General features: G+C 38.3%; 3 protein-coding genes, 1 long non-coding RNA gene and 3 pseudogenes across 6 annotated transcripts in view; 1 reads left to right on the top strand and 6 right to left on the bottom strand.

Moving 5' to 3' along the window:
* LOC148937301 (uncharacterized) overlaps positions 1-17466 on the bottom strand; it is a 181268-nt gene extending 163802 nt beyond the window's left edge. Inside the window, exon 1 of one of the 3 annotated variants that reach the window (XR_016138494.1) lies at positions 17259-17466. This is a non-coding gene — a long non-coding RNA (uncharacterized LOC148937301). The remainder of the gene's footprint in view (positions 1-17258) is intronic. The other 2 variants (XR_016138495.1, XR_016138497.1) reach the window with 2 other exon arrangements.
* LOC148937303 (uncharacterized) lies at positions 5394-6715 on the bottom strand. Its single transcript, XM_089073696.1, has 2 exons — positions 6622-6715; positions 5394-5884 (listed from the first exon to the last, which is right to left on the bottom strand). The coding sequence occupies exons 1-2, from the start codon at positions 6713-6715 to the stop codon at positions 5394-5396; spliced, it is 585 nt and encodes a 194-aa protein (XP_088929822.1).
* Positions 13926-15017, top strand: LOC148937302 (uncharacterized). Its single transcript, XM_089073695.1, has 2 exons — positions 13926-14054; positions 14538-15017. The coding sequence occupies exons 1-2, from the start codon at positions 13926-13928 to the stop codon at positions 15015-15017; spliced, it is 609 nt and encodes a 202-aa protein (XP_088929821.1).
* Positions 17467-40737: 23271 nt separating the features above from the next.
* Positions 40738-43596, bottom strand: LOC148937300 (uncharacterized). Its single transcript, XM_089073441.1, has one exon. The coding sequence runs from the start codon at positions 43459-43461 to the stop codon at positions 40867-40869; it is 2595 nt and encodes an 864-aa protein (XP_088929567.1). The 5' UTR covers positions 43462-43596; the 3' UTR covers positions 40738-40866.
* On the bottom strand, positions 43580-44731 carry LOC148937299 (uncharacterized; annotated as a pseudogene).
* A 6658-nt stretch (positions 44732-51389) lies between these two features.
* LOC148937298 (uncharacterized) lies at positions 51390-52152 on the bottom strand (annotated as a pseudogene).
* LOC148937297 (uncharacterized) lies at positions 51922-53950 on the bottom strand (annotated as a pseudogene).
* Positions 53951-72089: the final 18139 nt, after the last annotated feature.

The raw sequence follows: 72089 nt of genomic DNA, 5'->3' as shown, positions 1-72089 counted from the left end.
ACGATACTTAGACTTATAACGTGATCACGAAGGATCCTACGACTATTACTGACAAGTTGCGAAATATTTTCAAAATCTGGAAGAACTCTAACTACATATCTGACACTCTGTACAAGCACCTCTACTGTACCGGGATTCTCTCCAGGACTTACGGGCTCCTCAACACAAACATGGATACCCCATGTCATGGATTCGAATAATTGTCTCGTGATTGATAGTTCATTTTACAATCTGGCATCCTTTTTGAACAAACTCCTCAAGAAGTATCTCAAAGCCTTCAACTTATATAGAAAATAGTTTTAAACTCGTTAACAAGTTATCTAATATACAATTGACTGATAATCACATACTTGTTTCTTTCGATGTGGTCTCTTTGTTCATCAATGTTCCTATCAATCTGTCAATTGAGTATTGCTAGGCGCTGGGGAGACATCTCAAAGAACCGCGACATCCCTAAAGATGAATTTTTAGGTGCGGTCTCGTTTGTCCTAAATTCTACCTTCTTTACGTTTGACAATGTAATTTATGAGCAAACCTTTGGAACACCGATGGGTTCCCTATTGTCTCCGATCGTAGCTGATTTAGTATTAAGAGATTTGGAGGATGTAGCGATATTAAAAGTAATAAATAGAATAAGTTCAGGTGTAGGATATTAAGTACATTTATATGTGACGACAACTGACGAGATGGAGAGAGAGAGAATTGGATGAAGAGGAGGAAAATAATGAAAGAGGAAGAGATTTCGGCGAACGGAGAGGAGATTTCTGAGTTAGAGAGCAGACGAGTCCGAACCCTGAGATTTAGTGGCGAGAGCTAGAGACCAGGCGAGTCCAAACCCTGAGATTTGGAGAGGACCAAAGAAGCGAAGCGTTACATGAGGAGAGACGAGAGGCCGGTTCTGGCATAATATCGGAGGCTTCTGCGGACACTGAGGGGAGGAGATCAGCGCTGGGAGGTGACCTGGCTGGTGACGACCGGAGGCTTAACCGGACGCCGCATCTCCCGTTTTGCCGGTGTACGAGATAAGGAGTTGGCTCTGGATCGGACGACGGAAGGTCGGATTCGTTGCTGCTCTCTCTGGCTTTCTCTCTATCGGCGAAGATCGGAATCAATCGCTTATTTATATATATATATATATATATTTCTGTAAATTGACTCGACATTATAGTGTGAAGTCCACTATTATAGTCGTCACATTCTATATGCATCTCCGCTGCCTGATATCAAAATAAAAACCGTTGTCCTAGTCGCGATCGCTCATGTACGGATAGTAATAATGTCTGTGTATTAAACTTTGTTAATAATCACTGACGCATATTTCTCAATAGCATCCACGCACCTTCATTGTCAAATCTTATCCGATCCTCAGAACTGACCGACACAAGGAGAGCATATTCGAGGGTGTTAAGGGGATCCTAAAGCGAAGGACGAATTCCGACGGCCTTCCGCTAATGCTATCTAAACGGAATTAAAGAAATGTCGGTGACAATGACAATTTAAAAAGTCGATATTATCAACAATTTAAAAAGTCTATATTATCGACATGACTAATTCCGTTTGCTGTCATATTAATTTTTATCATTTTACTAAATAAATGAAAACACATGTATATATTGTATACATGTATTGTCAATGCAGTAATCGTTCTTCACAACGTTCGCTATGTCCAATATCCTTATAAGTCAGAATACGAAGGATACACTACATATATTTTTCTCAAAGAAAACATGTATATTCGCACATACATAATGAAGCGACTTTTTGCTATGTCTATAGAAAGACATGGAACTATGTACTGTTACGTCACGAGATGGCATAGAATGGTTGATGAGTTTGAGAAAAGAAACTCTGGCGAATTCTACTTTTGGTGGATACTAAATATGGTTATATTTGAATTAGAGTTCGCGAAATTATAATTTAAGATTTTTGGTTCGCAATAAAGATAATTTCTTAAATCAATGCAAACGTAAACAGAAATATCAATAAAGAGTTATGTAAAAACAATTAACAAAGTGGGAGTAATAATAATAATAATAATAATAATAATAATAATAATAATAATAGAATAACAACAACAACAACAATAATAATAATAATAATAATAATAACAATAATAATAATAATGTCAATGGAAAATATATTATGAATCATAATGATGAATAAAACAACATTGTAATATAGGCTTAATTATATGCGGAGTAGAAAAACAAATCAGACAATATCAAATAAGAATGGGGATGATGGCTAAAAAAACATAGAGCTTCAAAGGTATACGACAAAAATTATTATTATTATATAAGTGGATAAAAGTATTAGCATTGTATATAATTTGGCGTAGGTTTAATACTAATAATATATTAATCAATCAATATAAAAAAGGAGATATCAAATAGTAATAATAATAATAATAATAATAATAATAATAATAATAATATAATGTAAATTAAAAATATAGTATAGTATTTAAGTATTACTATAAAGAGTTACACGAAAAGGTGATATAAATTTAATGTAATGTAAATTTAATTTAGAGAAACCAACCGATCAAATAATAGTAATAATAGTAATAATAATAGTAATAATAATAATCTAAATAATAATAATAATAGATGTTTACTTTAAATGGTTCAAAATAAATGATTAAACCGTGGTAAGGCAAAGGGGCAAACAAAGCATTCCTCGACTGAGCATTTTATTTTGTGCTACGATTATTTACGCGAAAATAGGAAAAGATAAAAGGAAAAGAAAGAAAGAAAAATAAAGCCAAGCTAAAAATAAACCTAATTTTTTCGGAGATATTTAATTAATACTTAATAATAAATCTTATTATTGCAAAACGAGAAGTCATTTAATTCGTTTTCATCAGTTAAATTTTCGTTGCGCAACGAAAGACTCTCCGAGTTAGACCTTCGTTGGAAAGTTTATATTAGGAATATTTGAGTGCGATAAACCTCCCCTTTAGTATAAACTAAGATCGTCGAACACTCCTTTGTCTCTTCTACAGTTACAGCATCGAGAATCGAAGAAGAGATGATTCGAGAAAAAGAAAATTATGTTATAAAATTATATTTCCAAATTATATATCTAAATATATATCCAAAAGAAAACAATAATAATAGTAATAAAATAAATTATATCTTATTGCAAGATGAAAGAAAATGAGTTCTCACTTTATTATTAATTATTTTAATAATAAAAGTTATATAAAAAAAATATATATAAAATATATATATAAAATGATAGAACTGTAAAATGATAAAAGCTATATCTCTTAATATTTAAAATTGCGCATGCATTAACCTAAGGTACTGCACCTATGTCATTTCGGATGAACGTGCGCAAGTTTTCATTTTCTGCGGACGTTACAGTATTATTGCTATTGACTAGTTATCTATGATATCTAGTACAAATATATATATAATTTTAGTAGATTTTGCGATAACATTGCACATTCTTCCAATATACATATATATATGAGTGAGTGAGTGAGTGAGTGAGTGAGTGAGTGAGTGAGTGAGTGGGTGAGTGGGTGAGTAGGTGGGTGGGTGGGTGAGTGGGTGAGTGGGTAAGTGGATGAGTGGGTGAGTGAGTGGGTGAGTGAGTGAGTGAGTGTGTGTGTGTGTGTGTGTGTGTGTGTGTGTGTGTGTGTGTGTGTGTGTGTGTGTGTGTATCCAATTGTTTACAAATAATGCATTTGTGATAATCGTCCGAATAGACGTTTCTGGCATACATTTTTGCCAGTAACATCAAACAAACACTTCTAATTATAACTTTTATCAGTACCATCCAAATAGACGCTTCTGATTTTTATTATTGGAAACATATTGTAATATGAAATATAGAATAAACTTCTTTATTCTCAGAGAACGTCATGTTACGTCGTGTCGACTACATGATTTTTCTCTTTCGAGAATCGAGAATTATTAAAATTTAATTAAATATATAGTTACCAAATCTTTATTCCGTTGAGGAAAAGAGATGCAGGAAGTAGGAAATGATAAGCACATGCGCGGTGAATCACGCGGATAACCTTTTATAATTTCGGGAAACGCGCGGGCTGCCGGTCGCGCGGTTGGAATTAATAGAATAATTTATTACTTTGTTTTTCTGGAAAACATGTGCAGTTGGTCATGTAGGCATCAACAACATAAAGAATTTACAATCATACACATCAATCATACACATATAGCGCCCCTAAAGGCACGCGGGGAGCACTACTTCATTTCATTCAATTCAGTTCAGGCCAGTCCAGATTCTTTAATAAGACAGTCGGTCTCTCCGTCACTTTGCCAGTGCGCGATTTTTCGTGTGTGAAATTGCAAGCTGGGACCTGCCTGATTGCCATCCCAATATTCTCGATTCTCAAACTCGATCTTCATCCTTAAACGAGAATTCCTACCGCCTGCTACAAGAGTAAGTCGAAATCTTTTTATTTATTAACTATTTTTTCTCTCTTCCTCAAATGGTTACGACGCGGTACGGGTTCATTTCGAGATCGCAAAACTCCGGAAACTTCACATCCAGACAGCACACAAGTTTAAAAGACGTCTAAAAGACGTCTTATAAGAAACAAGGTGACAAGGTAACGTCTTATAAGACAGCGGTGACAAGGTAACGTCGGAGACATTCGACGACCGCACGGTGCATGGAGCGTGAAAGATTACGATATTTCTATTTCCTTCTCATACGCGTCGAGAACGCGAGAGAGTACAACAATATTCTTATTCTTTACTCACAGCGTATCGATGCGAGAGAATAGGATTGTCGCGCCCAACATTCGATGTAGGCACGCTTGTAGACGGGAGGTTGCCCCAAATACTATTTCTTAATATACTGTCACACGGGACTGATCGAGGACTCGGCCTCGATATTACGGAAATGGTTGAGGACTCGGCCTCGTGTAGTACGGAAATGTTTGAGGACTCGGCCTCGTATATTATCGTACAGATCCGTGTACGCTCGTCGAGTTCGATCTTATCTGTATTCAAATGCGACCTCATATATATAGGAAAATCGGGAGTAATTCAGCCAATCACAATCCGATCCTGTGGCGGCGTTCTGTCCCTGTTGCGAGGTTCTTCGAGCCGTGAAACGCAGGCTCGACGATGTAAACAAGGGCAAGGACATAAAGAAAGCCGCGTCATGTGCATTTTCGAGACTCCGTGCGGCGGCGTCTTGTGATATAATTCTAGCCGCTATTCCATCGCAACATACTTCCCCCGTTGAGAGGGTACCGATTAAATACATCCAATCGTGAAACGTTCGTGATTCGCGACAGTCATGATCTTATGGTTCGATAGGAAGTGGACACAGACACTTCACGGTTCTCTTCATTGTTCCATTGTCGTTTTCACAGTAACGGCTCGCGTTACTCCGTCTTCGCCGGGGTGGACTTATATGACTCGTCCCAGCGCCCACTGCGTGCACGGGAGGCCCTTGTCTTTGATGAGTACAATCGCTCCGACGTCGATTTTGTTGCCGTCCTTAGTCCATTTGTGACGGATCTGGAGTTCGTTGAGATATTCTAAACTCCAACGTGCCCAGAAGTCCTGACGAACCTTGGTGATGTGTTGCCAGGTAGACAAATGATTGGCTGGGACATCAATTAGATCAAGCTCGGGCATACTGACCAACGGTCCACCGATCAAGCAATGAGCGGATGTCAGGACAAGGAGGTCATTTGGGTCTGAGGATAGAGCGGAAATAGGTCTCGAATTCAATATTCCTTCTACTTCGATAGCGAATGTGTTCAGTTCCTTAAACGTAAATAGAAGCTCACCAACAACGCGATTAAAGTGATGCTTAAACGATTTTACAGTGGCTTCCCATAATCCGCCGAAATGTGGGGCCATAGGAGAAATAAAGTGCCACGTGATGCGATGGTCTGTCGAAAATCGATTTATCATATTTTTGTATTCGTCCGAATTAAGAAGCATGTATAGTTTTCGGAATTGGTTATTGGCATTTTTGAAATTGGTTCCGTTGTCGGAGTAAATACGCGACGGAATACCCCGTCTAGCGATAAACGTGAATGATCGAGGACTCGGCCTCGATAGGAAATGGTTGAGGACTCGGCCTCATGTAGTGCGGAAATGTTTGAGGACTTGGCCTCGTGTACTCGTTTTATTATCGCACGGAATCGGAAGCAGCGGACACACGAACGCACGACTTTGCGAACCTGATTGCGACCGTCAAGTGGCCAGAATTTCTGTCTAATTGTATATAAAGTCATTTGACTACCGGCGTGGTAGTATCTTTCATGCGTTTCTCTGATGATAAGATCTGTCAAGAAATGTCGACTCGGCGATAAAATGGGATGTTTTTGTGAAAATTTTAATTCTGACATTTTGAATCGCTCTCCCACACGGATTAATCCTGCTTCGTCGATAAAAGGATTCAGAGTTGCTATATTATCTCCCTTTACCGATTGCCTCCTTGTGAGCCTTACTAGCTCGTCTGAGAAACAATCCGCTTGTATGATAGTTATTATTTTTGTTTCCGCTTCGTCTATTTCCTTAATATCCAGAGGCCCGCGATATGCATTTTTCGGTCTCATTCGTAAGCAAAATGCTATTACTCGTAATAGTTTAGAATATGATGAATATTTTTTAAAGATACTACAATCACGATTCGCCCTTATTAAGCAAACGCCCTTTTTTACCCCCGGTATCTCATCCAAGATCATAACTCTGTTGGGCCACTTGTCCTCGGACATTGCCAACCATAAAGAACCACGATTGGTTTTTCAAGATGCGTTGGGTAGCTGACTCCTTGATAGCGCGTCGGCCGGATTGTCTTCGGAATTAACGTGTCGCCAAACCTTTGGATTAGTGATCTCTTGAATCTGGGCTATGCGATTTGATACGTACGTTTTTAAAAGATGCGGCAAAGCCGCATCTTTTGGCGATCTTTAGTCAATGCAACGCGATAGTGGAGTCGCACCATAATACACTCTTAATCGGAGAGAATTCTATTGCTTGACGTACTTCGTGATAGAGTTTGGCCAGCAAAAGCGCTCCGGATAATTCAAGACGAGGTATCGTTATGGATTTCAATGGCGCGACGCGAGATTTCGCACATAATAATTTACAACATACGTTATTATATCGATCAGTCGAACGGATATATAGACAGGCGCCGCCACTAACCACTATTACTTGCGTCACAGAATCTGTGGATTTGAACATTGGTAGTCTGCGATTGTTACTTGACGATCAATAGACAGGGTCCGAATTAAGCCCATTTGAGTTGTTAATTCTATCCATGCGGTGTATATACTAGAAGGAACAGATTCGTCCCATTCTAATTTGCATTGCCACAGGGTTTGCATTAATTTTTTCGCATGTAGAATGATTGGATCGAGGAGATCTAATGGATCGTAGATCCTTGTTATTTCTGAAAGAATGTGACGTTTCGTGACTCCCTTGCTGTGTTCAACGGAACGTATGGAATAACGCAGCATGTCATTGGATGCGTACCATGACAAACCTTACCTAAGCGTTACCTAACGTATGCAACGGGTCATTTTTATCTAATATAAACCTTAGGTTTATTGCTTCGGCTGGTAAATCTTTGATAACTCGTTTATCAAAGTTCGAAGCTCATTGATGTATATTGAAACCGCCTCGCGCTAATAAGGTAGTTATGTCGTCGCGCAACGTGAGAGCTTCGGAGATTGTATCAACGCCGGTCAGTAAATCATCCACGTATAAGTGTTTTTCAAGATCTCTTGCAGCTCGAGAGTACGCATAGCCTTCGTCGGTCGCGAGTTTCTTAATTGTCCATATGGCAAGATATGGTGCTGAAGAAACGCCGAACGTTAGTATTCAGTTGAAAGGTCTTAATTTGATCGACTTGACGCCAAAGCATGCGTTGATATATCCGATCTTCCTCGTGTAATAAAATTTGTCTGTACATTTTTTCAATATCGGCGGTGAGGACGTGTTTATACATACGGAATCGCACTAGATGCGCAAATAATGGTTCCTGAATAGTAGGCCCTACCATTAATATATCATTCAATGACGAGCCAGTATTCGTTTTAGCCGACGCATCGAATACTACGCGGACCTTTATTGTGTTGCTCGAAGGCTTTTACTATTGCATGATGCGGCATATAAAACCCGTCCTCTAAAGGATCATTGACCAAAGACATCTGATTTAAATCTAAATATTCTTGTATAACATGCGAATAAGTAATTTTTAATGTCGGATCTGATTCGAGTCTCCGTTCGAGAGAGTGTGAACGTTTGAGAGATTCGTGAATCGCCGAGTCGCTTACCGCTCTTCCGAAAAGATAACCGTACCACATAGCGGCCGTTTTCATCGCGTTCGGTATTCTCTACGAAATGTGCTTCGCATTCAACATTCTCAGTGGATTTCGACACGTCCGTGTTTATTTCTTCGATTGTCCAGAAATTGGCAATTTGTTGATCTAAGTTAGTCAACCAACATGACACGCCCCTTAAACTTTTTCGTGTTGGCACTCCGCCTGCGACAACCAAGTCGCGTTTTTTGTAAATAGAGATCATGACCTTCTCGAGACAAATGGATCTGTCCGATCGAAAACATTGATAACGTTGATCCTGCCCCAATTAATATGTCAACCGGACGCGGCAAATGAAACTCTGGATCTGCTAATTGGACATTAGATGGGATTTTGACGGAATCTCGCGAAAACATTTTCAACGGAATCGAATCTGCGATTGTTGGAATCAATAAACATGTCAAAGGCTTGCTAAACTTGTTGTATACAGATTTGATAATAATTTGAACAAGTCTCTTCAATACCGTGCCCATCGAATTAATCGCGTCAATCGATAACGTGCATGATACGATAGGAAGCTCTAAACGTTTTGCGAAGTTTTCAGAAATAAAGTTAATGGTAGCACAGCTATCTAATAATGCTCGACATTTAATTAATTTGCCTTCGCGATTTCGCACAAATATCGTTGTGGTTGTCATTAATTGCGGCTCGTGTATTGGTAACGTCTCTGCGGGGTGTCGCGCGCTGGCGCATCCGTCGCCCTTTAATCATCTGTTTCTGGTTATTCCAGCGTCCCCCGCTTCGATGACTGTTGACATTGTCGGACGCTATCGAAATGCAAAAGAGTGTTATGTCTTCTTTGGCAAATAGTACAATTGCAGTACAATTGTAATAGTACAATAGTATAATTACAGATTTTCCCTTGATGGGAACGTAGACAATTATAGCACAATTTCGAACCCTTCACGATCACAACGCGCTTGGACACGTCCAGTTGTTTGAATTTGTCACATTGGAATAATGGATGTTTTTTATTCTTACATGCTACGCAATTATTTGCCGTATTCAACAAAATCTTGTTAAGAATTCGCCCCCTTTTGGCAGGAGGAAAATACTTGTTGTCGTCTCGTTTATGGTCTTCTATTCGCGATCGTTTAGATACTCGGACTGCAGTACGGTATAAAAATTCATATAATTCGTCTATCTTTGGAAACTCATCGCAATCGAGAGTTTCCTCCCATTTTTCGGCGGTAGTTTTCGGTAATTTGCCTTCTATTAAATTTACTAATATCTCAGAACTTACGGTGACGCCTAACGCGTTCAAGGATGCCATGTGCTGTTGCGCGTCATCAGCTAGCTTCGACAAGCTGTCAGTGGTTTCCTTTTCCAATGCAGGTAAATTTATCAACAAGAAAAGATGACGCGATAAATCAAAATTCGCTTTACTTCATAAGCACACTTTAACAGTTCCCATACCTTATAATAATTCGGTCCTTCAATCGATAGAATTTTTAATTTGTTAGCTGCGTCGGCATTAATGCCGATTTTAAATATTGAAGTTTTTCTACATCACTCTGTACGGGTATTTATCATAGCGAGAAATGAATTCTTGAATGACAGCCAGTTCTCATAACGGTTATCAAAACAAGGCAAAGACGCTATCGGCAGGTTCATCTGCCGCCTCGCAACGACCATCGTCCCGGAATCGCTGGAGTGAGTTGCAACGCTCGAAGTACTAGCACTCGCGGCGGGCATATTGGGATTAATTATCTCTTCGACCTTCCTCGCGAGGAAATAAATTTCTCTTGCACATTATTAAATTCGTCTCTATGATTATTGTCTGGATTTAATACTGTAAGCTCGTCGTTAAATTCCTCGTACGCGTGATAAAGACTCGTGACTCGATCCATTCGCATTTTCAATGTGGTTCTAACATATTTACTCTTTTCCACGAGATTTGTTAAGTCGGTAATTTAAGCCTTTAAAGAAGTACGTTTTTGGATAAGAAGTTTAACTCGATCCGTCATGATGTATTTGGAGAGAGACTAGGATGAAAGGAATTGTTCGATCGGCCACCAAATATATTCAAAGGTTCTACTTGCCCTCGTTAGTTCGCCCTCGCTCGCCCCGTCGAACCAATCCCGCCGTCCGCAATCTCGCCCTGCCGTAGACGTGGTTGTATTACTCGCCGAGCCTGAAGCCGTGATCATCCAGGCGCGAATTCCCAATTGTCTCACGTTGACTTGTCGTAGATGTTCACTCGTGGCAATCGCCGATGGCCGCGTCTTGCACGTCTCACAGGAGGCACCAATATGTCGCGCCCAACATTCGATGTAGGCACGCATTGCGCCCATCACGACCTCGGGAGACTCTCGCTCTTGACGGGAGGCTGTTAACCCATACGTGGTGATAGTGTACGTAGTCAGCTCCGGGTATGGCATCAGCACCAGCTGACACCCAATACGAACTTAGTTTGGACGAACCGACCTCCCTGAGTCCGCCCCCATCGCACGACTCGTACAACCAAGCAGTGCACTGCTGCTTGAACTCGGCGGTTGTGGTGACTCTGTTACCACGGACGCGCATCTGGTCGTCACACCAGACCATCTGCCTAGCCACGTACGTGGTTTCGGCAGCGGCGCACGCCGCGGGCAGAGTGCTCCGGCACAACCGCTGCAGTTGGTTATGTTTCAGTATAGGGATAAATGTTCTTAACAGAGGCATATCAAGCCTGCCACTCTGTATCGGCGCATGGAAGTAGCCAGCAGGCACATCATGGGGCAATTGCAACCACTGTCGCACCGCAGCGCGCAGCAGCACATCCATCTCCTTTAAAATCTTTGAGGTGATTAACCCTATAATCCATCGGTGATAGTACCGTGGAAGGAAACAATCCCTAAACAACCTCAGCCGCTGTTGCCTTCGTTAGCTGCCTGATGGAGTTGGCTAAAGGAGGGCTTGGAGTTGGCTTGTAGACGGGAAATTGCCCCGAATACTATTTCTTGATATATTGTTGTCACACGGGACTGATCGAGGATTCGGCCTCGATATTACGGAAATGGTTGAGGACTCGGCCTCGTGTAGTACGGAAATGTTTGAGGACTCGGCCTCGTGTACTATCGCACGGATCCGCTCGTCGAGCTCGATCTGATCTGTATTCAAATGCGACCTCATATATGTAGGAAAATCGGGAGCTGTAATTCAGCCAATCACAGCCCGATCCTGTGGCGGCGTTCTGTCCCTGTCGCGAGGTTTTTCGAGCCATGAAACGCAAGCTCAATGATGTAAACAAGGGTAAGGACATAAAGAAAACCGCGTCATGTGCATTTTCGAGACTCCGTGCGGCGGCGTCTTGTATATAATTCTAGCCGCTATTCCGTCGCAACAAGGATAATATTTCTATTCTCTTCTGCCAACCTAATATTGCTGAGCGCCGAGCGCACATGTAGTACACGCACCGGCAGAAATGATGTCCTGCGCTCGGCGCGCGGCCGCTACACATACACACAAAGCACGTACGTCCATGTCTCCGCGGAGCGCGAAAGAGATCGCGAAGCGGGGAAAAAAAATAGTGGGGGCAATTCGATGTTCCTTAACGCAAAACGCGCGATGGAGAGAGAAAGCATAATCAGATGTGATACTGATTTCGGTGTCCCTTCGCTGTCTCACACACTCGACGCTAGTGCGAGTGAGAGACCGCGGTGTCTCTATACGTCGCGTTTTTCTTTCTTCCATCTCGTTCTGATTAATTATTGATTATTTAATGATTATTTATTTATTTAATTGTTTGTTTTAATACAATTATTAACTGTTTAATTAACGAGGAATAATTCTTTTATTATATATTTTAAAAAAAGTTATGTGTAAAATTGTAACTATCATTGCATGTTTGAACATTGAATGTCTTACATCTATCTGAAGCAACGGATATTAAAAATTATTAAAAAGAATAATGAATTCGCGAAATTGTATTAATAAAATTAAATAAGGAAGATTATATTCAATAAAAATAGTTAAGAAATTAAGAAAAACAGTTGAAAAACAATTGCGGTCTTCTAGCAATAAACAAAGAAAAAAGTAACGCGCGAAAGCGACGCGCGAAAGCGACACACGGTTGATTGAGACATATAAACAATAATTCAAAAATAAGGTAAATTATATTCAATAACAAAAAGTTATTAATAAATAAAAATGTAAAAATTAAAATAAATATTTTCGAAATGAATACTATATTGTAAATTTAATTTTCTTTATTTTTGAATATAATTTCGCGAATTCATTATTTTTTTAAATAATTTTTAATATTGGCTGCTTCAGATAGATGTAAGACATTCAATGTCCAAACCCGCAATGATAGTTATAATTTTACACATAACTTTTTTTAAAATATATAATAAAAGAATTATTACGCGATAATTAATTTCCCTCTCCATCGCGCGTTTTTGCGTTAAGGATGGAACATTGAAATTGCCTCCACTATTTTTTCTTCCCGCTCCGCGATCTCTTTTGCGCTCCGCGGACGTACGCGCTTCGTGTGTATGTGTAGCGCCGAGCACAGGACACCATTCGTGCCGGTGCGTGTACGTACCTTGTCTTGCGTGTACGCCTCGGCCTATATTGCAGCGGCCGATTTCAAGAAATAAATTTATCCGAAATAAATTTGATGTACAATAAAGTACAAGAGAATGTATTATGTAATAAATTGTGTATGTAATAATGCAAAGTATAATCTTTTTCGCAAATGTCTGTATACGCATGTTTTGTTAACTATTTCAATCGTGCATACATCAGAAATATCAGAATCGAAATGATGATCGATGAAATTCTGCATTGATAGAGTGGCAATGTGTCAGACTTGCCATGCGAAAAGCCCGGGTTCGATCCCCAGCCACTCTCCGTTAAGAGATGCCATACTCCTACTTTCTTTTTTTTTTATCTTTCTTACAACATGAAATATATGACTGATGAATTTAATTAGAATAAAAAATTTTTAACACACACACACACACACACACACACACACACACACACACACACACACACACACACACCTCTACACACACACATCCACCCCACCCATCCACCCACCCACACATACACACGCGCGCGCGCACGCACACACACACACATACACACACACACACACACACACACACAAAGCAATTTTATACATGTAGAGAATGTGTGCGTGCGTGCGTGCGTGCATTCGTGCGTGCGTATGTGAAAGGCGAGCGAGTCGTGCATCAGATTTAGGTTAAGTTAGTTGTAAATAGGTTGAGATTAGACAACAGATTTCGGTTGTAGAAGATTGCTCTCCCGACAGTGTCCGGATTGGACCTATCAGAGTGGCCAGAAACAGTCTGGGTGTTGTATGGCTTCAATGTCCTCTACAATCAGCATTAAAACTATCAAATATTGGTACGATAGAACTTGGCTGGATTAAATCAGTCAAAATAGAGCTTTTACCCGCGAGACCAGTGAGATATTTCAGATGCTTTGCCAGGGGTCACACGAGACACAGATGTCCTAGTGATTCGGACAGAACTGGGCACTGCTTTAATTGCGGAGATGCCTCACATAATTCGTGCAGAAATCGTTCAAGCTGCCCAGTATGCAAAGAAAAAGGACTTCCATATAACCACAGGGCTGGAAGTAAGACATGTCCTCCAGTAGCTCCAGGCCCGCTTGTCCGGAATCTGAAGGATCATCCAGTGGTGCAGCTTTCCCGGATAAAAGTAACGCGCAGAAAGGAAATAGCTCTCAGGAAGGCTCTGCGAGCATGGAAATAGTACTTTCGGAAGAACAATCATGAAATTATTTCAAATCAACCTCAATAATTGCTCGGTAGCGCAGGATCTACTAATTCACATGCTGAAGGAGCATGGGGCTCATAATTTCGGAACCTTTTTATACTTACCGTGATAATGTCAGGTGGTTTTTATCTAAGGACAACCATTCCACGGCGGCCTTTTTTATTAATGACAGATTTCTACATAATTGGAGGTTATTTTATTCGGCTCCTGATATAGTCGCCGTTAAAGCAGACAAAATAAGCGTCATCTGCATTTATTTTTCACCCAATAGATCTATCATGGAGTTCGAAAAATTTCTAGACGAACTTTCCTGCCTCATATCTTCTCTCTCCGGATCTCAATTTTTATTGGCTGGCGACTTCAATGCCCGTTTCGAAACCTAGGATAGAGTGTCCAACCCTAGGGGAAAGGTTACTACACGAATGGGCTTGCAGCCACAACTTGTGCATAATTAACAGCCCATGTATTTACATGTACACAGGCCACAGGGGAACTCGATGGTGGATTTAACATGGTGCTCGCGAAACATGCTGGACACAATTACGAACTGGAGAATCCTGGATGAATATAATGCATCAGATCATCACACGATTGCTTTTGACTTGCGTAGCACTAGACAGGATTGCCACTCCACTTCTAAAGTCCTCTTTTCTACATGGAATTTCGACAAAGTAAATAAAGAGGATTTTCTCGCGGCTTTACACGCATGTTTTTGGCCGTTGCCGGATGAAGATAGGCTAAATTTGGACTGTATCATCAAGAAACTTTACAGGATTGTTAAAGATGTCTGTGATTTTTCGATGCCGAGAGTTATTAAAAGGGCATGCAAGAAAAAAGTGTACTGGTGGAACGATGACATCGCGGAACTTCGAACAAGATGTAAGACCCTGAGAAGGAAGTACACAAGAACTAGAGCACGCAAAAATGCCTTGGTGTGACACCCGCTGTGGATGAGCCTTAAAGCTGCGCGGAAGGAATTAAGATCGGCCATAGCGAGGACAAAGGATCGCGCCTGGAGGGAGTTATTGCAATCGATTAACGATGATCCATGGGGGCGTCCATACAAAATGGTGATGGGGAAACTGACGTCCTCGGCTCCTATCTGCGAGTCCATGGAACCTGAGTTCGTGTCGCGGGTGGTTCATCATTTGTTCCCAGCGGGTGACCAAGCGTTGGCATTGGGGACGTGTCCCAGGGTACCCATTATGGATGCGCCTGAAGTTACGATTGCGGAGCTGGATGCTGCCATTGGAAGACTGAGGAATAACGGAAAATCCCCAGGTCCGGACGGAATTATTTACAAGATACTAATCGCTGTGGTGGAATACGACAAGGAGACATTCACAAGCCTATTTACTATTTATTAAGTGTTTTCGGGAATCTTACTTCCCTGAGGAGTGGAAGACTGCCAGACTGATTTTACTACCAAAATCGAAAAACCTCTGGACTCATTCTCATCGTATCGCCCCATCTGTTTGCTGAATACCATCGGCTGATGGAAAAGATCATCTTTAACAGGCTTGCTTCTTTTCTGGAAAACGGAAACCTTTTGTCGGATTCTCAATTCGGATTCAGAACGGGCAGGTCCACAGTGGACGCGATCAAGAAGTTACTAGACATCATTGACGAATCCAACGCTCTAAATCAATTCACACTGGTAATCGATCTAGATATAAAAAATGCGTTCAATTCAATATTATGGAGCGAAATAATCCTAGCTCTGGAACGCAAAAAAGTCCCCGGTTACTTGTGCACTTTAATCAGAGCATATTTGAGCGATCGTTCGGCAATTTACTATGACAAATATGGACTATTAAACAAATTCGAGGTTACAAGAGGCGTTCCGCAGGGCTCTGTGCTTGGTCCACTATTATGGATAGTTGCGTATGACCAGGTATTACAGGAACATAACTTTATCGGATGTGAAATATTATGTTACGCGGACGACACGCTACTAGTTATCATGGACAATAATTTTAAAGATGCGACGCATAGGGCAGAGGCCTTTTCCGAGATAATTATAGGCCGAATTGAAAGTTTAAGTCTAGAAATTTCAGTGGAGAAAACAATAGCATGCATCTTCTGCAGGAAAGGCTCAGATCCTCGTCTGCCTTTACCGAATATCCAAATTCGCGACAAGTCGATCGATGTATCCACGAAAATTAAATATTTAGGCCTATTTATTGACATGCGTCTCTCGTTCAGAGACCACCTATTGTATGCAATCCCGCGTGCTAGGAGGATGACTAGCTCTCTCGGTAGGATTATGCCCAATCTGGGAGGCCTTGGGCAGGGAAGGAGGAAGCTGTATGCAAGTGTGGTGTAATCGGTGCTGTACTACGGAACTCCTATTTGGGCCGGCCGACTGAAGTACAAGTCCGGCGCGGCGAGGGAGGCTGAAGGTCTCTTGAGGTTACTAGCTACAAGGGTAATTCGGAGCTACCGATCGATTTCGTATGTGCCTTCCACTCTCCTGGCTGGGATATTTCCCTTTAGGATCAGAGCCGAGAGATTGGCAACCCTGTATGCTAGGGAAAGGGAGGATAGGATTGGCGCTGCCTCTCTCCCGATTAGATGTAAGAAGGAGCTGAGGAAGGAGGCGGACGCCAGAGTGATCGAAGCCTGGGGGATTATGCTGCGGGATCACAAACTCTCCAGCACAAGAATAAGGGAGACCCTAACCCCTGTCCTGGAGGGTTGGTTGTGTAGGGAACATGGCTCTTTATCCTTTCGAATGACTCAGCTTTTCACTGGTCACGGCTGCTTCAACGACTTCTTGGCTTGAATTGAGAGCTCCCTCGCCTTTGTGCGCACATTGCACGGCAGCTGTACGAGACGGATCACACGCTTCTTTCGTGTCGGGCTTGGTTCTGGCAGAGGTACAGTTTGTTTGAGTCTCTTGGATTTGAGCTGGGGGACATCGATCCACCTGATCTATGGAGGATTTTGGAGGCGATACTCAGTAGTGAGGAACGGTGGACAGCCCTGCATCGATTTGCAGAGGAAATAATATCTGCCAAGGAGCTGGCGGAAAGAAACAGATAAGGAATCGGTTAGGCTCATCGCATCGGACGTCGCGATCGTTAAATCTGGTCCACTTAGCATTAGGCTGTATATTTATTATTATTTATTATCTATTATCATTTATTATTTATTACTATTTATTACTATTTATTCACCTAGTTACTTACTACCTCCTTAAGACAATGGGAAGTTCTGTCGATGCATCTGTTGCCCGTTAATGGGCCATGACCAAAGGGGAGGGTCCGTGATGAGTTGTTTCGTCAACGTTCCAGGACCCTCTCCCGCTCACGGTCGGGATGAACATAGAGGAGATTTAGTGGGTAGGCGAGGCTGAGTGGTCTTTCGTCCGACGTGCCGCTCACTCGAATCCCACACTCCCCAACTGTCTTCTGTTGAGGGTCTTTCGAAAATTCCTCCTCTTTAAACAAAAAAAAAAAAGTTGTAGGTTAAGAATTAGAGAATAAGTCTGTGTAATAAGATGTCTGTGTAACTTCGAGGGGAACATAAATAAAGCATACATACATACATATATATACTAATTCATCTCTTTTTGCAATAATTGTATAAATTCAAATAATTGCATTGTTACTGATATGTCATCATAGACAATGCTAATGCTTCATTTGTTTTAAAATTCGCGCATGATGGCGCAGAGCGCATGCGCAGCTAAAGTACGTACACATATGTAGTTATAAATAAACTTTTAATTTAAAGTTTATTTATAATTTTATATATTGCTTTCTTTCATAATTGTAAAGATATGATAAATAGATATGATAAATTAACTTATGTATAACATATAACTATGACACAGTATTGCAACAGTACATAACATGTATCTGTCAAAATAGGTTATTGAAACATCTATTTCGTTTCATGGAGCACAAATGTGCAATCCATACCCCAGCCAATCAGAGTCTATTAACGTGACGAGTCTCTTTTTATAGGATCTCTAGTTTTCGGATAAGCTTCTTCTTGCGGCGGGAAAGCCCGCGCGCCGAGAAAATATGCTCTGAGATCGAACTTTGCAGTCGACGCCGCAGAAGGCAACCTATTTGGCCAGTCAGTCGGCTTATGCAGCCGAAGGATGCGGCGTGTTTCAGCCAGAAAAAAAGTAGTTAGCGCTTGAGAACGCTTCACTATCGCTGATACAACTTCTTCTCTCTATACTAGGGGAGAGCTCGGAATCGAGTGCTGAATAGGCAGATGTATTATATATTGTCTGTTGATTTCTAAATGCGAAATAATTATCTCGTCCTGCGCTGCGTCGCGGCACGCGACTCTAATTGTTTGAGTTTGCGACAGGTGCGTGGCACCCATAAGTCGCCACAGTATTAACAAAAATGGCTGCGTTCAGCAGAAAAAGCAGCAATTTGCAATTGTTGTAAAATCCTTTAATATAATTGGTTTATACATTTAGAGAGGAACTAATGGCAAAAATCAATCATATCAAAAATTTTTACAATAGTAATTGCAAACCTGCTTTCTCTGTTGAACCCAGCTAATATTACCTATCTCGTTTTGAACGAAGATCCTGCACGAAGGTCTTGCACACAAAATTCAATTCTCGTCAGAAACTCGAAGTGAAAATATCCTCGTCTTGATTCGTCAAGTGTATCATGTCTTAAATAAAAGTTCAATCTCAAGACAGTTCATTCTGTTTACTCAATTCTTTAATATCGCGTCGCGTAATATTATTGTACACAAGCCGCACTACATATGTACATGATATTATCGTTTACAACTCAATTGCTTACAAGCTCTATTGCACATAAATAAAAAATTAAGAGAAGAATATTTGCACATACGACATTGTTACACACAAATTGCATTGCACACATGATATTACTATCTATAAATTGATTAGTTATTACTATTCATACATTAAGGCATCTGATTTTTTGTCATATAGCATATTGTAACGTCAGAAGCAAAATATCAAAATATCAAATTTTCTTCTTGCAAAATATGTTAAAATAAAATATTTTTTTCGTACGTTGTCATTTATTTTTTATTCGAGTAACCTAATACAAAATTAACAAACATATTTTAAAATACATAATTTATTAAATAAATCTTAGTTTCAAAAAAATGAAGAAAATAAAAAGATTATAATAGAAAATAGAGACTTAATGACAGATAAAAATAAAAGCAATTATTAATTTAAGTCTAATTAGAGAGAGTTATATTATTTTTTATATAGGAAATGCTAGTTATTTGTATGGAGCTAAATATCAGAAATAAACCATATAGTTACCTTTAAAAATTACCGGAAAAGAAAAAATCTGAGATATAAACTAGATAATCAGAATATTGGTATTTTTTAATATGTATGCAAATATACAAGACAAAAGAAATTTAAAAGAATCTTTAAAAAATCTTTGGACATCAAAGTATAACATAATAAATGGCTATATATTTATTAGTATTTTTTAGTACTAATTTGCATTTGTTTTTTGTAATATGTATAATATGATATTATCACGTCACAATAAATGTATTCATTCCAATACAACGGATAGTTTACATCTTGTAATTGTTGTAAATACACACACACACACACACACATATGTTCACATTGCAAAATATCCCAGTGAACATTAAGGATAACTAAAAGACATCCTAATATCTTTTGGTACGTCCGAAAAGGTACAAGGAGACATCTAAAAGATATCTTATGTCCCGATATAAACATAGATTATAAACATAGATTATAATACATAGATTTGAGATATCTTTTGGATATCCTATGAGATACCTTTTACATCTTATCAGATCAGTCCTTTTAGATGTCTTTTAGATGTCAAGATAACTTTTAGAGCAATATTCATAATCAGTTTTTATATTTAAGATTGTCTTAAAATTACATTTTAACTAATAAAATAGTTGTATAAGCTTATTTAAGACGATCTTAAATATAAGAGCCAATTATGAATGCCGACCTTAGACATTCTACAGGTCATTTTTTAAACATCTTTATATGACATTCAGATAGCACAGAGTATTCAAAAAATACTTTGTTTTGAATCCCCAAATTACGAAATGTATTCCCGTCCTGAGACATCTCATTCTGGCCTTCTTGATAATGCCTTAAAGATAAATCCATAAAAGTGATGACCTAGGACATCACTTTATCATTATCATTATCATTAGAACATGATTAAAAAATCTCAAAATGTAATATTTTTATTTTATCTTGTTTATTTTATCTTGGTTTTTAGTTACAAGAAATGGTACTCAGTCCATCTATTAACGTCCATCTATTAACAGTGCCATGTACTATTCGCTGATGATTGTATTACAAATCATCTTAAAGATGTCTTTTTGATATTGTCTTAAAGGTGTAATAAAAACGTCTCCGAAAGATGTCTTAAAAAGGGTTATCTTTAAGACTTTACTAAAAGTTGTTTTACAGATGTCGGTTTTAAGACATCTTTCGGAGATCTTTTAGTATGCGTGTTTACTGGGATATAAATAGCAATTGTGTTTAAGTATGTATATACAACATGCACTAAGCATGTGTTTACTTGATGCGGATATTGGACTCGACGGAGAGGAATAAAAAGATAGACCATTTTGTTCGTGTCGTATAAACCAAACATCAAAAGGTACACAAAAATATTTTCATCTGCAAATATAAGAAAATTGTATTACTAATTGATAATAAGAATATAAGATATGTATATACACACAAATCTTTGTTTATAATATTGTTTTCAATAGATTTCATGCTTGCGATCATCTCCTCTGTTCTTCCGCTTTTTTTTTTCAGTATTCGCAGTTTAAAATAAAATAATGATAAATTACACAACAATTGTTGTGATAGCAAAATCTGCAGAGACAGAGCTTAAGCAAGGCTTGCTATCAATGTTTGATGGCAAAAATAAATTGTATGCAGAGTTTGTAATATCTGATGATGTCGACAAATTGCCGTCAAAAATATGACAAAGCCTGTGAACATGCTGTGCCAGCAGATGGATGGCAGAAGCAAATGCTATCAATCATCGCAATGGGTTTAGTAAATTAGAATAATTATTGAGACTTATTTTGTGTGTGTGTGTGTGTGTGTGTGTGTGTGTGTGTGTGTGTAATAATAAATTTAAAATTTATTATAATAAACCAAGAAAATAATATAACAAATAGTTAAAAGTTGTTTACAATATTCTTTGGATCGTGCGTTGGGATAGTCGTCACGATATAATTCGGTGCTTGCGGTTCGCGCATTTGCGGAGATTGCGAGAGCGCGGTAGCGATTGGGAGCCGAATTGATAATTATAGCGATATCGCGCGCGATTTTGGATGATCGGTGGGGCACTCGCGAGTCGACGTGCTCGTTGTCGCCTAACAACGACGGTCGTAAATCATATCGTTGTCACACTAGCTTGTCTAATTCGCGGAGAGACGAACTCTTCGGCTTATGTAAATGTTAGATATACATAGATATATTGCGCATCGGTGCGTAAAGATGACTGATGTCTGGCCGGAAGGTTTCGGAATCGCGCGGATTTCTCTGTTGTGCTTTGGGATAATAGGGGAAGCGATCGGCCGGTATAGTCTGGCGGAAGCAGATTGCTCTCACTTTCAATGATGCGTTTTTAAAAGGAGGCAATCAACCTGTATAACTCGGCGGATGCGAGTTGCTCTCATCTTCAACAATGCGCTTTTTAAAGAAGGCGATTGACGATTGGTGTAGCCCGGCGAAGGCAGATTATCCTTACCTTCAATAATGCGCTTCTTCTGAGCGGATGTTTGGGATAAGATCGAGCAACTGGATGCCAGTCACCCGGAGGGAACACCCCAACTCGTAATCTTCCTCATAGTTGCGGAAGCGGTTTTGGAAAGGAAGACGTAGTTTGTCGGGAATTTTCAGGCGACGGCGGATTTCCCTCATATCATTTTCTCAGCTTCTTCTCTAGGAGCGGAGCGCCGGATCAGCTGGGAGCGAGCGTGTGATCCGAAAGAGATCTGATTTAATAGAGGGGAGGACGGATACCGTTTTTGATACCGCTACGATCCGATATTCGGACGGATTCGGAACAGTTCGTGAGTGATAATTAAGTTGTCACCATCGCTCTAACAAGATCAGTGATCTTTTTATTTCCGGAATTTGTGGAAATTCGGAGATGCTTGGATGCTCGTTGTCATGCTCGTGTTTTGTGGCAAGAGCACGTCTCGTATTCGTATGTGCTCGTCGGCCGAGTTCGGCGGCGCGGTGTGGGACGTGTCCCATGCAAACAGCACGGCCAACTAATTGCGAGCCTAATTATGAAAAGATTAAAATGGCGCAAAGCATCTTTGTCCGATCGTCGGTCGGGTACTATTTGGCGGCAATTAGATAATCGCGGAATAATGCAGAAAAATCTGTATTATTACAAGATTTTGACAATACAAGGGTTGACACATTCTAAGCCTAATGCGGACACAGTTGGTTATAGATTTGCAGTCTGTATCTGATCGAATTTGCTAATCTGCCAGCAAATTGCTAACATTTTATTATCTGGAAAATTAAAGAAATGACATTATATTAATTAATACTAAAAGGTTTTATTGTATGAGATGTTAAATAAATTGGAATTAGTCTCAAAACAACCCAAAGTCTGTAGTTACTCTTAAGGAGCACAACACGCGTTTAGTAGTAGTTTAATGCGTGTTTTCATAAGAGTTGTTAAACTGCCCTAGCGAGCTAACGGCGAAGACGATATTTGGCCTCATAGAAACCGCCAGATAGATAAACTTCAATCAACATGCGATATGCCAAAGATTGAATACGAAGATAGGAGGGATCCTCGAGTTTCGTTAGTTTCACATTAGGATTCATCGGGTAACCCACGGGTTTCGATTCGGTCATTCGTCGAAGCGTCTCAAGAGATCTTTAATATATCCTTTCTGGTGCATGAAGATTTTGCCACTGTTTCATAAGAATTGGATTGCAAGATAATAACTAATATTTTCGAGGGCCTTGATTTCAAATTCTCGTGATAGATTCTTCCTCATCCTGTTTACGGCGTTAAGATCGCATGATATTATTAGTATATCGTCAATATAGGTGGTGATCAATAGTAAGTCCTTCTTTTAATCGTAATACAAACATGGGTCGGTGCGACAGGGAATTGCGCCATACTTTTTTAGAATCTGATTTAACTTGTTACACTAACATTTGCCTACCCGTCGAAGATTATAAAAAGATTTCTTTAACAAGCAAACGTTGGTCGATATTCATAATTTGTTCTTATATTTAAGATTATCTCAAGTATACGGTTAATTTATTGGTTGAAATGCTTTATATAAAAATTTTACAGCCTGTACCTACAAAACTGATATTCCTAGCCTAGAAGATTACATACAGAAGCAACATTGAGTTCTTAGAATTAGACTGAGACTCTTATTACGATTAGGGGAGTATCACAAAAATTTGTTTATATGTGTGTCATATGTGTGCAGAAATGTATGAATGGGTGTGTGTGTGTGTATATATATATAATATATATATATATATATATATATATATATATAATATATATATATACATATGAATATATATATATGTATACATATGAATATATATATATATATAAAATAATTCCTCGACCGATGATTCGTCGAGGTAACGATCCTTCGTGATCTCACCGTCGAACAAATTCGCGTAAACCAACAAATGCGATAATTCACATGAACAACAACAACGTGAATAATAACAATCCACGCGTTGGGCCATCGCCCGTTACCGACCGCGCCACCGAACAGGTTCACGGAATTATCGAGTCTGTTCGCTAAATTTGCGGACTCTTTGGTGAAATCATCCATGGATTCAGCTCCAGAATTCGAGTTCGGTCGATCTGCTTCTGATCCGTCCCGAATTACGGCTGAGTTAGATATATATGCTAACCTTGACGGATGATTTTGGTCTTTTCCCGGCAAGACAGCAACCAATCTGTTCTTAATAAAATGTGTCCTGATACCGTTTGCAATCTTAGGGTACTACTTAGCAAGCCTAGAAGCTTTTGGATTGCTCCTATCTTCAGAGCACGCAAGCATTTTTCACAAGCTAGGATGCTTCCCAGTTTGGCCCCTAAGGCAGACACTTACATACGAAATCCATCGCTGATAGGCGACAGAATAGGGGACTATCTATCTCCGAGCCACAGTTAATCCAAGTCCTATTCCAAATTATAAAACCATCCAGACGATAAACAACGCGACAGACGAATAGCTAATCGGCAACGCGTCAAACACCGCGACCTGCGCACCTCTTACGTCGCAAGCCTACGATCGCGACACGTCGAATTCCCGGCAACCAGGCCGCAAACCGGGCTATTGTACGATTTTGAGAATTCGCGGATATTTTCGACTAATAACGCCGAGATTCCGAGATTATCAAAATCCGTGTTTATATTGTAAATAACAATTGAGTGAAATAAGATTATAAAAACCTAGTCAGCAGATTTAATAATTTTTTATCTTGGCATTAAAATTCATTGTATATATAAAATCTTATATTTTATTTTTTCTTCACCTAACACACTCTCTCTTCCTAGCAACGACTATACGCTATCTCGCGAGAACGAACGACCATTCTAATTTACATTATTTTATAATAATATTGTTACGACCGAGTGGAGTTCCGCTCGTCGTTGCCCCCGAAAATCAATACTTTTAAGAGAAGATCGTTCTTTGCTAATATAACGCAATATTCTTGACAACGCTGTTCTATGTTATTGTTTTACGCGGAGATTCGAGGTGAATGGACGTGTGTCCGCGGCGTTTTAATTGTTCATTTGTTTTAATAAAATTCCGATATTTTGTAAAAAAGTGTTATTATTTCGTGTGCGACTTTCCTGCGTAACGTAATTTAAGACCGCTGCGAGGACAATAATATTATATAATAGTGTTGTGGCCATATTATGATATTACGTCTTTCTATCTTATATTTGTATTCATGATAATTCTTGGCATAGCAACAGATACTACGGAAATGCTGGCCGGAAATGCAAGTACGCAAAAGCAAGTCTACAAATTCCAAAGCAAAGCGCGAACAAAGAACACGCGCTGTTTTGACTATGTATGATCCGATTTAGAGTTATAACGCGATAAAACGCGACACTACTATAATAAATACTATAAAAACAATTGCTAAATCGTCGAGAGCGGGCAATCACGATAGTAACAGAGCAGTTGTACTATGTAACGGACAATCATTATCGAGATTTACACGAAATATTGTTAAGAAGCCATACTAATAAACTAGCTACTCATAAAAAATGAGTAATAATATTTCACCAGAAGAATCTTCCACCAATGATTTTGTTCTACCTCTTTAGGCTCGGCGACCCCGACATTTCTTAAATTCAATCTTGTAACCCATCCGAGCTACAACAATATAGTAATTTATATAGTAATTTTACACATACACACACGCACAGGCACAGCCGCACTTGCGCACGCACGCGTATGCACACGCGCACGCGTACGCACACGCACGCGTACGCACACACACACACACACACACACACACACACACACACACACACACACACACACACACACACACACACACACACACACACACACATACCAAAATTAAAAAATAATGAATTTAAAAAAATAATGAATTCGCGAAATTTTTTATTATTTTTTAAAATAATTTTTAATATCGGCTGCTTCAGATAGATGTAAGACATTCAATGTCCAAACATTGTGACATTCAGTCCAAACCCGTAATAATAGTTATAATTTTACACATAACTTTTTTAAAAATATATAATAAAAGAATTATTACGCGATAATTAAACAATTAATAATCATATTAAAACAATTAATAATCATATTAAAACAATAAATAAATAAATAAATAATCATAAATAATCAATAATTAATCAGAACGAGATGGAAGAAAGAAAAACGCGATGTATAGAGATACTGCGGTCTCTCACTCGCTAGCGTCGAATGTGTGAGACAGCGAAGGGACACCGAAATCAATATCACGTCCGATTATGCTTTCTCTCTCAATCGTGCGTCTTGCGTTAAGAATGCAACATCGAATTGCCCTCACTCTTTTTTCCCTTCGCTCCGCGTTTCCTTCACACTCCGCGAAAACACGGACGTACGCGCTTCGTGTGTATGTGTAGCAGCCGCGCGCCGAGCGCAGGACACCATTCCTGTCAGTGCGTGTACATCAAGTAATAAATTAATTCAAATATTAAAAATTTTTAATTCATATGATCTATATTTACAATACTTACAAATGAAACGAGTTTTTTTTTATTTGTAATATTTCCATCTCTAGCTCTTCGATATTTCTTTTATTATGTCGATTTTTACATTAAATAAACGCAAAAAACTCCCCAGGAAAACATTATGACGTCTTAGTGTCGGTCCACAATAAGTATTTAATCTTTAAGCCGTAAGAAATTGACTAATCATAGTCGAGTATTCTTTTCATATTCGATTATAATTGGTCAATTTCTTACTTCTTAAAGCTTAAATCACCTATTGTGGACCGACACTTAAGGAGATTCTAAAGCGAAGAACGAACTCCGACAGCCGTCTATTAATGCCATCTAAACGGAATTAAAGAAATGTCGGTAACGATCGACAATTTAAAAAATCGATATTATCGACAATTTAAAAAGTCTATATTATCGACATGACTAATTCCGTTTACTCATATTAATTTTTACTTTATCATTTTACTAAATAAATGAAAACATATGTATATATTGTATACATGTATTGTCAATGCATAATCATTCTTCATGACGTTCGCTATGTCCAATATCCTTATAGGTCCTTATAGGTCAGGATACGAAGGACACTACATGTATTTTTCTCAAAGAGAACGTGTATATATTGCACATACGTAGTGAAGCGACTCTTTGCTATAGAAAGACATGGAACTATTTGTACTATTGTTATTGACTAGTTGTCTATGATATCTAGTAATATATATATATATATATATATATATATATATAAATAATATATATATAATTTTATTAGATTTTGCGATAACATTACATATTCTTCCACCACACACACACACACACACACACACACACACACACACACACACACACACACACACACACACACACGCACGCACGCACGCACGCACGCACGCACGCACGCACGCACGCACGCACGCACGCACGCACGCACGCACGCACGCACGCACATGCACGCATGCACGTATATATACATTACATATTAGATTTATATATGTAATTTTAGAAAATGAGTGGTGTGTGTGTGTGTGTGTGTGTGTGTGTGTGTGTGTGTGTGTGTGTGTGTGTGTGTGTGTGTAAGTATTTTTCCAATTGTTTACAAATAATGCATTAGTAATAATCAGTATCATCCGGGCATACATTTTTGCCAGTAACGTCAAACAAACGCTTCTAATTATAATTTTTATCACCAAATAGACGCTTCTGATTTTTATTATTCGAATCATACTGTAATATGAAATATAGAATGGATTTCTTTATTCTTATGAAAATGCAATTGATATTTTTTTTCTTGTTTTTCTGATTATTTACAAATTATTTATTTGTAATTACCAGTATCGTCAGAACAGACGCTTCTGATTATAATTTTTATCAGTACCATCCAAATAGACGCTTCTGATTTTTATTATTCGAATCATACTATTATATGAAATATAGAATGAACTTCTTCATTCATGAGAGTGCAATTGATAATTTCTTTCTTGTCTCTCTGATTGTTTACAAATAATTTATTTGTAATAACCAGTACTATCAATAATTTATTTATTGTAATAACCAGTACTATCAGAACTGACGCTTCTGGCATTCATTTTATTTTGCAAGTACCGTCAAAACAGATGCTGTAAGATTTAAGGTTCAGACAGATCAGGGATCAGGATTAGTGAACGGATTTATATTCAATAAATGTTCTCTTGATTTGTATAGCAAAACAACGTAACAAAGTCTTTATTTAATTACTTGCGCACACGCAAAATACATTCAAGTCGATAGTTATACGCAGACGATAACTGAGACTCGGTCGACAGACGTGTAACGGTTTCAATCACCGGTTTATCCTATCACGAATTCGATCCGAACTTTTTACTATTTGACTCCGATCGGCTCCGGATTTCCAAGTATCCACGAGAAGCCGAGCGCCCGATACACCGGAGTCGAGCTCCGTTTTTCACTTGCTCCGGATCACCTGACCGTGACGTCCCACGGAGCTCCGCTAGCGCCGATATTGTCGGAGACGGACATCAACATACTCGGTGTCTTTTAATTTCTTACAATGCTTCTGATTATAATTTTTATCAGTATCGTCCAAATAGACGCTTCTGATATTGACGAAACACTTTTCATCATTGCACTAATTATAAGAATATAATTGTGGATAAAATAGTTATGAAAAAAGTGCTTTCTTCCGAGCTTCGTGTCACGCTCTGTCTCGATTCTAATTGTTTTGATCATACCGCGGCGGGTTCACGTGTCGAGGCACGCACACAAAAGACGAGACATGTACATGTGCGCTCGGCAACGTTGAATTGGCCGAAGAGAATAGAAATATCATCCTACTCTCTCGCACCGAAGCGCCGTGAGTAGAGAATAGGAATATCGTTGTACTCTCTCGCGCTCGCGACGTGTATGAGAAGGAAATAAAAGTATTATTGTACTCTTTCGCGTAGTATGCGCCGTGCGATGATCCAGCGTCTTTTGATTATCGTTCATTACTGCTAATGTAGTATAGCGAAAGAATTAAAAAAAATAAACAGACATTAATAATGCATGAAGAGAAACGAAAATCGTTATATATAATTGTATATAATTTTATGTATAAAAATTATAATGGTGTAATAAATAAGAATGTCTATGAAATTATTTTCTCAGTATAAATGTATAATATAATATATATTTCGAAAATCTTTAAGAAATTCACAATTTTGAGTAATTACAAATTCGACAAGACATTTATTGAACGATAAATGAAATAATCAAATTATATTATTTCTTCTTTCTCTCTCCTTTTTGTTCGATATAAGCAAAAATATGCGCAACATGTTAAATTTATAGTTAATTATCTGAAATATAAATTTTCCATTTCTAAGAGTCGAAATATATACAATAAGATTGTAATAAGAAAATAATTTCGTACTTATTCTCACTCATTTATTAGACTGTTCAGTTATTATAATTTTATAAAATTATATAACAGGTCATTATGAGTATGACAAGTAAAGCATATAACAATTTTTTAATTCATACATTATTTTCATATCTGCTTACTTTTTTTAATTCATACTATATACATCAACAATAACAAGCGGTGACCAGGTAAGGTCGAAGATGACTGCACGGTGCATGAAGCGAGTACGATAATATTTTTGTTTCCTTCTCATACGTGTCGAGAGCGCGAGAGAGTACAACGATATTCCTATTCTTTACTCACAGCGCATTGGTGCGAGAGAGGATGATTTCTGTTCTCTTCTGCCAACTCAATGTTGCCGAGCGCCGAGCGCACATGTACGTGCCTCGTCTTGCGTGCGTATGCCTCGCAGCGGCCGATTTCGAGAAATAAATTTATCCGAAATAAATTTGATGTGCGATAATAAACAAGAGAATGAATTGTAAAAATATGTAATAATATATAAATAATATGTAAATATGTAATAAATTGTGTATGTAACAATGCAATAAAGTATAGTCCTTTTTGCAAATGTTTATGCACGTTTTGTTAACTATTTCAATCGTGCATACATCAAAAATATCAGAATCAAAATGATAGTCAACGGAATTCTGCATTGATATTTACATTTTAATAATATTTTATTATAAATATTATTATATGTATATATATATATATATATAAAATTATATATTATTATTGAACGTTACAAATATATAATATATTATATTATATTAATAATATACATATATACATATATATATATATATATATATATATATATTACATATATATATATATATTTGTAACGTCCAATTATATATAAATTGTTCATATTTTTAAAGATACACCCGCACCATGATAAAAATTCACAAATATACAGCTCTATATATATATATATATATATATCATAACGTTTTTATTTTGCAAATAAAATGTTATTAAAAATTTTTTTATTCTAATTAAATTTTTCAGACATCAGTCATATATTTCATGTTATAAGAAAGATAAAAAAAAAAAGAAAGTAGGAGTAGATAGCATCTCCTAATGTAGAGTGGCTGGGGATCGAACCTGAGCTCTTCGCATGGCAACTCTGACACATTGCCTCTGTACCAATGCAGAATTTCGTTGATTATTGTTTTGATATTTTTGATGTATGCATGATTGAAATAGTTAATAAAACGTGCATATAGGTATTTGCGAAAAGAACTATATTGCATTGTTGCATTATTGCATTGTTTACATATACAATTTATTTCATAATTCATTCTCTTGTTTACTATCGCACATCAAATTTATTTCGGATAAATTTATTTCTCGAAATCGACCGTTGTAATATAGGACCGATGCGTATACACACACACACATACACATACACAGTAAAAAAGAGAATAAATTATGTAATAAATTGTGTGTGTAATAATATAATAAAGTATACTCCTTTTCGCAAATATGTCTGTTGCACGTTTTGTTAATTATTTCAATTATGTATACGATAAAAATATCAGAATCGAAACGATATCAACGAAGTTCTACGTTGGTAGAACTTCATAGTGCAATGTATGAGACTTTCTGTGTGAAAAGCTGGAGTTTGATCCTCAGCCACTTTCCATTAAGAGATACGCTATTTGCTCATACCTTCTTTTTTATCTTACAATATAAAATATACGATTAATGTCTGACAAATTTAATTAGAATAAAAAATTTTTAATTACTTTTTATTTTATTTGCAAAATAAAAACGTTATAGCGCTGTATATTTGTGAATTTTTATTATAGTATGGGTATATTTTTAAAAATATGAACAATTTATATATCATTGGACATTACAAATATATAATGTAATATATTTGTACATTATTTATATAAATATATATATATATATATTTAATATATATAAATTATATATATTTATATATATAAATATATATAAATATATATAAATATATATATATATATTTAATATATATATATAAATATATATAAATATTATAAATATATTTTACATATTTGTAAATTTTACACCCGCACCATGATAAAAATTCACAAATATACAGCGCCATAACGTTTTTATTTTGCAAATAAAATGTTATTAAAAATTTTTTATTCTTAATTAAATTTTTCAGACATCAGTCATATATTTTATGTAGTTTATTATAAGAAAGATAAAAAAAAAGGAGGTATGAGCGGATAGCATAATCTCCTACGGAGAGTGACTGGGGATCGAATCCGAGCTTTTCGCATGACAAGTCTCATACGTTGCCACTCTACCAACACAAAACTTCGTCGATTACCGTTTCGATTCTGATATTTTTATTGTATACATGATTGAAATAGTTAACAAAACGTATGACAGATATATTTGCGAAAATTTCTAAGTTACAATTTGTATATTTGTATGTTATGCAAGGTAGAAACATGATGTCTTATTTCGACGAATATAAAAGTTTTGCAGCTTTGTATGTACAAAATGATACAGTTCCGCACTTCGAATTAGTTTAAAGAACAATACTGAGCTTGTAAAATTACAATCAAAAGCCTAACAAAAAAGATCTAAGCATCAACAGTATGCGTATAATTGTTTCTCATTTCGACGACATCGTCCGTCTTTCTTTTCGTGTACTCATCCTTGTCTTTCATCAGATTGCAACGTAATTTTAGTAGATGGCGTTGCAATCTTATTTTAATTGCCTGAAAGGATTTTGCAATCTCAAGCCAATAAAAAGTTCTTTGGTGCTGTAATGTGTCGATAATTCCTGTCACTAGGATCCCCTTAAAGACGTCTAAAAGACGTCTTAAATATTATAAGACGTTTTATTAAATCATATAAAAGACATTTTTAAAACGTCTTTAAAACGTCTTATGACATCTTATCACGCGATTTATGACGTCTTTGGGATGTTTTAAAGACGTCTTATTTTTCAATAAATGTCATTTTTTAGACATCTTTGAGACGTTGATTTTTTGGACATTCTATAATGATATAAAAATTAATTATACGGGAAGTATTGACAAGACGAAGAATGCGAGGCAGAATTTGGAATTACTTAATAAATTAGTACATCATTAATATAATAGTTACAACTTTGATTTATCTATTGTAATCAGAAATCAATTTTGTCATTAGAAATGTTGTGTAGATATTAAATCATTGATATATCGATTTATCAAGTAATTCCAGCTTCTGTCTCGTATTCTTCCTCTTGTCAATACGTTTCCGAATAGTTTTATCTCTTTGCGTTCTTGTATATTATTAAGTTGTTGGAAAAGAGTAGGTATACTAGACCGGTTCTAACCCAGATCCTCCGAGGGGGGTGTGGGTGTGCGGGGGGAACGGACGGCGCGGGGAAAAGGGGAGGGGGAAGTCCGAGGCGGCGATCCTTTGAACTGAGCCGCGGGGGGGGGGGATAGATAAGATAGTAGGTGAAGGGGATATAAACAAATAGATAAACAAATAGATAAACAAGAAGATAAATATATAGATAAATAAATAGAAAATTGTGACTCGAAGGACATGACGTCACGAGGGGGGGGAGGGTAGTGAAGAAAGACGAGGTGAGATAAACAAATAGGATAAGATAGCAAGGCGATATAAATAAAATGGGCGGCGAAGATGATATAAAAAATTGCGCGTGGACATGACGTCAGAGGGGGAGGGGGAAGGGGGGGGGTCGCCGCCGCCGCCGCCGCCGCCGCCGCCGCCGAGTAAAAAAATAAATATCTCTCTCTTTCGTATTATCTCTTCCGTTGCGGCTCTCTCTCTTATGGCAAATGTTATTTTTTTCTAATTATTTTATGGTGGGGAAGAAAGAAATGAAAGAAATATATGTTTTTTGCATATTATATATGTTTATATATATGTTTATATGTGTTGTAAAAAAGAAGATTTTTTTTTACAGAAGAGTATAAAAATATGTTTTAACAATTTGTGTTTTGGATGACGGGGAAAAAGAATAAAAAAAACATAATTCGTATATCATATTTATTTTATTCATGGTTATCTGACCACCAATTAAATAATTTGAATACATTTTGTAATGCGCAATTAGTATAGTGATATCCGCATCGCATAGTATTATCAGTGTCCAGATTGTTTAGAGAATCTACGTCTTCGTAATCAGCATCCAGAGTCTCGATGTACACGCGCTTATCGTCCAGAAACAAATTCCACAGCCATTGTCGTTTTTCGTGTCCCTTGACATATACGACAGCATCGCTGTCATCGTCGTCGTCGTCGTCGTCGTCGGCGTCTTCTTCTTCCGTTCCATGCACAGCCTTTGTAATCAAACTCTTAGCTTTGCTGTATGGAATCGTTCCGTCGTCCCATCGTAGTCTATGGTGATGACGTATCACCCAACGTGCGCGAGACTTGTCGGCACTTGCGAGGAAATGCCATGGTATAGGGCTTGCGAAAATATAGTGAGAGAGAACAGTCCGTTTTCTGAGAGCGGCAAACTCCTTTACAACAAACTGTCCTCCAACGAGAAAACCTTGCAGGTCTACGAACGTTGGCACGACCATGACGAGCAATTTTTCGAGACTGCGGTCGATTTCGATGTATCGTAGATTTTATTGTCTCTCTCTCATGTGCCAGCGATGCTCTTAGGTGATCTTGCGTACAACATTGGTCAACGGATTGTAGTGAACCACGCGATCGTGTATAATGAGACAGTACGCGGTGGTATTCATCGGTACGTTCTCCTTAGTCTCAAATTCCAATCTCACGTCCACGGTTGCGCTCTTGACCGATTCGTTTTGTCGAGAACAATCGATGATTACGAATGGACCGTTATGTAGAAAAGACGTGACGGTGAGACTCGGCTCGAGATACTCGTATCCGTAGTAACCCTTGCAGAAACGCGCATACGTTTCATACAACACGGACCATCTGTTTTTGTCGAAATCAAGATGCATATCGTCGTACGGATAACATTCCGAGTTCAGATAGAGTTTCACGTTGGTTAAGTTGCAGTCGTCGAATCGGCTCGTGTCCTCAGCCATGACATTTTTGCGACCTGTTTGCAGAGCAAAGATGACGTATCGCGGTTTCTCGAGCTGAGTAGCGGTCTTGATGGCCCACGAATGCTTGGTTGTACGCTGTAACAGCGGAAACTCGTACAGATCCCACGAGCGAAAAGCCATGCTCAAGTATCGTCCGCTCTCCAAAGTGCGCAGCATCGATAGTTTTTTTATCTCACTCAATAACACGTGCGGCATTCGCCATTGTATCTTGAATAAGTCGATCACGGGATCCAACGCCGAATTTCCCATCAGGCAATTGTTGTCGTTACGAGATCGTATCAAGATCAATTCGTGACGAGCGTTGATTATCACGCGTCTGTAATCCTCGCAAAATCCCAACAGTGCGTAGAGAGGTACGCAAAAGTTAAAATATCCATTCGCGCTGGTATGCGCATCCCAACCGGCATTCCTCAGAATCACGCTTCTGTCGGATGATGTCGTTACGTAATGTTTGAGCGTGCTGGTTACGCCCACGTTTCTGTTACGATCAATCTCCACACCATCAAGCTCGTATCGAATCTCATCGAACAGGAACGCGACAAAATTATTTCCCAGCACCACATCAGATCCCTCGACAACTCTGTTCTTCGTTAGTTTTCCCTCGATATATAGAAAGCTTTCGTACGGCAATGTGTACAGATCCTGTTGCTGTATAGGTATTCTTATCTCATCGCTGTACCCGAACGTCGTATTGGCGAACGGGTTGTACGCATGAGTCTCAATCTTGACGATGCGATCGTCGAAGATTGGCTCGTCTTCGATGTTTAGGATATCAATCATTTCATAAGTTGCGCACCGCGAATCCTAAAGCTTGTAAAAATTTAACGTTCGACGCGTTAAGTTTCTTCCTCTTCTTGACGCAGCCGGATGAGCGAATATTGTCGATCGATGTTTTCTTTGTAAAACAAGATGCGTTATCTCTCTGCGTATGCTTCGCTTCGTTCAACACGAGCATCTCAAATGTCACGCTCGCGTTATCGCTGTCGCCGTCGTACGTGCAATCTGACGGTGATCTCTTCTCCTCTGAAATCGTCCGTTCTGGTCAACAATGCGTATCGTTAGCTCCGTAATGCTCCGTACGATGACTGGCAGGTAAATGATCTGCATCGGCCTTTCCGATATCTTATAGCCTGGCGGCACGCTCGGTGAAAATTCGTGTATCGTGTGCACACTTTTGTCGTTGCTGTATGCGCCCGCGGTCACGTTGCACTCTACACGGATAATGTTTATGTTCATTATGTTGATCGACACGTCCGATTCGTGCCACCTTCGCGGTTGCAGTATACGCCTCGAGAAACCCAGCAGCGAGCCAATGTTACGAGGCTTGTTAAAGTTTATTCTGTAGGCGCATTTAATCTCACACCTCATCGTGTTGTAATTTGCGCGGAGCACTATCGGGTATTCTCCAATCTCGTCATCGCCGCGCGCGGTGTCACCAGCGTTACCCTCGGGCGCGTCGCGTGGCGGACGTTTCCGTAAAATCTCACGTTTCAAAAATTCATTTATGGCATGCAGTTCATACGACCCCTCGGGAATCGTAATTTCTGCATCGTCTTTGCCAAAATAAAATGTATTGTTCGAAGCGTTTACATTCGGTATCGTGTGATAAGTCTCCAAAATTGTTAGACCAAGCTCGTAGTCATCGTCGCTCAAATCTATGGCTGGAGAATAATTTGTCGCGAGAACGCTGCTCTTCCCGCTCAGCGTAAGCGTCAGCGACATGATGGAAAAAGCGTTCGACGAATACTGAGACGCCGCGACATTTTGTCGGACTTTATAAATTCACGCGCGTCGACCGTTTTGGAGAAGAAACCACAAGCACAGCTGTCCGCAGACGCTCTGATCGTACGTCTGATAGGACGTTCGATTGTACTCTATCGTAGCATCGTCTCCGAAATATCGTATCAGTTCCTTGGGCGGTCGAAGATTACCAAAACTGTCAAAGTACACAACGCGATTGTTTCTCTTTGCGTACGCTACCCAATGAGTACCGGGGCCCGTCGTGTCGTCCAGATTTACGATACCATTTTCATTTCGACGCGCGCCGCTAATCGGTAATGCGTCACGCATGAAAACACCTCTAAAGTACGGTACGCGCATACGCTTCGCCAGCTGGTCCAATTGTACATTGGTGGTTACACCCGTAGGTATTTTTATCGTCTCTTTGACGTTTTTTTTTCTTTTTTCGCTGTTACGCCTCGTCCGCCTTTGTACGGAGCGAGATACAGTCCTCGTCCGTATTTGTACGGAGCGAGATACAGTCCCTGTCCGCGCGTTTCCATCGCGCGACGTTGCAGTTCCTCGAGTGGACGTTGCGCGACTTTCCTGTCGTTTATCGCTTTCGCCACGCTGGCCACTCCGCCGATTAAGGACCCGAGAGCGCCCAAAATTGGCAAAATCGCTAACACACCACCTCGTTTCGCCGTTGGAAGTATTCGTTTCTTTTTTTTGCCGGATTTTTTCTTCGCCTTCATACCCATGCCGATCTTGGTCTTGGCTTTCATCGCTGCCCAAACAGCTGCAGCTGCAGCTTTCTCAGAGCCGAATCTCTCGCGATGACGCGTCCTAAGGCTTTATCGGCGAGTACCTTGTCCGCCGCGTGTCTGTCGGTGAGATCGTTGCTCTGAGAATACGCAATGTCGTGTTCACGGCACGCCGCGTCCAGTGGATTTATGCCCGTTTCACCTCTGGCTAATCGCTTTTTCAGCCGAGTACCCGGACCGCAAAACTGATAGCCGGGGATATGTAGTTCGAAAGGAAGCGCGTTTATCGCTCGATTGAGCAGACCTCCAATGTAGCCTTCGTTTGACGCTGTTGCTGGCATAGGCCACAATCCTTTATCTTCGGTGCAGGACCGTCTATATGATCTCGATCCGACGATTGATTATAATGCTCGACGCAGCGACGATAGATTTGAACTTCCAAATCCGCCTTTATATACTCCGGAAGCTTGTCCCACACGTGATCGATATAATTACCGCACACGCGTAACAGTACGACCTTCGGTATATTGCAACTGCTCAGCGCTCAAATCCCGAATATCGGAGGGATGCGACAGCGCGAGATACATTTTTGCTACTGAGCGATTCGTGGTTTCGCGCGCCTATAAATAGGCGTTCGATCGAAGCCTAGATAACGCAGTGCGAACATGAAATTTGTACGGCAGCCGCTGACGATACGCGTCGCGAACTGTGACGAGAGAGCGCGAATGATGGGAGACATCGCGACGGAGCGCAAGCACGGTGAAATGTTACCGAGTACTATACGCGCCATCATTTGCGGACCGTCGAATTGTGGTAAAACCAACGTTCTCATAAGCTTGCTCGAGAGTCCGCACGGTGTACGTTTCGAGAACGTGTACGTATACTCGAAATCGCTGCAACAACCGAAATATCGATACTTGGAAAATTTATTAACATCGATAGAAGAAATCGGCTACTTTACGTTCTCCAACAACAGTGACGTCATTCCACCGAGCGAGGCACGTCCCAATTCGATCTTCGTCTTCGACGACGTTGCGTGCGATAAGCAAGATGCTGTGAGAGAATACGTTTCGATGGGCCGCCACTCGAACATCGATTGCTTCTATCTCTGTCAGACGTACGCGAAGATACCTAGACATCTGATACGCGACAATGCGAACCTGCTGATTCTGTTCAAACAGGATGGTACCAACTTGAAACATGTTTACAACGATCACGTGAATACCGACATGTCATACGATGAATTCTGTGCGTTATGCCGCGATTGTTGGCAGCGCGAGTATGGATTTCTAGTGATAGATAAGGACAGTCCGCTTATCAATGGGCGATACAGAAAGGAATTTAATACGTTCGCGGTACCGTAACGTGGTTAATCGATGTCGATACGTGGAGCAGGCAACATGGATAACACCAAAGATCGCGAGAAAATAGCGAAACAGATTGCGAAAACGAGTGATTCGATTCGCAAAAAATATCGCGCTTTAAAAATTGGTAAAATAGCTGAAGATACAGCGTTGGAGAAACGCTTCAAGCCCATCGTCGAACCTCTAAAACAGATTGTTGAAAAAACCGAGGAATCTCAATCGATTGAAAGAGAAGCAAAGGATCTCGGTATTAAGAAAAAACAAAAACGTGAAGACAGCGATGACGACAACGATAACGATATTACTACTACTGACAAGGATTCATATTGGACGGATGTTGGATGGTTGAAATTAACGCCGCAGTCTAAAAAACGACGTACAACGAAAGAATTGAAAGCCGCGTCAGATTCACTCGTGTTCGATACGATTACACCGATACAACCATCGAAAGATCTACCGAAAGAACTACCGCTGTTCCTGCAAAAGGAAGATGTTTTCGAAACAAAAGACACCAGTGAACCGTCATTCGAAACAACCATCAAACAGAGTCTTCAAACGCAACAAGGTCGAGAAGCGTTGCATAATCAGCTGGGACCATTAGGGCAAAAGTACGTAAGCCCTCTTCTCGATGATAATGGAAAAAACGATACATTTGATCGCGTATACGGTGTTTATTTCGATAAAAACAGTGGTGCGATGCTTGGTGACAAGAAATTTGACGTTGACAAAAATGACTCCATAATCATAGACAATGTGAGATACAATGGTACACCAGGATTGTACGAATTGATCTTCAAGAGACTTCCCGATGACGCGGTTTTTACCGAGGATGATAAACAAACGTATAAAAGTATATTGTTAACAACAAATGCTCACAGACGTGGTCACAGAGCCCATAATCCCATCAAGGGCAATAGGGGATCCAAGTATATTAACATCATCGCTCCGCTCGTATCTACGTATGGAAGTAGCGGGCGTAAAAAGGGTGCAGGCGTGAGCAATATACCAGCCGCCATGAAGTTAAACGACAACAAGATCGATTATGTGCATTGGGACGATCCCAACGAACTGGTGGATCGACTCCGATTGCTCGACGCTTCGCACCGAGCTGGTAACAACGCTCACGACAACGAGATGCTGTCGATCATCGAGAAACTTCGCGAAGCCGGCATTATTATAAATTAATCGCGTATCGATGAAACGAGCCAGTCGATTAACGTCAGTGAGGAAAAAAACAATTTTAAATTGTATATCTTATCTTTACTATTAAACATCGTTGAAACATGCGATCCGATGGACGTGAAAAAAATGTTAGCTCCGAGAGGCGACGACTCGTTGAGGAATTGCACGCTCCGGCGAGAAGAAATTTTCCACGAAGACGTGTCATAATGCGGGGATACGACGATCTGTGGCAGGCTGACATCGTCGAGATGCGTCCGTACTCGAGTTTCAACAGAGGTCATCACTACATACTCACCGTCATCGATGCGTTGAGCAAGTACGCCTGGGCCGTACCGCTCAAGAGCAAAGTCGGAAGCGAGACGGCTAACGCTATCGCTAAGATAATTCGAGAGAGCGGAAGATGCCCGAGAAACTTGCAAACGGATATGGGAAAGGAATTTTACAATGCCGATGTGCAACAACTCTTGAAAAAACACAACGTTAATCATTATTCCACGTATACGGTGTTGAAATCGATCGTCGAGCGATTCAATCGCACGCTTAAGAACGACATGTGGAAGATGTTTACGCTCAACGGCACTTACAAGTGGGTCGACGCGCTACCGCGTCTCGTGTCAGATTACAACGCGCGCAAGCATCGCACTATCGGCATGCGACCCGTTGACGTAACTCCCGCGATCGCCAAAAGACTCTTGGATACGGTATACAGCGCGATAAAGATCGCAGGTCCAGCAAAATTCAAAGTAGGCGAATCGGTACGCGTGAGCAAGTACAAGACACTTTTCGAAAAAGGTTACACGCCAAATTGGACCACCGAGGTGTTTAAGATCGTTAAAGTGCAGCATACTAATCCCGTAACTTATCTGCTCGAGGATTATCGCGGAAAATCGGTCGCGGGCGCATTCTACGAGCACGAATTGCATCGCGCGACTCATCCGGACGTGTATCTCGTGGAGAAAGTATTACGCAGGAAGGGAGACAAGGTTTACGTCAAGTGGCTGGGATTCGATAGATCGCATAACTCATGGATAAACAAAAGCAGTGTGATTTAATTCATTTTTTTATTTTTATAATGTATTAAAAAATAAATATACACTGTATACATGTATACAAAGAGTTTTTATTATTTTTTTTCTTCCATTACATTTTTTTTAAACTATACATGTATGTAACTTACGAGAACATATGTATTAAGCCGAGTATAAATTAAATAAATCGAAGAGAGAATTAAAGCTAATTCCTCAGCAAGCAGGATCTCGGTTGCTATTATAAAGTATATATAAAATAAATTTGAACAACTAAATTTTATTGTAAAAACTACATATAAAAACTACAAAAAATACATACATCTATACTACATATAAAACAGTATCGTATAAAACAGTATCGTATAAAATTACAAGAATACATACGTTCATACATACATAGATATGATACATAGGTATGTACATACATACATACATACATACGTGCATATATGCATACATATAAACTATATAAAAAATATAAAAATGTATGTACATTGTATAAACATGTATATATATATATATATTACAATGGAATCCGCCAATGTCCCCACGGTAACGTCTCCGTCGAATCCGGTACGATGTATCGTTTGTCGTCGTACGGACTCAGAGCGATTTTCGACTCGGACACCGTGTATACTTGGTGTAGCTTGGATCTTATACACGACTGGCGACGAGTCATTTCGATCTCTTCGTTCAAGCACCGCGTATAATCGTCGAACGTTATTATTCGCGTTATGACGTTATTCTTTACACCTTTCGCCTTTTTAATGTCTTTTCTGCCGCCCACCCTCACCGCGTACATCTTCGCTCTGAGTCCGACGAATTCCGTCATTATCGCACCGTTATTCTCATCCTTCATTAGACCGGGTACTTTTTTATTCGCGAGAGGCATCCCGTACGCGTTGTCCGTCGGATAATCGCTCGTATCGAATCTAGCGATATCGCGTTTCATCGCCTCGTATACATCATCGCACTCGATGTGGTATACGAGACTGTCCGTGTCGGTGTACATGATCTTACATTTCTCGCGATACAGCGGTGACATGTATTCGTGGTGAAATTCGTACAAGCAGATTTTCGATATGTCGAGTATACACATACCCACGTAAATCGGCTTGTTGAATTTTACCTCGAGTTTACGCATTTCGACGGCGATTAAGTTTTCCGCAAAGACGCTGCGGCTGTGGAAATGTGGTTTCGCGATCATTGCCTCCGCGCCATACCGTCCGTCCCATTTGGTCAAAAGTTTAACGTCGACGTGATTGCGCACATTTTCCATTGTTTTACCGAATACCGCGTTGTTCATTAATTTGTACAAATTTTTCTCAAAATCGTTTTTCGCGTACGTTCTAAAGTGTGTATTGAGTTCGATGTAATCGCGGAGCCAGGCGGATTGAGCAAATTGTAGTACGCGATGTATCTTTGCGATACGAAGACCATGGCGCGTACATTGCTGCAGGTTGCGATAATGGATGACGTACCGCTTCTTATCGTATAACGTCGCGAGAAGTTTATCCTGCCGCGTGCCGGGTGGTTTATCGCGCGCCGGACAGAAAGGTAAGTCAGTGTGTCGATCGTGTAAATGATGCGGATACTCGAGATCGACCTCGAGAATATAACCCGTAGACGAATCCGGAGCGATCGCGCTCGCGTCAAAGTTCTCAACGTCTTCCATCCATCGAAATTCGGCATAGGGCAGCGGTTGACACATCGCCCATCCGTACAGATTATTTACGTCAAAGTACATAAGGTATGATGACGGTTTCGACGGGTCGTACGAATGCATGTACTTGTTATTGGCCTGCGCGTATCTGCCGGAACATTGACTGAGACCGCCGCGTATATCGCGTTCGATAAACATAACCATATCGATGTCGGTGAGCAACTCAAATTTTACGCGCGTATGTTTCAACATGGCGTCCCACGTGAAACCTGGCAATGTGTAGTAATGCGCGGGATCGAGTCCATAACTCGCGACGCAACTTTCGCGGAAATTTTCGAAAACGTCGGCCAATAACAAGACATCGGTCTTGAGATATAGATCGCTATATTCGCCGAGCGTTCGGATGGAGAATCGCTGCCAGACGTTCGCGGCGTGCGCGTAATCGTTCTCCGACACTGTGTCACCGGTCAACGAGCTGTAGAACGATTCGCGCGATGGTAGGTGCGTGTCCTGCAGCTTGTCCGCGCCATCCACGTATTCGTACGGAAAGACACCTTTGCGCGTCAACAAATCAAAATCTTCGTTTGAGACCGTGGAAAATTCGGAACGTAAAATTTTTAATTTTTCTTTCGTTAGAAAAGATGCTAATTTATCAAGGCTGGTATTTAAAAACTTGTACGAATCTATGAACCGCAAGCGTACGCAATTTCGCGAATCTGATCTCTCGGTGGTATCTTGAACGTGTTTTGTAAACGAAATATATTTTTCTTTTGTTATCGGCAGCACGTCGATCCTGCCTTCGAACGCCGTAGCTATTTCCGTGATGATAAAGTGCGCGTCATAACCGGATAAGTTGTGAAATACTATGGGAATGCAATATGAATCTTTATAATTTAGATTATAATTTGAGTGCGCGGGACCACGGTAACGACCGGTAAGATGGCAATGATCGCGTACCCGCGTGTCGTCCGACGCAAATGATTTCTCGCAAATGTGACAACGCGTTGCGCTACGATATGTCTCCCACTGATCTCTCGATAATGTTTCCATGGGGACATTCGCGGATAACAAAATTTTTATTTGATGCGCCAAATTTTCGAGTTGTTGAACGAACCATGCAACGCAGTCTTCGCCGCGACGAAATTGATACGCCGATAACGCATTGTCGTACGAGCATCGCACATAATATCCTACGCTAAATACCTTGTGTTGCTGTTGATATGTGTACGACGTGTTTTCTCTTTGCGGCTCCATCCTTCGCAGTATGCACTCAAGATCTGCGTAGACGATGAATGGAAGTCGTTCTTTGTTGCAGTAGTTCTTGAAGTCGAGCCACTTGTCGTCCTCATTCGGAAGTCGGATGGCGCAATCGTTCATCCGTTCGCAATCCACCGTATGCGATTCCAATTTCTCGGATGACTTAAAATAATGTAAACATCTGCAAACGGAAAACATAATTTTTTAGTATTTTTAGCATTTAAATTAACAATTATAAAATATTTTACATATTTTACATATTTTGTTAAAAAATGTGCATACGTACCGATCACAAAAGTATTTTTTGTGTTCTTTTTTACTTAGTTGCGAGCTCACAAGACGGGATAAGTTTTTGATGTACGCAAAGTGCCCCGCGTTGTCGTCGCGCGGATCCTGCACGTACAACAAATTTGCATGTTTCTCCATTTTCTTTGTTGTCAGATGTATTGGGAGAATCTCCTTTTCCTTGATACCGTAGACGTTGATAGAGATTTCGTTGAGATGTTCGAACTTCTTAATTTGATTCAACGTCATCGGAAACGTAATGTCTTGCAAATTTAACACTGTCGTATAATGCGGGTACGATGATTCCCGATTTGTATGCCTTTCGACCGGATGCAAGGCCGCGACCACTGACCATGCGAAACACGCATTATCCGTTGACTGCACGTTAATTACCGCTCGCTTTAACATAATTTCCCGCGGTAACTCGATGTAACACCCCGCGTGCATGGGATTATATTTATTAACATTAATAGTCAAATTTAATATACGTGATAGCGCCCATCCACTGTCGCGTTCTTGAAATTCTTCGAGCGATGCCAACGTAGGTTCAATGACGTACTGCTCGTACCATTCATCCACATTTGACACTCGAAAGAGTTCACTATTCTTAGTGTTTATACTTTTATTGGCGCGTTTATCGCCCGTCACAAACTCGCCGTTGAACGCGGTGTTCACTTTTACATTATCGTGTCTTTCTATAATGTCTCGCACTCGTTCGAGCACTACACCACCAGCGTCTTCCAAAAATTGTCGCGGCTCGATATAGTTCACGTTGATCACCGCACCAGTCAATATACGGCTTTCAAATGCCGTATCAATCTCGCGCCAAACGAGAGATCCATTGTCTCTACTGGTGCTCGCGTACTCGCCACCAACGTGCACGAAACGTCTTTCTAATTGTACTTTTGCACCCGCGAGTCGTGCGATCCTCGCCACCACAGATTGTCTATTTGCAACGGTGAGTCGAGGACGCTTAACACGACTAAGTTCTTCGAGTTGTTCGATACACTCATCGCATCGTTGCAACCACGCGAAACACTCCACCAAAGTAGCGACTTGGCTGCATTGTTCTAGCAGCTCGCGTTCCACTTGCTCTAGGTGTTCCATATTGCAAAATCGTGATTTTTTTAAATTGTTATACTGTCTCATCAAAACAATTTTACATTTTTTTTACTTTCTTTTTTTATTTTCTCTATAGCTGCTTTAACTCGAAGCCAGTATACAAAGCGTTGTATTTCCGCTCTGTCCGGAGATTGATGGGAATAGAACAACCATATATGATTATCCTCGCTTCTTGGAATTATCTCTGCTACTTTTTGCCGCGAGAGAGGTAGTAATATATTGTATGCGTGTCCTCTATAATGATAATATGTGCACGCTTCCAGAATTATTTCCGCTCTCTCAGAAGGAGCGGAGAAGCAGAGAGTCGAATTGTAGCGTCCCTTAACTCTTGGACGAGAAATCGGGAAATGGGGAGTTGAGGTATAGTGTCTCTTTATAAAGTACACCGCCACGTTCACTGATAGATGAGAGATTGAATCCCATAACGGAGAACTTGTTAATTCTTCCAATGATCTTTCCATATTGTTTTTATATCACATCACACTCTTCCACTTGCATATGCCTCGTTCACAATGTTGTCTTTTTTTCAATTTGTGCAAATTGGGCACATGTTGCATGGCATTATCATACAGACGGACTGTTGGCAATTGGAGCAAAATCGGCTGTTTAGCGCATTGAGAGTATCTATCTCGTGCTTCCTAACGGCATACAATACTCCAATGTCAGTGTCCGCCAGACGAACCATGCATTCGGCACACAGAGTTAATGCACCACCCGTTGAATAATAAAATTGTATTGAACAATACTTTTTATTATTATTCAACGCAAGGAGTTCCGAACGGGTAACAATTTTTTCTGCATAATCCGTAAGGTCATCACTTTGATCACTTACGTAATTGCTATCGTCAGACAATGCGTGCTCTTCGTCTTCAATATCAATGTCAATATTGTCAATCTCTATTTCTTCTTCATTTTCAAACACTTCGTCCACTATATTCACAAAGTTTTCCTCATCCATATTAAACACATTTTCTATATTTAACACATTATCCATTTTCACCGTCAACTATTTTTTCACACACATTAGACTTCCATCTACTGTGATCCTGCACACCGCATGACCCATTATATATCATCGACAATTTCTTTGTCCCTTGTCGAAGCATCATCATAGGTCTCTCTCTAATTTGTTTATAGCAGCCGGACTATCGGCGCTTCTCTTGACACGCCGCGACACGTACGCCGACTTCGGCGAAAAAAAACCATCATAAGTCTCCCCGATTTGTTTATAGTAACCGGAGTATCGGCGCTTCTCTCTTGACACGCCGCGACACGTACGTCGATTTCTACGAAGAGCTATCTTTTCACGGGCTCTTCCTAGAAAACAAAATTTGAACGCCATCGCGCTCCTTTGCGAACATGTCACTACATGTTTGATTGCAACAATGAAATTCTTAGAAAAAAAAGGAGGGGGGAGAAGGTGGGGGGATTAACGGTTTGCCATGTCAAAAAAATTTACGCGATCAGTCCTCCTCCATCGAACGATCTGACAAAAAAGGTACTCCGCTCCTCCATCGTTCGAACAACACGTAATGTATTCCGCCAAAGGAAACAGTGCACCGTACAATGGCGAAAAACAAAAGAAGGAATGTAACGCGTAAGTTTCACCTGCATTTTTTTATTTTTTTCTCTTTTTTCCAATATTGTGCAATATTATATATTTAATTTCCACAGTATTTCGGTGGAACGTCGCGCGGTGCGCTTACTGAGCAGACGTTACACTCTGACGGCCACGGGTTACAAATTTCTGGAAATTGGAATCAACGTTGGTCCACCGAGCTACGTGGAGATCGCTCTGGGAGATCATCGGGGACAGGAATTGATACTGTCTCTCGAAACGTAGAAGGGACTCTACGAGCAGCGATGGAATATCTATAAATTGCTGCGAAATGATTACAAAGACAATTTTATAAGCGTCGGACCGTTAACCGTCAGAATTTGTCTGATGAACGACGTTACACTCGTACGTCTTGAATCTTTGAACGTACGCGTAACGATGATCGAATCGACCCTGCGCCGTATGTTTGATCTGGACGAATGTATCGATGTGACGTTCGATCGACTCGTTAGATTCGTCGATACGATCGATACCAAGTATACGCGATTCTCCAACATCGCGTCTGTTGTAACAGATCCCGAGGAAGTGCCGAACGCGATACGCGATTGCGATACATTCGATAGACGTCAACTCGTCGATTGCGAGCTGTTAGCTTTAGTTTTTAGTGTATAAGAAAAAAACATGTGAATAAAAAAATTTCACACTTAAAAATGTATTCAATTTGTTTAAAAATATAAACATATGTAATATGCAAAAAACATGTATTTCTTTCATTTCTTTCTTCCCCACCATAAAATAATTAGAAAAAAATAACATTCGCCATAAGAGAGAGAGCCGCAACGGAAGAGATAATACGAGAGAGAGAGATATTTATTTTTTTTACTCGGCGGCGGTGGCGGCGGCGGTGGCGACCCCCCTCCCCCCTCTGACGTCATGTCCACGCGCAATTTTTTATATCATCTTCGCCGCCCATTTTGTTTATATCGCCTTGCTATCTTATCCTACTATTTATTTATCTCACCTCGTCTTTCTTCACTACACCCCCCCCCTTGTGACGTCATGTCCTTCGAGTCACAATTTTCTATTTATTTATCTATATATTTATCTTCTTGTTTATCTATTTGTTTATCTATTTGTTTATAGATAAACCTTCACCCCCTTCACCTACTATCTTATCTACCCCCCCCCTCCCCCCGCGGCTCAGTTCAAAGGATCGCCGCCTCGGACTTCCCCCTCCCCTCTTCCCCGCGCCGTCCGTTCCCCCCGCACACCCGCACCCCCCTCGGAGGACCTGGGTTAGAACCGGCCTAGTATACCTATTGAAAAGTTCATGCCGTTTCTCCGATAGATTACGTTGGCAATATAAATAATAATGATATGAAGTAAATTGATGATATGACTTCTATATATCATTTGGAAGGAAACACTATGCTTAACACTTTACAAATATTTTAATTGCACGGAATTGTGTTGTGTATGTATTGCAATCATGTAAAAATGGACTACAAGAAAGAACATTTTCGGCACATTTTATTATATTATTATCAGAAAGGCAAAAACGCTGTGAATGTTCGTCGAAAGATATGTACTGTGTATGGAGAAAATGCTATTAGTGAACGCACAAGTCGAAAGTGATACGCGCGTTTTCGTTCTGGAAATTCGGATGTGACCGATGCTGCTCGCTCTGGACATTGGCGGATGTCGATGATCAACTCTTGGCCATGATATCGAATGACATCTCACGAAGCGGGAGATTGCAGAACGTTTAAATATATACCATTCAATCATCGCCGACCATTTGAAACGCTTGGGGATGGCCGATGTTTGGGTGTCGCATAAATTAACTGAGCTGAATCTCATCGAACGAATTTCCACATGTGATTTGTTGCTGAAGCGTTACCAATTCGACAATTTCCTAAACCGCATGGTTATTGGGGATGAGAAATGGATTTTATATGAAAATGTCTTGCGAAAACGGTCATGGCAAAAACGCGGCGAGTCGGCCCAAACCGTGGCCAAAGCTGCATCGGAGAAAGGTGCTATTATCGATTTGATGGGATTAGTTTGGAGTAATTTATTACGAGCTGCTGCCGCAAAACCATCAATTCTGATAAATACTGTGCCCAATTAGAGAAATTGAAGCGCGCCATTGCAGAAAAGCGGCCGGCATTGCTGAACAGAAAAGGTGTTGTATTTCATCACGATAACACGACACCACATACATCTTTGCAGATTCATTAAAAACTACGCTTAAGGATGTTTTGCCACCATATTCTCTCAATATTGCTCCATTGGATATACATTTGTTTTGCACTTTATAGAATAATTTTCAGGGAAAATCATTCATTTTTGTGGAGGACGTCAAAAAGCTGGATGACTTTTTTGCTCAGAAGTCCTAGAAGTTTTACGAGAAGGGAATTATGGAATTGTCGGTACGATGGCAGCAGATCATCGATTAAAATGGAGAATATCATGGATTGAATAAACGTTTCAATGTTTCAATTTGATTTTCACTTCCAAAACGGCACGAACTTTTCCGACAACCTAATATAATAATATAAAATATTGAAGTACTAGATAAACTGATTATTATATTTTTATAGGTTACATTATATCGAAATTGGTCATGTCATTTATTACAATTAATAAATACGTAGTCACTTCTCGATAAATGTCACAGTCGATAATATAAATAACTATGTTTGGAACTGTCATTTAGAATGATTTTATATTTTTATATTGATGACAAATTGAGGTTAAAGAACATATGTCTTAGAAAAGATGTCTTAAGACATCAAAAAGACGTCATATAATCTTAAAAACGTCTTCAAAAGGACATCTTTAAGAAGTCTTTCTCAAGACATGTCTAAAAGACGTATTTATGACGTCTTTGGTAAAGTTTTAAAGACATCTCTTATAAGACATCCTTTAAACATTTTTTAGACATGCGTGCTGTCTAGGTTATATTTTAATATATTTTTATTTCAAACTACTTTTATTTAGCGTTACTCAAATGGAGCACAAAACATAAATAAACATAAATAAAATAAGAGTGTTACTGAGTACTCAAAATGAATCGATGTCAGACGAGTGCCCCTTGTTCCATATATCAGAATCCCCTTATCTAAAGTGGCAGGTTATGCTCGGTCTATATATTTCATATGTCTATAGTACAAGCATACAAAGGATGGTGCGAAGCGTATGCGTGCGTATTTTTATAGAAGAGTGCTGCTTTCGATCGTGATTACAAGTGAATGTCGGGAGTTTACAAACGTGAGCGTACAATCGTGCGAGCATATAAGCATTTGAGCATATAAGCAAGCAAGAGTGCAGCGCAAAGGTGAGCAGTGCGGGATATACAGGCGGGAGCACGGATCGTGCAGTGGTCGGTAAACGGCGCAATATATATATATATATATATATATTACAAAAAAGTTCTGAGCTTTAGATTTCATACAACTGAAATAACAATTTAAAATTTTATATATCTTCTTGCCCTTTTGCGGTTTTAAAGCGTTGACATTTGGCCTTCTAAAATACGGTTTGGCGTTTGATGCATATAACCTCAAAAATCAGTAGTGTTCACGATGGCAATAATAAAAAAGCATATTCGATTTTCCATCCACTTCGCGTTTCATCTGAAGAAAAATGCTGTTGAAGCCACTGCAATGATTTGTGCTGCATATGGAGAGAACGCTGTAAGTCATACTACATGTAAAAGATGGTATCAAAAATTTCGCCAAGGATATTTCAGTCTTGAAGATGAACCGCTGGACGCCCTTAAAAGATTGAAACGGACGAATTGCAAGCACTGCTGGATATAAACTCTGCGCAAACTGAAAAAGAGCTTGCAGAACAGCTTGGCGTTACGCAGCAAATCATTTCCGTACGTTTACATATGATGGGAAAGGTTCAGAAGGAAGGCAGATGGGTTCCGCATGAATTATTCGAAGACAACAAAAATCGTCGGCGTGACACTGCACTCACTTTGCTTTCAAAGTTCCGAAAAAAAGATTTTCTGCACAAAATCATTACAGGCAATGAAAAGTGGATTCTTTATGATAACCCTAAACGTAGAAAATTAAGTTCACCCTGGTCAACCTTCGACATCGACGCCAAAGTCCAATATCCACGCCAAGAATGTTTTACTCTGTATCTGGTGGGATTGGAAAGGTGTGTTGTATTACGAGTTGTTACAACCGGGTGAAACAATCACAGCAAACCGCTACCAACAACAATTGAGCGATGCATTAGAAGAAAAGAAACCATTTACTGGTCAAGGACGTCGTAAAGTGATCTTGCTTCATGATAATGGTCGACCACATGTTGCGAAAGCGACTCAGGACCATATCTTTGCGTTAGGTTGGGAACTTCTCCCGCACGCGGCGTATAGTCCAGACATGGCGCCTTTCGATTACTATCTATTCCGGTCGCTGCAGCATCATTTGGCTGATACACATTTCGTGAGATTTGAAGAGATACGAAAATGCATTGATGACTTTATCGCTTCGAAACCGGTGAGCTTCTATCATCAAGGAATTCGCAAGCTACCATCCGAAAGATGGCAAAAGGTCGTTGATGCGGGGAACGGGGAATATTTCGCTGATTAATATTTTTTTGTTTGTTTTTGAATAAAGATTGAATTTTACAAAAAAAAGCTCAGAACTTTTTTGTACACCTAATATATATATATATATATATATATATATATATATAAAATGAAACAGCCTGTATATATATATATATATATATATATGTGTTTATATATATATATATATGTGTTTATATATATTATTTATATATACAGTTTATTTATGTGTGTGTGTGTGTGTGTGTGTGTGTGTGTGTGTGTGTGTGTGTGTGTATTATAGATATAAATATGTGTATGTAAACAGAAAGTTTTCAATACAAATAATAAAATTTTTCCAATTACAAACATTATTTACATTAAAAATTATAAATAAATGATAATTTAAATTTAAAGTGTAATAATATTACACACACACACACACACACACACACACACACACAAAATAAAGTATTAATCTCAAAAGATTGAATTTATTTTTATGTGTTTATTTTTGCTGAATATATGTATTAATATGTATTAATACATAAAATATTCATAACAAAATACTCATAAACTATTATAAACAATATAAGAACTCTTATATAAGAACTCTTACATATGAAATAGTTTAATTATTTTCCATAAGATCTATTGCTTCTGTTAAAATGACATCATGTTTTTTGATTGTATTATGATCGATTATAAGATTTTTCATAAATATCATTATTAAATAAGGAAAACATATGATCAGTAATCTCATATTTCGTGCAGCATATGTCAAATACACGCATATGAATGCGAATGCACATTATAGCCACAAGCATTGGTAATAACATTCTGTTTCGTGTTTTAGTTTTCACGATAGACATGATGTTAAAAACTCTTTTCACGTCAGCATTACTAATAGGCAGAGATAATGCGCGAATGGCAAACGAAGCTAAGTCACCAAAATTTCTATCTCCACATGCATTTTTGATGTTCCAAACAGCAATCCAAAATTTTGTTATATTAACATTTTGTGATGACATTTTAAATGTTATATTAACATTTTCATCAAAATATAAAGAAATATCATATAATCTAAGTGTTCTTAATTTTCTCCATTGCTCTTCAATTGCATCCTTATCTACAGTCGTAGCTGTAAATTAAAATTAATTTATTCATTACAAATAATTCAAAATGACATTTAATATAATAAAAATACCTGCTAAATCCTATGATAAATCTTTTATTGAAATAGAGACTTGAGATAAATATTTTTGGTGAAAAACTTATCAATAATAGCCAGGTTAGATGGTAATCTTTTAATTAATTCATCACAGAGTCAAATAATGAAAGCTACAATTCTTTTCATAATATTTAGGGCGTTTAGAGAAATAGTTTTCTTAGCATCAAGTGATGAAAATTTTGTACCAAAATCTGTGGAAGTCCAAAGGAAGTAGAGAATTTTCAAAATCTGAGTCAGCTTTTTTTACAATTTCTATATCAGTCTGATGAAACATTTTAGGTGAAGCATTTGAAAATTCGAGAGATTTTAAAAAGCTTGGTTTAAAAATTCGGTATTCGTTCTTTAAAATGCTAAATTTATATTAGCAATTTGTTTAAGAATTCCATCAAGGAAAAGAAAATACAAATTTAATAAATAAATTTAAATCATCTTCATACATTTCTGCTAAATTCTAGCAATATAACATTTATCTGCTGATGATTTTGCAACTATTTGAAAAAATTCTTTTAGTTCACTCCATTGCCTTACATTTACTGATACAGCATCTAACCAGCGAGTAGAAGATAGTTTTGATGGTTGCTTGCCATTATTTATTTGTACATACATTTCTGAAGATTTGAGTTGACGAAGAGGACTGTTAACAAACCAATTTCTTGTTTCTCGCAATATAAATTCTAGATTTGATGATAATTCTGTGCAAGCCTTTGCAGAACACAAATTTAATGGTAAGAACATCTGATAAATTGTAAATTTGGAACTTTATCTTTTAATAGTGTTAAATAATATAAATTATGATTGATTCCACAAAGATTACTTGCACCATCAGTTCCAATAGCTATAAGATGTTTTAAGTCAAGTCCAACTTCAGTAATAAATTTTGTAAAATTATTATAGAGCTGATCAGCTGTCGCTGCAGTAACTTCACTAAAGCTAAGAAAATTAGTAACTATATTATTAAGTTTTTTACTAAAATATCGTACACAATAAGCCATATATTTAATGATTAGGTATATTTGTTGATTCATGTAATATTACAGAAAAGTCTTCTGAACCTATATCATCAATGAGTTGTTTTAGCATTTCCGGTGCAATAACATGTAATATTATTTTCGAACATTTTGTTCTGTGTATTCGAAGATCTTCCAATTTTGTATCTTTTCCAATCAATTGTAACATTTCACTTAAATGATCAATATTTCGTATAAAATTATGATTTGCAATATATAATGCTAGTTTCATATCAGTTTGTTTACTTTCTTTTGATTTTATTAAAATACCTATGATACACTTCTTTTAGTTATATAAATAATAACAATAAAATCTAAAAATATAGTAATTTATAATTATTTGAATCTATCAAGCGTTTTTTGTTTTTTTAAATTTAAAGCTAATGCTTTTTCTTTACGCATTTTTGTGATTAAATTGTTTAAATCATTTGTTTAAATCATATTTGTGAGTTCGTAAAGGAACCAAACATAATTTACAATAAGCTTTTCTATGTCCTGCCATTAAATGTTCTGGTGCTCGACAAAGTCATCCTAATAAAAGAAAAATATCAGCAATCAAGGCCAAATAAGTATAAAATAAGGTTTTAAATTCAAATATATTTATTAAAACATTAACATAAAAAAATCTTCAAGAAGGCAGTGATTTTTAAATTAAATTTCTTGATTGCTTATTTTTATTATATTATATATTACTATTAGGAGCTTATTACTCTAATAATATTAAATATATTTAACCTTGTTTACATGCTAATAATAAAACTGATAGCAGAGAACGAGACTCTGAGTAAAAAGATTAGATTAATAGTCGTAGTCGTAATCAGAAGTTAGACATAAAGATCAACTAAATATGTACATTTACGCTTAGAACTACGATTATGACTATTATGGCAATCTTTCTGTTCAGTACTTACATCCATAAGGACTTACGTCTCATTTTCTACCATTAATCTAAGTAACTTTTATTAAAAATTATTTATAAATTTTAATTTACCTTTAAAGATATTTTCTTTCTCCCATTCACAACGGTAGTGTTTCATATATTTTGCATATTTTCCCATTGCACATAATATATATAATTAAATCTTTGATAATATTAGTATAATATATGATAATATTTGATTAGTTTTACCGCAAATTTCAATGAAAATATATTTATTCGATGTATATTAAAATCGATACAATAAAATCTGCCGAAAAAACAATGCTTTGCCTTGTAGATATGAGCTGATCGTCGATTGAATTTAAGTGTTGTCAACGATGCCAACTGTTACATTGAAAACTTATTTTTAATTTACTATTTCTAACCAATGACGACTTACAAAACAAATTTTGAAGTCTTGCTATTGTGTGATTGATTCTTACTTTTAGATCTAGCCAGTCATATTAAATTGTTACTGAGTTCAATTGCTTCTAAATACATTCATTGGATGCGTTCAACGGAACAAAGCGATCAGTGAGCGGTCGATTATTAGTTTTTACCGTTAGATCCTTTTATCGTTAGTAAATTTAGACCACATTGACAAATTATTCAACAGTTGCACAACTTGTGTTTGCTGAACGCAACCATTGATTTCTATACTGATTCAGTTTGATGTGTGACAAATGAAGATAAAGATAGCCTAATAAAGATGTAGTCCAATTGGCTATATGTCGCCACTAGCTAAAATTCGGTCGCCAAGTTGATATGTCAGTAGCTCAATTTGCAACATGTAGCCCAATGATCATCCTGTTCCAATCTCTCTAGTTTTCTGAAATAAATTTAGATTAATAATTTAACAAAGTCTGATGTGTCGTTCCACCTGACCATTGGATTGTGGATGAAGAAGAATAGTGTAAGTTTTCTTTATTCCTAAAATTATAACTCTTGGAACATTCGCGATTCGAAATTCCTTCCCTGATCCGTATGTATTTCTAATGGCATTTCCTGCCTAGATACTATCTGGCTTACAAAGACTTTTGCCACCGTGCTAGCTTTGATATTTCTCAATGGAAAAACTTCTATCCATTTTGAGAAGCAATCAGTCACTACTAATAAATATTTATTTTAGGAAGAAAAAAATGATAAAGGGCTTAACACGTCTATCTGCACCGTCTCAAAGGAAGCACCCACATTATAAATCTGAAAAGCAGATTTTTCCCTTTCCAGCAGGACCTTTTTTAGCAATACAAACTTTACAAATCCTAATCCAATACTCCACATCTTTTTTGCATGTCGCCCAAAAGAAACGCTTCCGAATCTTCTCAAGAATTTTATTAACTTCAAAATGCCCTCCTATAGGAGAATCATGAGCCTTCTCCCGTCAAAATCTGTTGCATCATTTTATGAGGAATAACAATTTGAAAAATAACAGTTTTCAAATCAGGAGACTTCCATCTTCTACAAAGAATTCTATCCTTAATAATCAGAGAATCCCATTGAGATCAATAAATTTTCGAAGAATTATTCCCGTAAATAATCTCATGTCGAAGAGGGCTATCTATTTTTCTATTTAATAATTTCCGAAGAATTTCAACAATCGAAGGATCTTCTAACTGCGCTACCCAATCCTTCGATTTTCTTCTCTCTATCCTTCCTAAATATTTCCCTTTATTTTCCTCCTCTTTTTTTTCCATTCTGGCGCAATAATTGCAGTCACTTTCCGCACAGGGGCATCTTGATAATCCATCAGCGTTCCCTTGCGATTTCTCTGCTCAATGAGAAATTTCGAAATTATATTGCTAAAGATGTTCCAATCAGCGGGCCAACTGTCCTTCTAATTTCCTAAATAATATCAATCGGAGAGAAACATGGTCAGTTCTTATTAAGAATTTCCATCCATATAAATAATGATGAAAACTTTTCAAAGACTTTTCAACTATTGTTAACAACTCTCTACGAGTAACACAATAATTTCTTTCGGTTTTACTTAATACCCTAATAAAAATTAAAATAAGCAATTACTCTCTCCTTTCCTTCTTGAATCTGGGATAAAACAACAATGCCATGATTCGAGGCGTTAGTATCCAAAATGAATTTTCCTGTCTCAATTGGAAAAGACAAGACAGGGGAAGAGATCAAACACCGCTTTAGCTTTTCAAATGTCTCTTGACAATAATCATCCCAAATAAACCTATACTGTTTCCGTCAAGGAAAATAGGGCTTTTGCAATTTGCGAAAATCCTCTAACAAATTTCCTATAATAGAAACAAAATCCCAAAAAGCTACGGATTTGCTTCTTATTCCGCGGAACAGGCCATTCCAGCACAGAAACAATCTATTCAGAGTCAGTAGAGATTCCTTCTTCCGAGATTTCATGACCTAAATATTTAACTTTCCTTTCAAACATTTTTTGGATTTATTTTTAAATTTGCTGCTTTGAATCGAAGAAAAACTTCTCGTAGATAGGCCAACATTTCCTCGAAGGTTTTACTGAAAATCACAACATCATCTAAATAAACCAAACAAATTTTATTTATTATCTGATGAATAACTCTTTCCATTAACCTTTTAAAAGTCGCCGGGGCATTACATAATCCAAATGGCATCACAGTAATTGCCACAAACCATTTTTCCTATTGAGAATATTGTCTTTTCCTTATCTTCTGGACGAAGTTTCACCTGTCAGTTCCCACTTTTTAAATCCAATGTGGAAAATCAAGAATTTCCTGACAATCGATCAAGAAAATCATCAATTCGTGGTAATGGGTAACAATCCTTCTTAGTGATTGCGTTGAGCTTTCTGTAATCCACACAGAACCTCAACGTCCCGTCCTTCTTCTTCATCATAATTGCAGGTGAAACCCAAGGACTACGGGATTCTTCAATCTTGCTGTTTCATCTCCCTGTTGTAGCCAGACCTACAACTAATAATAAAAGTAATCCGCATGACAACAAAAGTAGTCCGCATGAAATCTCGAAAAAAGTCTTTCAAAAACACAATCGACACAAATGTGTAATCGCCGAAATTGCGATCAGTCTTTCGAAAGACCGCAGAAATGCATCACGCGAGAATATTGCGAAAAGCCTATCAGCAAATTCTTAAATTTGACGATCGAACCGAGCGTGATATTGATCAATCAATATCACGAAATCGATCGACGCAACCAATCGGAATGCTGATCGGGCATCAATCAGCCTATATAATCGGTTGTACAAAGCGGAATGGGAAAGAGTCAAAATTATAAGTCGTGCGGAATCATTATTATAAAAGTCGCTACGAAATCCTGTCGCGAAGTTTACGCGAGCTGTATTATCAGCAGCTTAGGTGTCACACTCGGTCGTTGGCCCGAGTAACGCGAGACGCGCCAAGCCGCCCGACGACACGTAAACGTGTGTAAAATATAATCGTTATAATATCAAGTATTTGTGCACTTGTTAAAATAAATCAATTAAATTAAAGAAAGTGTGTGTCAGTGATTTCACGAGGATCCTTACATTCCTTTGATCCTGCTCGGAATTCCAACTCCTTAGGCTTGACGAACCCAACTATCCCGAATATTAACGTTGTAGCCCATCCGAGATACAACATTCCCTTGCTGTTTCATCTCCTCAAGAATTTTCTCTACCTCGTATCTATAAAGGAATGCGTCTAGGAATCTGTCTTATAGAACTTGATTTTTCTACAGAAATTGAGTGCTCTATTACCGAGCAATTACAATATTTACAATATTTTTCGTTATAATATTTTCCGAGAAGATATCATGAAATTCTTCGAGAAATTCAGAAAAACTTTCCTTTTGTAAATCATTTAATCCTTCAGAATTCCTATTAAAGAAATTTAACAAAAATTCAGGAACTCTCTTTTCTGGGAGATTAATACGAGAACAAGATCCCTTCTTTTTCAGAAACGTCATTGTTAAAGAGCGAATTGAAGATCCTAGTCTGCCTAACTTTAACAAGAAAATCTGCTCCCAAGATGCATTTATCCTCAATTTCCACCACATACATCAGAAATTCTAAGGAAAAACTTCCGTATCTCAATTTTAACATATGTTTTAAAATCAATAGGAACTTCTTGCTCAATTGGATACTTCAATTTTCTATTTCCTACCTAAAACTATTGCCTTTCTGGCCTAACCATCCTTTTATTTAAAATCTGAGTCTGTGTTAATTTTGAAAACGCAATTGATCATCTAATCTTCCTCGAAAACAAAAATTTCCTGATTTCCCACTTAAATTCTCGAAAGAAAAATTCCTTTTCCTGGCGGTATTACATTTTCGTGTCGAGCCCTGTGTTACACCACTGCAATGCTCGGCGAGCCCGAGTTTCCCTTTTTTGAATTAATCAATGAAGAATTCTCCGATCGGAAATGCCCCTTAGCTCCACAATGCCAGCATTCGTTGGCTTCTTCTTTAGAAAAAAGTTTTCTTTTTTTCCCTTAAAATTATTGAATTTTCCACGATTTTGCTTGTAATCACGCGCATTAATTTCTCCTACGTTCAAAAAGTTCCGTTCGCGTCCGATCTCAAAATTAATTTTATCCTTTTGGTCCTTCTCCTGAAATTTAGGAAAACTATTTTCTTTAATAATTTTGTACCGCCATGGCTCTTTCCATGGCGATCCTTAAAGATGTATACCCCTCCATTTGAAGAGTCTGTTTAATAAAACTGTCTACCCTTGTAACAATAAATTCCGAGTATGCAATTTTATCCTGTATGCCAGGCGAACATTCCGGATAGGCTAGACGAGACAAACGCTCCAAGTCCGAGTCAAGCATAGCCAAATCTTCTCCGAATTTCGAAATTTTTTGATTTACGAGGACGGTTTGAAAAATCCGTGCAAAATCAGAAAGATAGCACCACTGGTATCGAGGTTATTTTCAGTTAATAGTATCTCTTGGAAGAACACACACCAAGTTTCAGCCAGATTGATCTATTTCTCTGCACTTGGCGTTTGTTTGAGTCGAGTGATTTCTAAAAAATGAATGAAAGAGAATTTCGTGTGTTGTTCAAGCATTATTTTGAAAGGCAAATCACCTCAGGAGACAGGAAAAAGAAGCTTGATAAACATTATGGTGAATCTGCACCTTCGATTAGAAGGATTAGTTTATGAATGGTTTCAAACGTTTCAGAGTGGCCATATGAGCACAAGTGATGAACGTTCTGGACGTCCTGTTGAGGTTACTCTAGAAATCATTGACAAAATCCATGATGGTAATGGATGAGAGAAGAATCAAGATGCGTGAGATTACTAGTGCTGTGGACATCTCGAGTGAACGGGTACATAATATTTTGTATCAACATTTGGGTATGAAAAAGTTATCTGTAAGATGGATGCCGCGATGGCTCACAATTGACCAAAAATGAAATCGTGTGAAGTGTTCCAAGGAATGTTTGCAGCTTTTCCAGCGAAATCCACAGGACTTTAGGCGTCGTTTCGTCGTTGTGGATGAACATGGATACTACACGCCTGAGACCAAAAACAATCCAAACAATAGATTGCCAGAGGGGAATCTGCACCAAAGAAGACCATTCCTTTGGCCGGGAAGATTATGGCGATTTATGTCTTTTGGGATTCGCAAAGAATAATATTCATCGACTATATGGAAAAGGTAAAACTATTACAGGTAAACATTATTCATTGTTATTGGACCGTTTGAAAATCGCAAGCTGCAAGAAAACCACGATTGAACCACAAGAAGGTCCTTTTCCATCACGATAACGCATCAGCTCACTCCTTCGGAGTTGTGGCCGCAAAATTGATAGAGTTACGGTTCCAACTCGTTCCGCATCTCTCATATTCTCCAGATTTGATTTCCTCGGATTATTACTTATTCCCCAATGCAAATAAATGATTAGCGGGAAGGAGATTTCATTCAAACGAAGAGGTGATTGCGGAAATGAATGCATATTTTACGCAATTGGACCAATCATATTATTCGGAAGGGATCAACAAATTAGAGCAGCGTTGGACGAAGTGTATAAGCCTAAAAGGAGATTACGTTGAAAAATAAAAAAGATTTATCCCGAAAAATTAAGTAGTTTTCATTTCTGCACGGACTTTTCAAATCACTCTCGTATAAATTGCATGTAGTAATTTTGTGCCGAAAGTTTTTTGAAACGTAACTCTAATCTTGAAACTAATTTGCTATATTGCAAATTTTCCAATTTCGTTCCTCTCTCTAAAATCGAATGCGCCTTCCCTTTTAAACAGGAAGCCAATGCGATTACTTTCTCCGAATTTCCCCATCTATTTGCTGAGCAATTAATTCAAATTGGGATAAAAATTCTCGCAAAGGAACTTCCGTCATATGTGTCGAGCTTTAATTTTAAACCGAAACCAAGATTAAAAATTGGATTCGACTGGCTTGATATGGGTAGTTTATGCTCCTCGGATTGTCGCATCGATCCTCCTTGCTCTATCGCTCCGCGTCGCCGCTCTGCACGCTCCTCTTTAAAAAGGCGAAGCTCCTCCATTGTCGTACGGAGAACCATCTCCAGGCTCGTTTCCAGTTTCTCCGCACGCGTGCAAGCTCTCTTTCTGGCCGAAACAACCCATCTCCCCGACGCTCCTTCTTGTCTCACTTCCGTCTAAATCGTTTCCCTGTCAATTCCGCTTGACGCTTTGCCATGTTTACCGATCCCAGACGAGCCTCCAAAAATGTCGCGCGGATTCACTCGCATAATACTCGCACAGGGAAGGAAGAGACAATTTAGCAAAAACGAAGGAACACACTTTATTATTTACAGGAGCACGGAAGCAATAACAAGAGTTTTTACAATAAAATATAAAGTCACCGCGACACACTTTAACTCGCGCGCCGCACCGTCGACTTTCTCCACAACAACAACGCTTGACAATCGCTTGACAACCGCGTTGGCAAAGAACGATCTTCAAGTTAGAAATCGATATGAAGGTAGTATCGAATGGAACACCGGTCGTAATACTATAATTCACAAAGAATTAACATCTTTAAAACATATAGATTAAATATTTTAACGATGCAGTATTGTTCTGATCAACGTCCATCAGTCAGATAAAAACACCTCGCACTGATGGTGATAAAATTTTGAAAACACGTATAATAAAATCACGGCCCACGGGTCGTACATGTAATCCTCATTACTTAGCGCGCCGCGCCGAAAATCCCCCCCAAGCGCGCTCGAAGAAGTCGGAGCGCAATTCTCAAATTGACAAACATGTAAACAAATAACTGCTTAATGATAATTATCGAAATCTGGCAATATCCGCTGATAGAACCGAATTAATTCGAAGCCGTCCAAACCATCGATCCGCGGAATATAAAAAGCCGGGTCTTGCGATAATTAGACGAGATACTCGAGTTCTTCGAAATAAATCATTCATCGGGCTCATATAAGCAAGACCGAATCCAATCCCGAGAAAATTGGCGAGGAAAAGAAGTTGTACGCAGTCTCAGCCAAGAATTACTGGCAAAAGCCAATCTTTGTTTAACCTTCCGAAACCCGCTGACCAGAGAAGTACCCGAGGTAGCGTGTTCGCTACTTTCAAGAGTTACTGGCACCGGTCAGAATCCATATCTCGCCGAGCTATTCAGAAGTTGTGCGTTCAGACTAGGAATTGTTGGCAAGAGCCAATAGCTTTATCTCTCTTCATCTCCCGAATCTGCTCATGAGAAGTATCCAGGAGTAGTAAGGGAGCAACCATAGCGCGTCGAAACAGATGACGTCAGTGACGTAGACGAGTGGAGAAAGGAGAGCCTGATGGGAATGAGGGTGGGGAGTAGACGTGTACGGCTCGTTGTGTTAGACGGCCATGGCGCGTTAAAATAAATGACGTTACTGGCATTAGTGACGTAGACGGGAAGTGGAGTGGGTGAGTGAGAGTGGAAGGTAAACATATTTGATGCTATGCGTTAGACCAGGAGGCAGAACGCTGAAATTGGGCACGGGCGCCCGCGAGCGCCCGCGAATGCCCGCCTGTAGTGCACAGGAGCGTATCTAATATTTTTAGTACCTTGGGATAAAGTTCCGCATTTCACACTTACAAAAATAGCGTTGCGTATATATATATATATATATATGAATGATAGTATAGTCTTAAACTACTAGTACTTGAATCTTTGTAACATCATAAAATTTTTTTATAACAGTAAGTTTTTTTATAACAGTTTTAGCTAAACCGTTTAAAGATGAAATATGCAAAAATATATTAATATATAGGACTTAAAATGCATAAGTTCTTATGAATTCAACTTATATCTAGTTAATTTTTTTATTAGTCAAATAAAAAAATATGTCTTAGCATGTTTTGATTATCCTAATAATAATAATAATAATAAGCATTCATTGTAGGCAAATTTTAATTAAAATGATTATCTCTATTTTTAAATATTGTAAGTTGTCAAAATTTGTGCTAAATTAAAAATTGTGTAATTAATACATTTAAATATTTAACGAAAATTTAAATATAATAAAACAATAATATAAACAATAACAATGTATTAAAATATAAACTTACAATACAATCATAAAATTATGAATACATATATCACATTTAACAGAATTTAGCGCTTTAAAATTATATTTTTAAATCCAGAAGAATAGTCCTTTTTCCGCGAAGAAAATTTTCAACAATTTCAAAATAAACATCTGCTACACGCTCAAAATAAAAGAAAACAATAACTAAGCAAGAGTATAATCAAATTGTCTAGAACAGTCAGACACATTTGCGATCTTATAATTTAACGTTTATAATAGATAATCAAAATAGGAAAAGAACCTTAAGTTCAAGTTCGGACAGTTCTTTATAGGAAGAGAAGTGGTTCATAATCAAGCATAATAATCAAGCGCAATGTTTGATCTATGGAACTATGGAATTATAAATTCAAAGAAATATAATGTCGAAAGACATTATAACACAAAACATGGAGCCACTTATGACAAGATAGAAGGTTTGGAGCGAATTCAATTTTTGCACGATTTAAAATCAGTTGTTTCCAACAATAAAGTAATATTCATAATATACATACTATTATAATATAAAATATGCGTTTTTTACTGTAGTCAGTTTTAATTTAATTCATTATATTTAATTATAAAAAATTTTTTGTGTAAGGACATGCATATAAACATGTATAAATATATATATATAAATACACACACACACACACACACACACACACACACACACACACACACACACACACACACACACACACACACACACATATATATATATACGAGGATAGTCTAAAAAGTTTTGAGCCTAATATAGAAACAAGTATTTTTTCGATCAAATATAGTTTTATTTTTCAACATAATCTCCTTTTAAATCGATACACTTTTCCCATCGATACTCTAACCTCTTTAACTCCTCCAAATAGTAGTTGGCGTCTTGCTCCGCAAAATAGGCGTTTACGTATGCGATGACCTCCTCGTTCGATGAAAATCTTTGTCTCCTCCAAGCGAAACTTTCAGCTTAGAAAACAGAAAAAAGTCGCTGAGGGCCAGATCTGGTGAATACGATGGGTGGTCAACCAATTCGAAGTGCAGTTCGTGAATTTTGGCCATGGCGACCGCCGAAGTGTGAGCAGGTGCGTTGTCTTGATGGAACAGCACTTTCTTCTTCTTTAAATGCGGCCGTTTTTTTGCAATTTCTGCTTTCAGCTTATCAACTAATGATGCGTAATACGCTCCCGTTATTGTTTTACCTTTTTCAAGATAGTCGATACACACAATTCTGTGACTATTCTAAAAAACAGTCGCCATTACCTTCCCAGCTGATGGAACCGTCTTCACCTTTTTCGGAGCAGGTTCACCCTTTGCAGTCCACTGTTTTGACTATTCTTTTGTCTCTGGAGTGTAATGACGGATCCAAGTTTCATCTACAGTTATGAATCGACGCAAAAAATCTGACTCGTTTCGCTTGAATCGCTCCAACAGGGCCTTGAAAATGTTCGAATTCGTTTTTGGTCCAAAGTGAGCAAGCGCCGCACCCAACGCGCGGATAGTTTGCGCATATCCAATTCTTCAGTCAATATATGACAAACGCGTTCTTTCGATATGCCCATAGCCTCATCTCTCTAACCTTGATTCGACGGTCGTCTAGTACCATTTGGTGAACATTTTCGATGTTATCAGCGGTGGTCACAGTTTTTGGTCATCCCGAACGCTCATCATCAGCCAAGCTGATACGACCACGTCTAAATTCAGCTGCCCATCTTTTTACAGTGGCAAATGATGGGGCAGAATCCCCGTAAACAGCGTCCAACTCGATTTTAATTTGCGCAGGCGTATTGTCTTTCAAATGTAAGAATTTAATCACGGCACAATATTCAATTTTTTTCCATTTTTACAAAAACACTGACATCGACTGTCAAACAACAACTGAGCGTCCAAAATGGTGAAATTTTCACAAAAGTCTTTCAAAGCATATACTATTGTAATACTAGAATGGTTTTGACGAATAACATTATCTTCATATTAAGGCTCAAAACTTTTCAGACTACCCTCGTATATATATATATATATATATATATATATATATATATATACATGTTTTTACATAAAAAATTTTTTATCAGGTATATTACATTTATTATTCTAATACAAGAAGAAGAATCGGAATTAAATAAACCTGTATTGTATGCTAGTTACAAAATTGCTCATTTTATTGCACGTGAATTACGTCCATTTAGCATTGGTCCATTTGTCAAACAATGTTTAGAAATTGCCGCAGAAACAATATATCCTAATGATATTAATAAATTTAAATCAATTAGTCTCTCCTCTCGAACTGTAGTACGTCGCATTGAAAAATTAGCTGACGATCTCGAGTGACAATTGGTACTAAAAGCAAACAATTTTATTGCTTTTTCATTAGCTCTCGACGAGAATATTGATATCGTTGATACTACACAATTGGCAATTTTTATTCGTGGATAGCAACTTCTCTATTACTGAGGAACTTTTAAATATAATATCTCTGAAAGGTACTATGACTGGAGAAGATATATTGTTTAGTGTTGAAGACGCAATAAAAAACATAAATCTATCTTGAGATAAATTAACTTCAGTTGCTACTGATGGTGCTGCAGCAATGATTGGACACAATATGGGCTTCGTAGGATGTTTAAAATCTAAACTAGCACAATCAAAACAAGAAATACATTCGATCTATTGTATCATCTATCAAGAGACATGTGCAAAATCTTTAGTGTAAAGTATGACGAAGTAATGAAAATTGTAATCAAAGTTGTAAATTTTATTAGAATTACTGGATTGAATCATCGTCAATTTCGCGAATCTTTTTTAGAGTCAGATTATATCGATATCTTCTATTTTTGCGAAACACGATGGCTTAATCGAGGTAAAACTCTTCAACGTTTCTTTCATTTACGCGAAGAAATAATTATATTTTTAGAAATGAAAGATAAGTCTGTGCCTGAACTATCACAGCCTTCCTGGATTGCTAATCTCGCCTTTCTTGCGGATATCACTAATCATTTAAATACATTAAATTACTCTTTACAAAACAAAGATAAATTAATTATTCATATGTTTAATTAAATTAGATCTTTTAAAATGAAACTTAATTTATGGATCCATCAATTTCAATCTCGACAGTTATTACATTTTTCAAATTTATTATTTGTTGCACATTCAATATAAGCAATATAAAGAATATATAAATTCACTTCAATTATGATATAATGAATTCGATTGTCGGTTTAGAGAAACGCATGTTCTAGAAGAAGACTTACTTATTTTTATGATATCTTTTATTGTTGATATTAATATTGTTCCCGCAGATATACAATTAGAATTAATAGATTTAAAATGTGACACTGCTCTTAAAAATCGTTTTTATACAATGACTGACATCGTATAATTTTATTCATATATATGTCAAGAACGTTTCCATCGACGTTTCCATGCTCGTGCTGCAATAATGAGTATGTTCGGTTCTACATATTCATGTGAACAATTATTTTCTATTATGAAATTAAATAAATCGCGATTACGCGAATAGTTAACAGATTCACATTTGAATTTTGCAATAATTCGTTTAAGTTGTGCCAAAACGACACCTGATATATCGTATATAATATCAGAAAACTATGAATCAAATACTAATTAAATGTTATAAGAGTTGTTTATTTAATATTATTGTAAGAATTGTTTATTTAAAATATAGATAGTTATTAATTTATGCTAATTCTGGGTCTGAATTTGTGCAACACAACATTTTTTTCACTCCTTGAACAGCAAATTCAATGAACAGACGTTCCTCCCCTGTTATCTCCTCTCTTCACTTTATTGCACCTAGCTACCTAACGCTAGCTAGCGCGCTCAACTGTTGCCCGCGGACATTGGGCGCCCGCGAGCAGTGCCCTGCGTTAGACTAACGCGGAGAGGGTAATCGAGTTTGGTGCGCCTTTCGATCGTCCGCAGCTATCTCTGCAAGCTGATTTGATTAGCCATAGCTGCCATCGAGCTGATTGGCTATGTCCGTAATATCCTACAAGTTAATTGATTGTGTCCCATGGGACTCCCCCGAAGGCAGATTGATTTCGGAGAATCTCGATTTCAATTGATTTTGAGAAAGACGAGAAATGACTGACGACTAATTTGGAGAAAATAAAAAATTTTACGCATGCGAGTAATTCCACCGCTTCTTTCACGAGCAAATTTTCCTCAGCGTGAATTAGCTTGCTAGAGAGCACCGCGCATAAGCTTGTGTTCTCGCGCAGGTTCGACCTAAGCTTACCGTCCGTGTATGAGCTCGTCACGCGGAGATGTCAGCATCCCGCCGCGGTGGACTCTTGCCGCAAGTAAGCTTATTTCAAAATGTAAAAATCATGAATCGTACATTTTTATTGTTTTATTTGAAGCCGTGTACTATGCGCGAGATACTCATTTCGCAAAATGAAAGTGAGTTGGAATCATTCGTGGACGGCGATCAGGTGCGGTCCGACAGGATGCGGGAGAACGATCTTTGTAAAAAGATTCATTCGTTATTTACTCGTTACTCGTTATGATGAATGTTCATTTTAAGAAAATTTTATTTTTATTTTACTACGCGGAGTGGCAAAATGCTTATTAGCAATTACAAAATGAGACGGAAATAAAGAGAGAAGACGTGAACCCGCGATCAAATTTCACGAGGGATTACGTCCAGAAGATTATTTTAACGATTTACTCTGTTCGAAATTAGTAATAATCGACGAAGGAATCGTGGAGCGAAACGATCGTAGGTATTTATCAAAAAAAGTGGTCATGAGAATCTCAGTGTGATATCATCTCGTAAAATCTCTTTCATCAGGGACGCTGACAGCGTGATATATTTTTGAACGCGAATTACTTTGTGGTTTTCAAAAATTCACGGAATCGCGCGTAAACTCACTTTCTACATCTTGCGCAAGTCTATCCCGATGATCCAAAATTTCTCGAAGAAGCGTACTACGACGACCATCCCAACCCCACAGATTATTGTTAGATCTGAAATAATCGATTCCAGACGAATTCAGGTTTCGAACATGCATATTTCCCGGGGATATAACATATTACGTTTACGTACTGCGTAGATTTATCAGATGCAGCGTATAAAAGCATCTTACTCTTATTTGTGCCGACTAGTCGCACGCAATTTCCACACGAAGAAGAGAATGACGACGTCATCGGTGACAAAATCATCCGCGAAAAATATCGTTGAACGTTTGACCGGTAAAAGAAATATCTGTCTTCTCGAAGCGTTGTGTTATTTGAACAAAAATTAGTGTGTCTCTTTCTTACGATCCGCGGACGATAAATTCGTTGCATCTGCGAGTGTGTTTTCAATACTCTGAAGATTAACGCTCGAATGTGCTGAAAAAAATTGGCTAAGCAAATATAAAACGACTTTGCGTCAAATAGTGGCAAAACGAGGGAATTGGAAAAGTAAGAGAAAACTATTGATGCAGTGAGGCGGATTCTTGCAGTACCTCATCGTATCTATACTCGCAGCTCTATTTTCGAAAATTATTGACGAAATAGCACGAAAAAGTTATGGAAAGGGCAAAGAAGATGGTTTTAATTTCCACGGAAAATCTCGAAAAAATGCAACGGCATCTTTAACAGTGGCAGCATCCGACCCAATAATCGCTAATCGGTTAGATAAAAAATTTCACGGAATGGAATTTTGACATTCGAAAACTTAGGTTCCGTGCAAACACCGAAACGATTTTATTACGACTCGATGCGGATGTAAGTAGATTTCTTAATTCTAAGTAGATTCTCTCATTCGATGTAATTCTAAGTAGATTCTCTCATTCGATGTAAGTGAAAAATAGATATAATGTTATATAAAAAAATATTTTGGCGATATTTCCATTTTGTTTCAAAGTTGTAAAAGGAAGATTCGCCGGATGAGAACAACGCCGATAAGCGGGAAAGGAGTGGAATCGGCACGCGAATCTCGAACACCGAGCAAAACTTCATTCCTTGATGATGCGAATAATATAACGCTACAACATTCTCTGCATAGTCGCAAACGGAGAAGAGTCGAAAAAATATTAGAAAATGTGTCGAAAAGTTTTCGTACCAAGGCGCGTTTACTTTTGAAACATTTGATTGATAAAGCAGTACTCTCGGGAATTAGTTGGAACCATGATTATCGACGATAATGTTATAAAAGATTCGAATATCACGGACCTGATAAATGAAGAATATGTTGATACGTGAAAGAAAAATCGTGAAAGCAATAAGAAGAGGTCAGTTTGCGCGATTACTGCGCTCGACAAACACTCCGGCTGTATTCATGGGAAATGTGGAATTGTTATCAAATATTTGTCCAGACATTATCATCACGAGGGAGTTTCACGCCGAAAGCACTAAGAAAACTTTCATCGAGGATACGTCGAGAAGGGGAAATAAGTGCAAGATTGAAGAAGAGCAAACGAATTCTCCATAGCGAGAAAGAAGCGTACTCGAATGGAGCGCACTGATATGACAGGACTTGAAAATTTGTACTACAATTCGGCGCATTATGCCGATATTCGACAACATAATCTGTCACGTGTGGCTAAACCGAATTTCTCGCGTAAAGAAGTAGCTCGTTGGTTCGAATCGCAAGACGTGTACACGCTGCACCGTCCGTTGAGGGGGAAAATTTCCACGATTACGTTACAACGTGACAAATAACGACGATCTGTGGGCGGCCGATTTGATCGAATTCCGTAATCTCAAAAATTACAATGAGGGGTTTTCTTATCTGCTAGTGATTATCGATGTGCTTAGTAAATTCGTACTTGAATCGTTGCGGGAGAGAACGAGTAATTGCACAACAAGGGTTTTTCAAAACACACTTTCGAGAAGCAGCGGGCTAACGTCCATATACTTGTGACAGGAAACCACAATAGTGTGTTTGAATAAATGTTTATTAAGCATAAAACTGGAGAATTAATACAGATTATATAAGAAAAGAAAAGACAAGTAAGCCCAATATAATAGACACGTGCACGCATTAGACGTGGTGTCAACAGAATAAAGATAAAAGACGAACACAAATCAGTAGTCAACTAATTACAACAACTCTAGTCAAAAAGAGAGCTCTACAACTAAACGCGCTTACTTCGATTATCTACTAGCACCCCCTCTATCGAAGTAAGCCATAGTACTCGCTAATTTGAGGACCTATTTCTTAATTACTATATATATAGCAAGTATAACGCAACAAACAAAAAAAAAATAAAAATTTTTAAACAACGCGCATTCAAAATCGTTTTAGGTTTAACAGATAAACATTTTTGTTGTTTAAGCTTTGACAATGCTTTTGTAAAGATGTCCGCTATCATAAATTCTGTGCTCAAATAAATAATTTTATTTCCACTTTTTCGACTAGTTCTCGCGTATAGTGATAAGCTATATCAATGTGTTCGCTTCTTTTATGGAGCACTGCTAATTCTATTGCGGTTTGGTTATCACAGTATTACCGTGATTAGAGCCTCAACATATTCTTCTAATCCTATATGAGTCATTAGTTTTTTCAAAAATACTTTCCCTTGATATCTCATACAAAGCTGCATATTCTGCTTCCAACGATTGACAACGAAACGAAACTTTGCTTTTTAGACTTCCAACTGACTGGTTCTCCTGCTAATACTACAAGATTTTCTGTGCGATTTTCTATCATCGGCGTCGCCTGTCCAATCAGAATCAGTATATGCAACCAGTTTTTCGTTACTCTTTTTGTATTCAATCACATAATTTGAAGTGGCTTTCAAGTATCTGAGCATTCTTTTTGCCAGATTCCAATGTGCCTTGCCGGGATCGGAACAAAATCTGCTAAACGTAATGGCTGCGTATGCGATGTCCGGTCTAATCGCATTTGCGAGGTAGATTAATCCGAGGTAGATCAATAAGTTCTCTATACGGCTTTTTCTCCATTTCATTCCTTTCTTCTTCATCCAATGGTCTTAATTCTTTGAAAATCTTCATATTGGATTCTATTGGAGTCGACACGACTTTGGAATTTTGCATACTGAATTTGTTTATCAATTCTTCGGTATATCTCTTTTGCGAGAGTTTTATATTATCAATTGTTCCATTTCTTTTGTCAACGCCAAGAATATTACTAATTGGTCCCTAGTCGGTCATTTCAAATTGTGACTTTGAGAATTTTGTTTTACATGGTGTCTTCATCATTTTCGAATACATAAACACGAGGATCAGTTTCTGTGCGACGAGTCCCTTGTTCTGTCCCATTTCGTGTACCATTGTCGACCGGATTGCTTGAGGCCAAATGATATAAAGGTTTTAATAATTTGCACACTTTATCTTCTTCATCAATTTTTGTAAATAACTCCGGTTCCATATAAATCTCATCTTCTAGGTCGCCTTGAGTATATGCGGATACAATATCTATATGATGAATATCTATATGATGAATACGTATATTTCGCATTCCACTGCTGCTGCCAGTAACGTTCTTATTATTTCATATTGCGCAACAGGAGCAAATACTTCTTCTTAGTCAATTCCTTTACATGGTGTATGTCTGATTAATCTTGCTTTACGCTTGTTAATTGAACCGCCCTTGTTGTGTTTCGTTTTAAACACCCATCGGTTAGTGAGAATTTTTTTATCCTTAAGCCTAGAAATTAATTTCCATGTGTTGTTCTTACGCAACGTTTCAAGCTCAATATTCATTGCTTGTAGTCATGATTCCGAATCTTCTTTGTTCACGCTTTTTTAACAATGATTGGATAGTCTGAATCTTCAGGCACTATGTGGTAAAGCTTTCTTGGCCTTTCAACTCTTCTAGTCCTTTCGACTTTAGCCTCCCAGGTCCATGTTTCAATTTTCTTAGGTACATTTTTGATGTATCAGTTGTTTCTATTGATTCTTTATCGATCTCATTCACTTCGGAATCCTTAGCTTTTTTGATGCCTTTTTCTTCAAATTCGTCTTCGTTACCTTTGTCGAATTTTATATCTGAAGCAATCATGTCTTTTGATTTTTCGCCCGATTTCATACTTTCAACGAATTTCACATCTCGCGCTTTAATTACGATTTTTGAATCTCGTTTCTATAATCAGTATACCTTGAAGACATTATTATAACCGACTAGAATATATTTGTCACCTTTCGGTTCAAATTTCCCTCGTTTGTCGCTTTTATCTAGTACAATGTCTTTGCTTTCGATGATTCTCATGACGTAAGGCTTTCTATTCGTCCATGCTCTGAACGGAGTTTCATTGTTTAATTTCCTTGTAGGGCATCGATTTCGTATGTATGTTGCTGCGTTTATAGCTTCAGTCCACAATAATTGCGGTAAATTTGCCTGTAACATGATACATCTTGCCATTTCGACTAACGTGCGATTAGTACGCTCAGCTACTTTATTTTGCTGTGAAGTATACTTCACACTTAATTGGCGACTTATATCTTCGTCTTCTAAGAATTTTGTAAATTCCTTCGACAAATATTCTCTTGCATTGTCCGTGCAAAGTCGCTTTATTTTACAGTCTTCTTTTCAACTCAACGCTAAATTTCCGGAAAGCTTCGAGAACATCCGACTTTTGACGTAGCATAACCGTCTCCGTCTCTGTATCGTGTGCAATCATCAATGAATGTCGCAAAATATTTTGCGCCTCCGAAAGATTCTGTCCTCATAG

Source organism: Pogonomyrmex barbatus, unplaced genomic scaffold (assembly GCF_055798465.1).
Source record: "Pogonomyrmex barbatus isolate J1 unplaced genomic scaffold, ASM5579846v1 scaffold15, whole genome shotgun sequence".
In the NCBI taxonomy this organism is placed as follows: domain Eukaryota; kingdom Metazoa; phylum Arthropoda; class Insecta; order Hymenoptera; family Formicidae; genus Pogonomyrmex; species Pogonomyrmex barbatus.
The sequence above is the reverse complement of the archived record's forward strand: the minus strand, read 5'-3'. Positions and strand labels throughout refer to the sequence as shown.

Excerpts from the sequence above, each read along its gene's own strand:
- LOC148937303 (XM_089073696.1), bottom strand. The coding sequence starts at position 6,715 with ATGTCCGAGGACAAGTGGCCCAACAGAGTTATGATCTTGGATGAGATA. Across the intron at positions 5,885-6,621 it reads AATAAGGGCGAATCGTGATT|ACCATCGCATCACGTGGCAC; the intron begins GTAGTATCTTTA and ends GATTTTCGACAG.
- LOC148937302 (XM_089073695.1), top strand. The coding sequence starts at position 13,926 with ATGTCCTCCAGTAGCTCCAGGCCCGCTTGTCCGGAATCTGAAGGATCA. Across the intron at positions 14,055-14,537 it reads GCTCTGCGAGCATGGAAATA|CCCATGTATTTACATGTACA; the intron begins GTACTTTCGGAA and ends CATAATTAACAG.
- LOC148937300 (XM_089073441.1), bottom strand. The coding sequence starts at position 43,461 with ATGTTTTCCGTTTGCAGATGTTTACATTATTTTAAGTCATCCGAGAAA.